The 72,089-nt window shown below is 37.5% G+C and overlaps 1 protein-coding gene across 3 annotated transcripts; it reads left to right on the top strand.

Moving 5' to 3' along the window:
- Positions 1-15,888: 15,888 nt before the first annotated feature.
- SLC27A6 (solute carrier family 27 member 6) lies at positions 15,889-57,286 on the top strand. 3 transcript variants are annotated; one of them, XM_080373153.1, is made up of 10 exons: positions 15,889-17,023; positions 25,454-25,660; positions 27,824-27,982; positions 29,010-29,134; positions 39,834-40,025; positions 48,043-48,133; positions 49,908-50,106; positions 50,636-50,733; positions 52,696-52,826; positions 54,855-57,286. In XM_080373153.1, exons 1-10 carry the CDS (start codon positions 16,510-16,512, stop codon positions 55,029-55,031), a joined length of 1,893 nt encoding a protein of 630 aa, XP_080229279.1. In that variant the 5' UTR covers positions 15,889-16,509; the 3' UTR covers positions 55,032-57,286. The 3 variants fall into 3 exon arrangements, with proteins under 3 accessions (XP_080229279.1, XP_080229278.1, XP_080229280.1); XM_080373152.1 differs by having other exon boundaries at positions 39,831-40,025; XM_080373154.1 differs by lacking the exon at positions 39,834-40,025.
- The last annotated feature ends 14,803 nt before the right edge of the window (positions 57,287-72,089 follow it).

The following is a 72,089-nucleotide window of genomic DNA, read 5'->3' as shown; positions in this document are numbered from 1 at the left end:
GCCCTAAAGTATAGACACTTTTTTATAAAATATATTTTTAATATATCTTCTCTAATGAAATAAAGAAATTATTTCCAGTAACTGAGAACAATAATGCAAACAGATAAAGGCATGATACCTGGTGCCAGGGGGAGTGATACTTAGGAAGGTTAGATGTCATATGATACCAAGGCATGCTAGTGGAAGTATAAAATCAATTGGGACAAAGTCTTTACCAAGCATTATAAAAGACATAAAGGTGCTATGAAGTCCCTACATTCATATTATTATAACCTTAAAAGGAGCACATCAATGGTAAGCTTTCCACAGCAAAGAATCTTTTTATTCTCCTTTGAGGGTCTTTCAGAGATTGTAAGCCCCTTCAAAACAGCCTTTTGTTTCATAAAAAAAGAAATTTACATGGCACTAAGCCATAGATCATCTATAATCTTTTATAATAATTTGTTGTAAATCATTAAAAGGTATTTCATTTCAAAACCAAGACAACCTAATTTACTGACAGAAATTACTACAATAGTACTAAGGAATCACAAACTAACTTGAAAGCTTATTTTAGGAAGCATATAGATACTATGTAATTACATACTACATGGGTGAAGAGCTGACTATGAGTGCTATCGGTACATTTGGTCATTTCAGGCCCCACAAGATGGTAGCATTTCTGAAGATTACTGGTATTTGCTTTCTTCTCTAGTGTTTCAATACACAGAGTTTTAAAAAAACAGCAGTAGTCAGAATTTTAGTCACAGAATGGTTTAGGTTGGGAGGGACCCGTGGATGTCTTCTGGTCCAACCCCTCTATTCCAGCAGAGACACCTAGAGCCAGCTGCCCAGATGGCTTTGGAGTATCCCCAAGGAGAGAAACTCCACACCTTTCTGGGCAACCTGAAACAGTGCTTGGTCATCCTCATACTAAAATTTTTCCTGAACCTCCTGATTTTCAGTTTGTGCCCCTTGCCTCTTGTCCTGTCACTGAGTACCACTGGAAATAGCCTGGCTCCAACCTTCTTTGCACCCTGACTTCAGCTACTTTGTACACAGTGATGAGATCCCTCTTGAGCCTTCTCCAGGCTGAACAGACCCAGCTCATTCAGCCTTTCCTCCTATGAGAGATGCTCCAGTCTCATAATGATCTTTGTGTTGCACTGAACTCTCTCCAGTATTTCCATGTCCTCTTGTACTGGAGAGCCCAGAACTGGACACAATACTGCAGGTGTGGCTTCATCAGCTCTGAGGAAAGGGGAAGGATCACCTCCCTTGACCTGCTAGCAACAGTCCTTCTAATGCAGCCGAGGACACTGATGATTTTAAAACCTGCTGTAACACTACTCTTTTGTAATAATAAGCATAATATTAGAGTCCCTAGAAGCTCAGAGAAAAGTCTGGTCACCTACCTGACATTATTCTTACTACAGACACATATTACAGAACACTATCTGTGTGTTACTTCCTCCTTCCTCACCCTTTTACTCTCTATATTCAACTACTTTCCAAGATTCATTCTTCAGAAAAAAGTTAAAATAATTACAAGCACAAGACAACAATTCCAACCCTGGCTGCACAATTAAAAGTCAGTAGCTTATTCACTTGCATGTATTTAAAGGCAGTAAATTATGTCCCACCTTACTCCATCAAAATGTCTATCCTAAATGCCCCAGAAAATAAATTATTTTTTTTTTATTTCCAGTTTTGTTCAAAATTGTTGTTTAATCTCTGGTTTAAGGAACAAAAGAAAAACTAATAAATACCTGTTCATCAACGGTGGAGCTACCAGTACTTTTCTAGCTACCAGTGCAAGTGGATTGCAAAATAATCTTGGTAAATAGGAAGAAATAAGATGGGAAAACATGCAAAGAACCAAATGCAGGAAGGAATGAATTGTACCTATACAAAAAGGAAAATAACTGATCGGCATTTTTTTGAAGAGGAGGGTTTATTGGTTAGAGTGATCAAATCAAAGGACATGTTTTCCAGAGTACGTACAAACAGATCTACTACTAGGTCATTCTCCAGCTAGCCATGTAAAGCAAGATCCAACCACAAAACCATTGAGGTTACTCCAATGACTAAGCATGGTGGCCAAGATAACTTGACAAACACAAGAGCTTGCTTTGTCTGCAAGGTTAACATGGTTACATTGCTTCCAGAACAGCTCAGACCACAGAGAGAGGAATTCATCTATGTTTGCATTCATCCATGAAGATAAAACTAAAAATGCTAAAAGGTAATTTTGATGACCATGTATCACCCATTCAGTTAAACATGTAAGCTGCTTCTGAAAGTGCCTACCTCTTCCTACTTATGATAAACCTTTCCAAACCTGGGTGCACCAAGTTGCACCTAGATTAAATGTCCACAGAACAGTGAAGATCTGCTTTAAAAGGACTTAATTTGCACATGGCTCTCCCTTCATTGTCCCCTGGCCCTGTGAAGCCAAAGTATGAGCACATACTTCCATAAGCAGCAGAGCAGCAGCAAGCATAGCAGGTATGTCTGGGTGAAGAGCTCTTAATGCCTGAATACTGAACCAAACACTACTTTAAAGGTGAGAGAAGAGAACAAAGCAGCTGCATTTTCACACACTAACAGAAACCAATACACTGCTGAGGAGGCTGTGAAATACATGTTGGAAGCTTTTTTAAAAAATGTAGCTCAGATGTGCCTTAAGCTTCTAGCCAGGGTATTTCCAATAGCTTGTTACAGACTTACTGGAGAACATCATACTGTGACTCAAAAAAGCATTCAGTCATGATGAGCATTCACGGGATTTCATATATCCTCATATGGGCACAAGGACTGGTCATGTACGTTGTTCTCATAAGCTGTTCTTGTTGGTGAGATAAATATCAGGAATACCTTATTTACAGTTGAATTTCTTTAAAAGTGATGATATATTAGATGACTTCTTGGGGCCCCTCCCCACCCTATGCTTTGTAATTTTTATTCAAAAACAGGAGGAGTTTTATCTCAGCACTAGAAGTAATGTGCTCTGTATGCATCAATAAGGTCTAGGTGACCTGCCAAAATTCAAGATCTGTAAGGTTATTGTAGTAAGAATAGAAACAGATGGCAGAGCCAGGTATTTTCCATACACTTTCATCTGCTTCACAGTTCAAAGCCTTTAGTCATCTTTCTTTCATGTTTTTTGTTTCTCCTTAGGTACTTTCCATGATCATATCAGACTTCAGTGTCTTGTCTGTTTTGTTGCATTATTTCTCATCATCAGCAAATATCAGCAAACAGTATCAGTAACATATCTTTATCTGTTATTTCAAATTTCTGCATGAGTGACTTTGGTTTTGTTTTGGAGGAAGACATGCATTCAGTTTTGAAAATCATATTACCTGAGAAAACTACTTCTAAAGAATTCCACTAGGGACCGTACAACATTAAACAAATGACAACAGCTGAAACTCAGTGTTTAAACCAGAATCAAACCACCATTACAAAAATTAATTTAAAATAATATAGTAATAATTGTGATTACAGAAAAGCTTTTAAATACATAATCTAGTAACCTATGTCACAACAGGTGTGAAACAACAGTAACCTATAAAATAAGACCCTTAAAGAAACTGAGAGACTGAATAATTCATACGCAGACCAAAATGTTTCTGGCAATAGGAAAAAAGTCTTACACAAGACAAAAAAAATCTCCTTAACACATCTACTATTTCAGCAATAAATACAGAGGGTACTAATTTCTTTATTCAATACTTGGAATACTTTTAGCTGCAAGGGTACCAGGACTTCTATTTGGTGATAATGCTGCCTTTTTTTAATATTTGAAGAAGTAGGTGATACTGCCATTTTTTTGCCATGCTAGAAGCAGAAAGAAATCACCTCTGGAAAGAAGTTCAGAAATAAATGTGTTTATATATGAATATATGTGCTACAGCTGTATCTACACAGAAGTGTACATACATACCACAAATTATTAAGTTTGCATAGGCTTGATGCTGCTTTATATTAAGCTTATGTATCAGTAAAAAGGACAGAAAGGGATATCTATGATTTGTATGTAAGAACACTATTTGGGAAATAATGCCTTTTGTTCATTTTTGTCAAGATATTTTGAGATTTAGAGCTTGTTATTGTCACTAATAATTTTTTCCAATGTAACACTTAAGGGCTAATCAGATTCTGCCACACAGCAGCTGAATACGTTTCCTATCGTCAAGGCTCCTGCCCATGTCAGAGTCATGCACCTAATAGTCCTGCAGCCTCCAGAGAACACTTCTATCTGGGCTGATGTGCAGCACCACACATTCATCATTCTACTGTTCCTGTACATAATTTTACTTGCATAAGAACCATCCCTACCTATGAATAAATCTGATATTTTGAGTTCAAAAGTAAGTTAAATAGTAAAATTGTTCCCTGTGAGACTTACTCAAGGACAGAATACACATGGGAGGTAAGGTATTAAAAAGAAAAAAAAACAAAAAACAAAAAACAAACAACCTTCCACTGCCACTTTTGGAAAAAAATAGAAGTTTATTAATATCCAGCCACAAATCTTTGAAGGCTTGACAGCTAAGAAGCCCAGGAACTGGAACACCCTTTATGTGCAGAAACCTGGGAAGTTTTTACTCTGTGCAGATATTAGGCAGTGCAGCGGCTCCAAGCCTCAGGCAGGCAGGTGAACAAACTGCCAGAAAGCAGGCTAACATTCATAAAAGTTCAGGGGCAACCGAAGTGTCCCATGGCATTCTAACTTACATTCTACATGCTGGTTTTAAAACATCACAATGGTTTTATGCTGTAGCGCTAATTTTATCCAGCATTGCTAGTGTTCTCTTAGGCTTAAAAGCACTTGTTTGTTTACTTTGATAGGACTAGATTCACTATAAAATTTTTTCATGTCAAACTTTGACATTTTCCAACATTTTCTACAAATAAGGATTTTAATTAAAAGTACACTTCCAGAAGTAAAATGAGAGAATTCTGTAACTATTGGCATATTAACATAAGGACATGGATCTGTTGGAGCAAGTCCAGAGGAGGGCCATGAAGATGATTGGAGGGATTGGAGCACCTCGCCTATGAAGACAAGCTGGGAGAGATGGGGTTCTTCAGCCTGGAGAAGAGAAGGCTCCCGGGAGACCTTATTGCAGCCTTCCACTACCTAAAGGGTGCTTACAAGAAAGCTGGAGAGGGACTTTTTACAAGGGTATGGAGTGATAGGACAAGGGGTCATGGCTTTAAACTGAAAGAGGGCAGATTTATATCAGATATTAGGAAGAAATTCTTCATTATGAGAGTAGTGAGACACCGGAACAGTTTTCCCAGAGAAGCTGTGGATGCCCCATCCCTGGAAGTGTTCCAGGCCAGGCTGAATGGGGCTTTGAGAAAACTGGTCTATGGAAGATGCTCCTACCCACAGCAAGGGGGTTTTAACTAAATGATCTTTAAGGACTCTTCCAACAAAAATCATTCTATGATTCTATGATTAACCAAAATACCATGCTTTAAGTCAAGAGCAACACCAATACAGTAGATTTTACAAGCTTAAAAGAAAACATAAATCTCATTAGCAGAAAAATGTATTTATATTGAGAAGAAAAACCTAAAAGGTTCCTTTGCATGTTGTTCAAAAAATTTGTAACTGCTGTTTTGAAACACACAAACAAGGCACATTTTACCATACGCATCATGATTAAACTTTGACAGTCAACACCAAAGGAAAGTCACAGCTGTTAAAAATATGCTAATATCCTTCACACACAGCAGAGGAATAAGAGTGAGCAAATTTCAGTCCAAGTATTCTGAGCTGTTGAGTCTTCATGCAATAAAGCAACATGAAGACCGGAGTTTGGTACCTAAACATGCTGAAATTGGACAAAAGAGAGAAATGACTGTTCTGAGATGATGGATTATCTTTATTTAACTGCAGGAAGGATAGCCTAATCCCACGAAGACTTAAAGAAAAATCTTTTGAAGTGTTTGATAGTGCTTTGTTTTACTATGACTTCTATTTAAGAACTGTATTAATACTGTCTTCAGAGGTCCTACAGATAAACCAAAATTCTAAGACACCTCAATTCAAGGAGAAGGGAAGGTGCTTACAAAAAAGACTAAGTGTGACTTTTAAGCTGTTTCATGTTTCTTGGGATCTGGACTTAAACAACGCATCTTTCATCCAGGTAGGAAATTTTCTACTTTGCTTATTCCACAAGCTAATCACGCAGAAACTCCTGCCTTGGCATTCTGTAGCAATTACAAAACCAACTCTTTAGCTGATTTCCCCAAGCTGTTATTTTTTAGCTATCACGGTTTACAGACAGATGGAAATGTCGGAAGATGGGCTAACCAAAAACTATCCAGTCAGACCATGCTGGCTGGTCCATCTTTGTACATCTTTGCATGGGGCCAGCTAGCATTCTGAAATCTTCCAGAATAGGTACCTCATCTTAAAGCAATTTTCAGTGCTGTTGACACAGAGGACCTGTGGACAGTGTGCTAGCCAAGAAAATACAAAATGGGATTACCTCAGCATGTATTAGTACTTCACTGACCACTCATGCTGTAAGGGGATTGATTGTTAATGCTGTTGAGACAGGACTATAAAGCTGCAATTGCAGCCAATAGGCCACTTATTAAACAGTCAATGGACTAGTGTAACAATACAGGTTACTAATGTTCATTACAGTAAGTCCCTACAAAAAGAAATTGGCCACTGCATAACCTTGAAAATTACTTTTTCAACACCCTGGCATGAAAGTTACATTTTGCAACAAGATCATTCGTATAGTTATTAACTTCATAAACTACATCCAGCTGAAGTTTTTGGCAAGAAAATCCCTTTCCGAAACAAAAGCAAAGTTATTTGCTCACATAATGATGATTTTTCATAAGTGTCTATACTTGCCTTATTGTTACCACTTTCTTTTTTCTTTTATTACCAGGCTAGCATTTGAAGATACCTACATATTTACATCCTCATTTTCAAGATAACTACTTAATAACAAAGGCACACCCCAGGCAGTTAGAAACTAAGAAAATGGCCAATTTGTCTGAAACGTTCATGGCTTACAGCTTAGAAACACCATAAAATGACACATACAAAAAATATTTTCTGTGCATGTAGTACTGCCTATATCAAATAAATGCATACTTAATTATATTAACTCTGACTGAGTCACCTTATTTGTTCCTCAATAACTTCATAAGGTTTATCAATCAAGGTTGTTGAATATGACAGATCTCATCTACATTTCACATGGCAAGTTACCTGAATAAACATAAATTATTATTTTTTTTCTTAGAAACACTTTTTAGAAAACTGATGAAGACATGAGGCTCCAACTGGAGTCAAAAGGCATTGCAGCTTCTTAGAACCTATGAAAATAAGTCCCAGGCCATGCCACAATAGGCAAGTGTCACTAGTTGGCCTTAATGGCCTTGACGAACAGTCACCTGGGATCTCTTCTCCACCCAAAAGCTGCAAGACCTCTATTTAAGCTCCAGCCTGGGCAGGCACTTCTACCTGAGCTATATTGTTCTGTCCTGTGGGTGGACTTTGTTGTATTCTTGTCTCTAGTCCTATCTCTGGTCTTATCTCCTGTCTGAACTCACTAGATGGACCCTGGATGGGATTCATCCCTGTGCCTTGTCTGGAATTGCTGACAGCCCTTATGTTGAAGTATCCCAGACCTTGGTGTGTTGAGGTGCAGCAGGACTGCCCTCTGGTCAGGGAGGGTACTACTGCCTGTGTTGACATCCTCAGCATCTCTTTTGTCCCCCAACTTGTTGAGTAGCCTTGGTGTTGCTGCTTGGTGACAGTAACTATGTGAAATGGAGCCACAGGAATATGAAGTGGGAGTTTTCAGTCATCTCTCAGAGTAAGATGCCGTGTGAAGGCAGAAAGGAGAATACCTGGAAAAAAGAGGAGCATGTAGAGCATGTCAGATATTGCTTCAAGCAAGCCTGAACTTCATGTATGCTAGAAACTGTTATTAGCTGTAAAAAAACACACCAACTCAACACAGGAGACTTAATACAAGAACAATTTGGTTTACAATCACATATACCAGGATCTAGGTAGAAGATGCTTGAGGAATGTGTCTCTTGCACCACAAAATGACTGTGGTTTCAGGATTCAGAAGAAATGGCCCAAACATGTGCAGAGAAGTAAAAGCACCTGTAATTCTTAAGCACGTAAAATTCTTTTCTCCCTTGCTCATTGTAAGTTGGTTCTTGGACTTGCAAGAGAGTTGTTTCCCCTCTGTTTTCTTAAAACAGAAAAGGAGTATGTGAGAAGGAAAATTAAGAAAATGAGCAAAAGTGTTTGCAACTGATTTTAAAGAAACCAGTATTTTAACATACAGCCAGTTATACCAGATGACAAAGTATTTCTGAAAGTGGTTTTTCATACAGAACATATAATTTTTTAGAACAGAAGGACCGATTCAGAAACGGGAGTACAAGTACAGGGAAGTACTGCTAGCAAGAAGAGGCCACAGTTACAAATCATTTTATTAGCTAACATTGGTAATACTATCTTCAGAGTCACAGGTAAAATTTCTAATGCAATTAAAGTACAAAATAATGAAAGCACAAATAAGGGACAAATGTTCCCTGGCATACTGTTTAACTCTGTGATGGAAACATGAAGGCTCAGAATACAAAGGCAAGTTGGAAAATATCTTAGGCATGCCTGAAGGCACAGACAGCAAACACCCTGTTCTAATCCTTTGAAGGATGATTCTGGCAGCTCTTTCACCTAGAAATTCAACAGGATAATAAAAAGACTGAATGCTTCCAACTGGTAGCTATTCAAAACACCCTGATTAGAAAGATGTTTTTGTGGGTGATTCTTATTTTATTTTAAACTAACTTTGGTTTCTCTAGCACATACCCACAAAGCAGAAGCAAACAGAATGGAAATACTTGGCATTTAGAGACAATTTCTTAGACATAGTTTGTTGTATTTACTCATTGTTGCAGTATTGCTCAAGACCTTCATGCCTCAGATGTACTCTGTGCTGTTTTGACAAGGCCAACATGCCAGAAAATTTCCCTGGTGATCACTGGAAGACTTTCTGCTAGACTCCTATGTTACCCTATTCCAAGCCAAGATAAGATTACACAGAGGTATGGTCTTATGATTTGACATCTTTTTAAAAAGTAACTGGGATACTGTGCTTTGCATTAGTAGTGTAGAACAACAATTATAAAAATAACCAAAAATTAAGGTGTGGGATACCTATATGTTAGGTACTCTCAAATCACCTATAACTCATGTAAAGTTAAACTAGTGGTCAATCAAATACCTATTGAAAGGATGTGAAAATAATGGCACTTCATACTAAGAAGTCTGTTTCCTTCTCCATTCAGTTCACATCCTGTCTGGGTTTTCCTCACGTTTTAAAGACTTAGTCATCTTGCATACCTTACACCTAAGACTGCACCAGAATATCCTTTCTAAAGGATTTATATTCAGATTCAAGTTTCATTTGCCTCTTATTTAAGAGGTGCTTTTGATCAGCCTCTACAACTGACTAACTATTCTCAAGGATCAGGTAACATAAATGTTGTTTTGACAGGTCAGTGCCATTTTCTATACCTGATTAGCAAGGAAGGAGCTGTGTAAGGAGTAAAATCCTTGGCTTGGGTCTATCAGAGTAAACTGTGAAACTCTGCCATACCATTATTATATTTAATTTCAAATGTATAAATTGGCAACTAAATAAATTTTAAAAAAAGTGGGGTTTATAATTGCAGATTGCTATCAGAATTCAGATCTGAATTCAGAAATTCAGATCACTTCTGGGTGACAGTGTGACTGAACCCCAATTCTGTCTTTGCAGGATCCAAAAAATTCACTGTTGTGAGCTTATTCCATCAGCAGTCAACAAAGTTGTTCAAGGAGTGAGAAAATCTGAATCTTTCAGTTTGTTTCTCTGGGAAGTTACAGCTAAATTTTCTGGAGTACTAATGCATTGGCATAACATACAGGCAAATGGCTCCTAGTATGAACACAGTTTCATGAACTCAGGCAAAAATACAGATTTACCCACAGACCTTACTCAAAGCAAATCATGGACAACAGTAAAGTGTTTTGGTTTTGGGGTTTTTTTGTTGTTGTTTTGTTGTTTTTTTTTTTAATGGTCTAATACACTAACAGTAAAGATTTCTATTAATAAGATTACATCTACTAGAAATGATACTTGTCTGCATCCTTGAAAAGCTGACACAAGTCCATAGCATTGACATGTTGCAATGAATGACTTGAGACCAGACATTTCATGTAATGTATTTAAAATTAATGTCCTCACAGAACTATAGAATAAAGAAGCATTCCAAAATATAAAAAAATATTTTTCATTTCCTATAACTTTAGTATGACTACAGCACTCATTCCCCAAATACTCATGTGACATTAACCCAGAGTTAGTTTTCTGTCACTGTTTCAGGGCTATAATTTGCTCACTGGCCACTCAGCCAGCCATTCCTGCTTTGCTTATTACTTGTCTATTTTTAGGTTTAAGATTTTAGACTTTGCTAGATGCAAGTTTCACAGATAAACTGTGGAAATTAACAGTTTAAATATAATTATTTTACTTTAATGGGGATGCAGTTCAATAGTGAGGTGTGAAGAGCTAGAATTGCATTTTCAGGTACATTTATTTTTATATAGATTTTCTAGATTATGTTTCCACTTCTTAGAATACAGAATAGGATTTAACAGATACTAAGGAAGAATTCAATAGTGGGGGACAATGTGCAAGATAATCTTCAGACTGTGAAGCTGTTTTCTTAATTTTCCATATTACAACATTATCTGACAATCTGAAAAGCTAGCGTGAAAAATAGTGTCTATTTTTAAGTCATAGACACTCTTTTCCTCTAGGAATTTCTATTTTGCTTTATTGTGTTGTAAAATTCAAAACTTCTATTCCAGAAGAAAAGTCACTAATTTACAATTACTTTAATAAAATCTGAATTAAATAGCTGACACTTCAAAATTTATGCTATTACCTTCCCTGGGGAAAAAAAAAAAAAAAACCAACATCATACCTATAAAATACCTTACTTAAAAGAACCTTTTTCCCCCACCCTCCCCAAATTGAAGTATTTCGCTTTGTTGATGTTTATGCTACTGAAATCGAACAAGCCAGTTCCCTTAGACATATTAGCGAGGTTCAGAGCTAATGCAAATATACATAGAGCACTACATTGTGTTATCTGGATACTAAAAGGCATAATGTATCAAAATGGTAATATCAAAACTACATTTTTTGCACTACAGAAGCATTTCAGTAATTTGTGTACATTTTCTTGCTACATTGAGATGTTACAGGAAAATATTTTTTCAAATTTTTCAAATTTGAAATTTTTCTTCAGAGTTCCACCAGAAGAAATCTAAACTCCTTTTTATTTCACTATTGGGTCATACCATACCCTTAGGCATCAAAATATTTTCTGTTGAAAGGAAATTGAGCAGAATAATTTCAGTGTACTAAATAATTCAGGGCTCAGTGGTTTGTCTGTGGTATGAGTTTGTGAGTTCTACATAATATCAACAGTAAAATAGATTACAGCTCGTGACATGTAGAAGCCAGTTAACAGGTAAATTTCTTGCTATACTTCTGAGGGTTTATCTACTTAAAAAGAAATATCACATTTAAAATCTAACAGTTTTTACAGGTTTTTTTAGAGTTAAACTTTGGAATAGCCTTAATTAAGTTTTCTTCACAATATGAATTTACCACTTGCAAGTATGTGTTATGTTAGTAATTTTAGTCTCATAACATCCAGCTTTTCCCAGACAACTATGGTTTTATTCAATGCACACAGAAGCTCTTCTTTACTTAACAATAGTTCAGCAGTTTGTTACACTCACTGACCAATGCATGCACAAAATTTTAGTCACGGCCAATATTAACTAGTTTATGTGAAATAAAATTATTAATTTCTTTGTAAGACTTTCAAATTCTGTACTATTTACTTTAAGAAGTATTAATAAGGGTGCATACATCTCCATTGGATAAACCCCCAAAACCATAGGGAGCAAAAATACTGAAGATTAATTTAGCTCTCCTCACTTTAGAAGCTAGACCGGCTACCTAAACTGAGGCATGTAAGTGCCGTTTGGGATGCATGAGACTGGCAGCTATGACTCAAAAGCTAAGCACCTTCTGCGTAAGCACCTAAAGGTCAGGCATTTATTGCCAAGGAATCCAGAATAGCACCAGATCCATAATGATGATCCTTAGCCAAGGGCAACAGGTTCAAGCCCAAGGTATAGGCAATACCTGCATATAAGCCACATTCTTACACTGCTGTTACAGTTAAGTTGAGACCTTGTACGGCAGTCAAGCAAGCAATTCAACTCATCCCAAATTAGACATCAGCATTTGGTCAGACGAGCGACTCTAATTTCCTTTAGTCATACTCAGCCTTCTTTGATGCAAGCTCTTGTAACCAATGCTCATAGACACTCATCTACCTCACAGATACCTAGGAGCTGAATCTGACTTCAAAAACCTAGTCAAATGTGTCTGGTAATTTCTAAGGTTTCCATTTTTCACTGTTCAACTTAGCACAGTGTACAAAGCATGGCTTCCCATGTCTTAATCTATTGTTGTTTAAGTAACCACCAAATCAAGAGTCTAAGCAGGTCTTAAAGTCTAAGGTTAGGCATATAGTTCCACTATTACCCAGTTTGGGGAGGGCATAAGTGACTTATCCAGCATCACACAGGAATTCTGGCACAGGCAGGAATCAAATACAGTTCCTGTATTGCTTCACCTGAATTCTGTGATTCTTTCATTGTCTACTGAAATTTCTTGCCTCAACTTATCCATTTTTGTAAGAAAGAAGAAAATTACTGAAGTACAATGCATACATTATAGAAATTGAAGTCTGAGAAATTTATGCCCTATCGTTTCTGTTCTTATCCTTCTGTATTAATTATTTCAAACACTGAGGATGGAGTGTGCACTTTGATTTAGAGTGACTTACAAGTTTTTGAGTTGTAGAACAGAAATCTATATCACATTTACCATGGAGAGAAAAGTCTTCTTGCTATAACATGATAATTTGAGGAATCTATTTGCAGCATTTTAATTACATCTCTTTTTCATTAGTTCCTTGTTTTCCTACAGCCTATTGGTTAACAGGAGAGCAATGGCACATGTGAAATGCTGCAACCTTGTTGTCATCCTCTGGTGACAGCTTTGTCCCTCAATGACTCATTTGCACTGTGGTTTAATCAAAGCCCAGGCCTCCTGGGCCTGCAGAAACAATACACTCCTCAACTTGACTGCCTGGAAGCTGCATTGTTCGTTATCAGTACGGATCATTCTTTCAGCTCTTTTGCAACTTCTTCAGCCATAGATATTTCCATTCACACTTCATTGATACCAGTTTTCTTGCTTTTGTCACAAGGGTATGAAAGAGGCTTGATCTGAAAGATCCTTAGACATAAGGAGGAAGACTTGGGCAGAAGAGGGGAAAAAGCTGACAGGAGTCTCTTGCTGAGGCTAGCTAAGAAACCCACCAAAGTTCGACAAAGCAAGCTTTGCAGGAAAAATGCTCTGGTTCAGTATAAGTTATAACCTTTTTAAGGACAAATTTAGGTCATTTGCTTAATGTATGAAATGCTTAAACTATAACTGTTACATTATTTCCAATATTCAAGCATTTAAAATTGCCACATGCAAACTGCCTCTGCCCTAGAAAGAAGAGCTGTATAGTATAGGATGGTTTACAGGCTGAAAGAGTGACTGATATTCAGGGCAGGAAAGAAAGGAAAAAGGACAGGGGGCAGAGCTCTAAAATGGTAGCAAAGGAGAATGGCTGGGGGTTTAGCAGAACAAGAGGCAGGGCCAATGGGCTAGGTGCAGTCTGGTTGAATACACTTACCAGAGAAGTGTTTTAAAGAGAAGCAAAAGTCTTTCAGGGCTTTTGAGCTCTGAGCACCGAAGCACAGGTAGTGCCTGGAAGACCTGCAGAGCAGAAATTGTGAGCTGTTGTCTAGATGTAGTGACGTGCGGAATTAGACTCTATAACTCGAAAGTTATAAAGTAGGTATGTTTATTGCGCGCAGATGCACGGGGGATCGCTCCTCCACAAGCGTGCATGCCCGAAGTGACGAACCATCCCACATTTATACAATGAAACAAATGAATATTCAATTAGCGCCTATACATATTCGTTACCTAAACTCCGCTTCGTATGTTAATTAGCTTATCAGTCCGTTTCCTGGAATGTGGTGGTCTTGCAGGTTTGTAGGTGATTCATGTTCTTGTGACCATCCGATCTTCTTCAGCAAGGAAACTTAGCACTCCCTCCCTCTAGATAGCATTGGAATATCTCTCATCCTTTTCTCATTTTTTTAAATAGCCCCTTTGTTAGAGAAAGAAGGGCAGGCGTCTCCCCGTCTCCCCTTTGTTAGAGGAAGAAGGGCAGGCGTCTCCTCAAAACTGTAGTTGTCTCCTCAAAGCTGTGTGCCTATGTGACCAGACACCGCACCCATGACCAGTCACCATACCCACATTCCTTGAGCAGACATATACAATCACAATCGATGTCCATTGTCCCCATTTCACACTATTTCTCCATATCAGTAGCAAGGGAAGATTCTAGAAAGAAGTGAATGATGAGCTGCTTTTACTGTTCTGGCTTCACTACTCTGTTCAGGGTTTCTACTTAGACTTGTGCTAGACAATTTCAAGGTGGTAGCTAACATATCCTTTCAAATATGGGATTTCCTCTATGCTATTAATAAAATTCAAGATGACCCCAGAAGAAGTATGCTCTGATAAATAAATTTCTTCTTTGTCCAGAGAAGGAAGACATCTCTTACTGACTCCAACTTGCACAAGTGACACAGCAAGCTGGCCTGGTATCTGAAGGAGACAATGGAAGCCAGGACTACACTGTTAGCACTTGGATCTCATGATTAAGATGTACCATTCTGGGGAGGAAAAAGATTTTAGTATCAAGTGCCAATTGGGTGGATAATAAGTATATTCCTGTGGATACTGCAGTAACACCCTGGAGCACTAGTCAACACTCTGGACCACTCGGCCAGTACATGAGGTAAACAATAGGATGGGGTGTGGAACATGACAAAGGGCTAGGTTATTCTGATGTGATATTGGCAACAGGCAGATAGAGGAGTTTGTACTGTAAACTACCCGTACTCAGTCTTATGACTTTGGAAAATTCACAATTATTCAAAAGCATACTCATACCCTGTAAAAAAATGCATTTAGTGTAAGCTCCAGTTTTAAAATAATTAAGTACCTGCTGAGTTTTTGTCACGATACACACTACAGTCATTAATTCAAACTGTTTGTAGCCAACACAACAGAAAATGTGTCACTCATAGAATGACCTCAGCTTCTCGGGGCCCGTGTAACTCCGGACTGCACTGCACTGGAAACACATGAACACCACATTACATGTCTCACCAAGGGCAACAGCTGTGGATGACTTTGGATAGCAGGGAGCCATCAGTGTGTCGAAGTGCTTGGGGTGACAGACCTCAGCAGCTGCAGGGCCAGCACCGTGCCCAGGTGTGACTGCTTCTTACCAGTGGCACCTCTCCTGCGTGAAGGAGACATTCCGCGGTGCACTGACCCACAGCCTTGGCGCAGCCCCGTTTCCTGGCAGACCGAACCAGGCCCGAAGGCGCTTCCGCCCCGGGCTAGCTGCGCCGCCGGTCGCCTTGGTCTAAAACCGCTCCCAAGGCCGCAGTGGTGTGTGAGGGCGGGCAACAGGCAGCCCTGCGCCCCTGGGGTGACGCTGCCCAGATGCCTCGGCGCAGAGCCAAGCCCCCGGGACCAGCGGCGGTAACTGCCTTCCCGGGGCCGCACCGAGAGAAGCGCCCGGCGGGGAGCACCTGCCGCACCGTCAGCCCCACCGCCTGCCCAGCGCCCCGGCCCTCGCTCCACCGCCGCCCGCCGCAGCGAGGACCATCCCGGGGCGAGGCTCCCAGCCTTCGGCCGCGGCCTCACCCCGGGACCCAGCCTCCCGGGCTCTCGCCGCCGGGGGTGGAGTAAGGCTGATCGCGCCTTATGCAACCGGCTCAGGGAGCAGCCGCCGCCCCGCCAGCAGCTCGGTGGTGTCCGTGAGTCCCGGGGCCGCGGGGAGGGGAGGCGGACGCACTGTGGTCTCAGCCGTGCGTGGTGAGGGCGGGAGCGCTAGCCCTGCCTGCCCGGGCCTGCCCCGCCGGGGCGTGCCGTCACGCAGGTGCGGGGTCCGCCGCGCCGTGGGAGGCTGAGGCGGGCGGGCGGCTCGGGGCGGTGGCTGTGCGGGGGCGGCGGGGCCGAGGTGTGCAGCCGGCGTTCGCGCTTGGCTGCTGGGTTTCCCCTGTCCTGCCGTTGCCTGACCGGCCGGGAGTCGCCGGCAGCTTCCCGGGGCGGCGGCGCACCTCCGCAGGGGGGGAGGGCGGGAAAAGCCTCAGCCCCTGCCGGCTGTCTCCTCAGAGCCCGCAGCCTGCCTGGACGCTCCTCGCGTCCAGCTCCGTGTGTCAAGCCGCCTGGCCGCGGGGAAATGAGTGGCTGGGACGACCTTTATCCACTCCCAATGCTGCCCTCCTGGGTACCGGGCGCTGCCGCTGGGATCATCTCCTTGCACCTTATGCAGAAACTCCTCTTCCCCTACTTCTGGGCTGACCTGAGATACCTGATGAAAGTCTTGATGTGTGGGCTGAGACTGGAGATGTACCGGCTGCAAGGAAAGATCGTCACAGTTCTGGACAAGTTTGTGAAGCTGGCTGAGAAGCAGCCCCACAAGCCATTCCTCATTTACGAAGGGAAGGTGCACACCTACCGGGATGTGGACAGGAGGAGTAACAGGGTAGCACAGGTCTTCCTACACCACGGGGCTCTGAAGAAGGGCGACACGGTGGCCCTGCTGATGGGCAACGAGCCAGATTTCATCCACGTGTGGTTTGGGCTGGCCAAGCTGGGCTGTGTGGTGGCTTTTCTCAACTTCAACGTCCGCTCCAGATCCCTCCTGCACTGTGTCATGAGCTGTGAGCCCAAGATACTGGTTGTGGGAGCAGGTAGAGTATACACACCTGATTTGTAGATCCAGAGCTTTTAATGTGACATCTCCCCTGTGTGTGTCTCTCCAGCTCCTTTACTGAAAACCTGGTTTTCATATGTTTATAGAATGAAACAAACCTAGAGCTAGAACAGGCTTCAAGAGATCATAAAGCTTAAGCCTCTCAGGCAGAACCAAGTATATCCATGTTTTGGGGACATCCATTTAACCTTTTGGTAAAAAATGTGCATTGCAGAAACGTTTGCAACGTCTAAGTACAGCCTGTTCCAAGCATTTAATCACTTCAGTAGTTGCTTAATGTCTCAGGAAAGATAAAAATGATATACTAAGAATAATTTCCAATTCCTTTTTAAATAGTCAGTTTTAATCTTATTTAAGTCATGTACTTTATTCTCCTGTACTATCTTCCCATCTTCGTAGGGATCAAAAGCACTTTAAGCTGGAAAGTCTTAAGCTCATAATGCACAACCTCTGTTGTACAACTGTTCACACAGGTACGATAGTCCTCCAGGGACTAAAATTGAGAAGTTGGGGTTCTTTTACAGGAGTGGCACATAGGAGGTTGCTTTGTAGTCAATTTACTATTGGTGTTGGATCATAGAAGAAATTGATGTGTTTGAATAGGAGATAATAGTGTGTGTTGTGTTAAGTTTCCAAAGTATTACATTTTTATTATGTGCTTCAAAAGAATGTAAAATCTTGATGTAGGCATACTGTGTATTTTATATTCAAATTGGGCTTCAGCGATGAAGTTGTATAAACTGAAGACAGATCCAAAGCCTAAACTTGCCTCAGGATTTATGATCAAGTGCAAGAGAATCTGCAATGCTAAAAGATCACACAGAACCTTGACATTTGGTTGGAGGAGATTTCAAAATGTTAATGTTTTCCTACCTATCTAAAATTATTATTTCAAGTCTACTCTTCCTTATTTCTATTTCACAACTTCTCGCCTTATTCCTATTACACAGGCTGGGGGTGTGTGTGCATCCATGACACCTGAATGGTGGAATTTCCTTCCATCTGTTCTCTGCTGCTGCAAATTTGTGCTTTCAAAGATGTATTAAATATTGTCCCTTGCGTATTTTTTAGTTAGAACAAGCTAGTGAAAGAAAGCCCAAAACACATGATCACAGTGCTTCTGAACTGACAGTTTTTAAATTTGCCTTCTTACTTAATAAGAAAAAAAGTTCTCATTTAACACCCTTTCATGAATATGTGCTTTTGAGTGCATGGATTGAGGAATGGATTTAATGTTCAGAAAATTCGTGCTCATTGACTGCAGTGAAGGAGAACTTTGAATCAAAACTTCTAAGAGTAGTCTTTATTAAATGAGAGGTTAACTAATGAATGAAAAAAGCATTTGCAAAGGAGGAACAGAGTCCCTGTTTCTCCGCTCCTAATCTGTTACTAAGAGTGACTGTGTTGCACTAGCTTGTTCTAGGAGTCTGCCTCTGCTCACAAAAGAGCTATGTGCAGGCAGATAATACAACACAGATACCAATCAATTAGTCTCTAAGCTGATCTTCTATATGTTGGTCTTACTTTATTCATGGGTTTTAGTCTCTGCATTAAATTTGTTAATCTATTGAGCCTGCAAGGCTTCATAGTATTCTTCTTTGGGACTTAGAGGCTCTCTTCTACCTGTATCTGTGAAAGAAGCTGGTTGTGTACTTGTTTATTGGCCACGTCATGTGGAAGAGGAACCTCTTGAAACGAGTCCAGGTTTCGCAGCTAAAAGTTCACATATCCTCCAGTGACTGTAAGGACTAACTCCTACTACTCTTGAAACAAAAATGTAGTGTACATATTGTAAATAATAATTTCTACCTAATGTTTATAAAAATTGCAGGGCACTATTTAATACCGAGGTTATAGTTAGATAATTCTCAGAAGTCTGTTGAACTTCTCTTTGTCCTGTGTTAGTAGGTGTTTTAAGGGATTCTTCTTTATCAGTAGGCATGACTTGAACTTTCTTGTGTGTTTGCTCTTACGGCACAGTTTTCTGCAGGATTGTGCACAGCTTAAACGTATGTTTTCTTTCAAACTATTTACACTAAAAAAAAAATCAACCTGTGGTCCAATACCTATCATTTTCATAGTCTGGCATCATGTTTCGCAACATAAGATTTTTTTTTAATCAGATTAGTATGTAACGGTATTATTTCTGGATAGTGACAATTCTGGTTTTCAAAAACATGTAGGCTTTTCACTCTCCACAAACAAAGGTAGGTTTCACTTAGAAATTCCTTGTAACAGTTACAAAACTATCTTTTCAATATTTTGGATGATCTTTGGTCTTTTTCATAAACTGCAGCACAGCAGAAGTCACCCCCTTAACAATTTGACCATCAAACTGTTATCTTAGCAAGACCAGATCTGTTATTGAAATTCTGCTCTTGTCAAATCTACTTAATATTAAAGTTTCAGTTGTGCTGAAGGGAACCTTCTACCTTCTGCTGCTACCTGCAACAGTTCCCACAGATAATTGTGTACTGCTGAATCTTTCCCGCTCAGAATGGTGGTGTAGCCTTCCTCTGTATGAGATGATTGCACCTTGCAGCTTCTTTTGGTGCATCTTGTCATTTTTCCAGAATGCTTTTATTTTTTACAAATGTGATACCTCTATCCAAGTAGGCTGGGCACTCTTTGTGGTTGTGTTTTCTTACACGTCTTGTTTGGTCTTTCATGCTGCCTATTGCAAGATCACTTCTATTTGTGGAATTTGTACTTTTCAATTTTGTTTTGTGCCTGCATGTTTTTCAGAAATTGTGATTTGGTAACCCAGACCAATTAGTATCATTTTGTCTTTCTTTCAGCACTTGCAGTCAGACACTTCCAATAGTACTTATGTTTTGGAGGTTTGGTTTTGACTTGTGTGTTCTATTAATTTCTCTCTATTATATTCTCTCTGCAATTGAATATTTTATTCTTTAGCCTCAGATAAGTTAAACATTTCTCATTATTGTTGTTTTCTTATATGATTTCATATAAATCTCTAAAAGGTTGAATTTTTTCTATGACAGCGATGTTCTTATTCATTTAGCACAATATAGTAACTTTTTTTTCCCTTCCCATCCAAGTGCAGACTTTAAGGCAAGTATAGATTCTCTGATTTGCCAAAATTTAGACTTTGTGTTCCTTTCCAGTTTTTCCACTTGCCTTTGTGTTTTTGCTTTAGCAACTTTCATCTGTTGTGTTCCAGAGCATTTAGCTCTTGCTTTAATTTGTTATGTGATGTTCTCACACTTCCATTCCAGAAACACAGTCTACCACCACTCCCATTCTGGGGAATGTTTTTTGAAAGAGATTCAAAAGTTGGAGTTTAAAACAGCATTTTTAATAAAACAGCAGTTAACTAACATGTAGGTAAACAAGGAACTTGTAAAGGAGAAAAAAAGAAGCTGTATGCCCTTCTCTCTGTCACAATGCCAGCATTAGCTTACTTCAACAACAGTAAGATCTGTTTAAAAGGTATTCATCCGTACTACAGTTGTTACCAGATTATGCCACCCGTACTCATTTATAAGCTACTGGTTAAACCAGGGAGTAAGGTGCTGCTTAAAATGAAGGCACCTTTTAAGGCAGGGGTCCTCAGACTACGGCCACGGGCTGGATACAGCCCCCCCAGGGTCCTCAATACGGCCCCCGGTATTTACAGACCCCCCCGCCGGGGTTGGGGGGGAACCAAGCAGCCGCAGATGGCTGCCTGCCACTGCATCCCCGCCGGCCCCCTGGTTAAAAAGTTTGAGGACCCCTGTTTTAAGGCACTTTGTCCTTGCTGGGCATATTTCTATTCATTGGAGTCTTGCTTGAACAAGGGATTACATGTCATGTTTTGGACAGTGCTTTTGTAACAGCAATACTGTTAAACAACTCTTACAATCTAGTGACCCACCAGAAAGGTACAAATGGAATTTGCCAGTGTATTATAGCGTATTGCTACTTGGAAGTGTTCAGGTTGTAGAAGGACATCCCAGATTGCCATCATGACCACTGATAACAAGGATTCCAACTGTAAAAGGATTGCATTACTAAACACCATGAGATTGGTTTACATCAGTCCTGATAGGAAAGGCTATTTAGGGAGTGTATATGTCATATGGACATGTATGGGCAGCCAGCTCATTGTGGACCTGGTTGAACAGGTATTTTCGAACAAGATGACCTCCAGACATCCCTTCCAACCACAGCCATTGTGTGATTCTGCAATTCTGTACAGATTTACATCTCTTAGCTGTGCACGTATAGCATTTTCCTGGCCAGGGTTCTTTGCTCTTGAGGCACCGGCAGTGCTTTCTGGTGCTGCTCCGTGTTTTCTACACTTCTCATTATTTGAGCTCAGAACCAGGGTTTATGCTGGCAGGAGTAAAGTTCAGACAGAAGTGTGTCTACATCCTGGAGTAAACAAAGTTTTTTGGTATTTGTGAATTAAGGTCATATGGTATTATATACAAGTAGCAGTATCGTCCTTCAGATGTTAGTCACCGAGTAAAAAAAAAAAAAAAAGGATTTTATTACAATGCTCTTTTTTAACTGTTTGGAATGAAAAGCTATTTAAGCATAAACAATTAGGACAAGGAAACCACAGAAGGCCCACAGAAGACACTCTTACCTGCTGTTAGACACCGTATCTCTTTGATCAGTTGCTTTTACTTGATCTGAAGTATCTCGTGTCCCAGATGGCCTTTGAGTGGAAAACAGTGCCAGCTGTAAATCCTCAAGCTGGCTTCTGTTTTACTACCTTTACTGCCTTCAGTAGTGTTACAAGATACCAACACTGAACCTGAGCCACATCTGACTTGTAATTTCTGTTATTATTACTTAGTGAGAATGAATGTTGAGTCTAAGGAGTCACGTGGGGAATCAAGTACAAGTAACAATTATTTTCTGAGGCTAGACCATGTGGGGAGGAGTTTGGACTTGCCATAGCTTGCTAAGCATATCAGCCAGGGTACACATCAAAGTTACATAAGAACCATTTTATACAGTTTTCCTTCTGAGTAACTTTCTGTTCAGTACAAGTTGATCTCGTAATCTGACGTATTCCTTTCATCTCTGTAGGACTGTGTACTTGCAAAAGGCTGCATTGTTTCTTTGCTAGAAAATAACATAACCCCCCTTTTGTACAGCTTGAAACCTAGGACAGTAGTTCAAAATCAAAACATATTTTCCTCGCTTTCTCAAAAAATGTAACTGAGTTATGTATTAATGTGAATTTAATATAACAGCTTCACAAACTTTTTGTTGAATAATGAAATGCTTTAAAAGTAAGGCGGGGGGGAAGGGGGGGAGGCAAAAAAGTGGAGAAGCATATTCATCTGGACTGATTACAGTGGGGTTTTTTTTCCCAGTAGAAGCCAAACTGTTAGCGCATGTTGTGTATTCATATAGAAACTATGTAAACCATGCACACAGAATGGCTGACTGCTTTGCTAAACTTCAGATAAACATTCATGTCTTCCAAAACAAATACACCAAAACCTGAATATACTTTTATAGTGTAAAAAGCAAACAAGTACTTCAGAGAAACCACAAGCTTAAACAGCTAAATTGCTTTACTGTTAATTACTTTCCTGTATGGTAAAGTACACATATCAGGTACCTCTAGAAATAATCAAACTATGGTTCCTCCAAGAGGGCTGTCTTTACCTGACATATGGACAAGATGATTATATAAAGTCCAATAAGCCCTACACAATGTTTGGCACAGAAATTCTTTGTTCAGAGGACAAAACATATAGTTGACTATCACCAGAATAATTATTTGGAAATAGGTTAGTACAACTGAGAGTAATCTTCAGACATCCCATGCTCCTGTGTGTTCCAGAAGTAATTTTCAGTTTCTGGCACTTTGAATACAGCTGTTTTAAATTACCCTTCCTTATTCATTCAATCACTTCATTGTTTCTGCTGTTCTCTGTCTAACTAGACTTTTGTTTCAAGATAACATATAAGTACAAGCTCTTCACATATTGTTCCAAGTACTAGATTCCTGAGCACAGAAGAAAAATTCTATTGTATAATTGATTCATAGTTCAATAGCAGTTAAAAAAACAAGCAAGCCTCTGTGCAACAACAAAAAAGTAGGTCTTATGAGTGTTTAGAGAAACAATAAACAGTGTGTGTTTATTTTGAAGACTGATCTTAGAGTAAATATGTTTCAATCTACTAAAAGGGAGCTCTGCCCTCCTGTCATTCTTGAATCTTTAATGATTGTGTCTGTAGAGTTTGTATTAATAGTTGCCATTTTTCTTCCTTTGAAGTTAGGAAAGAAAAGGGGGGGGGGGGGGGGAGTAAGAGGCAAGTCCTTTTCTTTTTGACAGATTTGCAGTTCATGTTAATCAAATACACAAAGAACTTGATGCACATCTTATCTAGAACTTTGGAATACTAAAAAATTTGAAATATTTGTGAATTGTGTGCAGTCCTAAACAAAAGAGGATGGACAGCTGAGTCTGGTTCAAATGATTACTGGAAGCTGGAGAGTGAACAGATTCTTAACAATCTTTAAGAGTCCTTAAAATCTTTGCTGGCTCTGTAGTTAGAGCTAGTGCACCAATAAAGAATGACAGAGGGTGCTACATTCTTTCACTATTTTGAGAAAGGAAATGGAGCTGCAGCCACTTCTAACACCAGTGTTTCTATTGCTAGGTTCTCAGCCTAACTTCTACCTGCACAAACTATAATTAGTATATTTAGGAGACGTATGTGTATATATGGAATAATAGGAAGACAAAAATCAGTATTAGAAGGTAATAAGTATATAGTTCCTCTGTCACACTTGGTTTATTAATAGCTGTTTTTCATTATCCTGCAGTTAACACTGTTGTCCTTAATATGATTTTTTATTCACTTTTTTCATTCTATTGCTATGTATAGTGGAAGGGAACTGTACTCCAGTGATTCAAACAGGAGGCTATCTGTCTTTTAAATTTTCATAATTATTTGGGTGATTCTTCCTGAACTCAGTTCTGCATTGGGTTACTTACTCTAGGTTTGTAAGTCATATGTTTAGCTGGTGACAGGAGGCTGTATCTCTGTTACAGAGATTAGTATGTCATTCATTAAAATACAGCACTGTAGCACTGTCATTAGGAAAGTAATTTTCTGAAAGATTAAAAATCTTCAGTTATTTTGGTGTAAAATTTATGCAAGGAGGTTCTATTAAGGGTATCCATATTTAGTATTTGTGAAATGAGCTTGGAGTTGTCCCTAGGATTTCAAATGCTGGGTCTGGCAATGCTTCATTATGAGGTTCTGGGTGAGTCATGTCAACTTTGTTTATTCATTTACAAAAACTGAGATAATTACATAAATTTATGCCCACAGGGATATTTGCAAGATTAATTACACAGCTGGAGATTTAGCAAAACACTTAAGTGTAAACGTGTCTTTAAGTATATGAATAGCTCTATTAAAAGCAGTATTATTCCTATTCTTGAGAATTTTCTTGGGTTAGTACTTAAATGCCTGTGCAGTGTTCTGAGCAAGTGACAGATTGCAAAAATGTGTAGAAATACAAACATAAATACCAAATATATTACTTAAGGATTGGCCTCTATTTAGACTTTTTTCTTTTTGTTTAATCTGGGATTCTCTTATGGTTTCTTTCCTGATACGCCAACAAAATAGATCTTAGTTATGCTGCTGTTTTTATTTTTTAGAAGTGAGTTTGTATTTATATTCAGGTAAAAGCCAATAGAAGGAATGGCTTTCAGTGTATGAACATGTGATTATAAGAAAATAAATTTGTCTGATGTACCTAAAATCAGAATCATTAAGGTATCTGAAACACTCAAAGCATTACATAAATAGGCACATGGCTCTTCGGCAGTCTCTGAATAAGCCACAGGCCTGTATCATATTTCTATTCTGTAAAAGTTAGGTACCTACATATGTGTTACAGTTTTGTATTTGTTTTGAAATTAGTCACTTCTGTGCTTCTGAAAAAAATAGTGCTTGATGAGAGATTGCTGTTGAAGGCATCCAGGAAAACCTGCATTGTAATTACCAGCCACATCTATGCTTGCCTTGCATCTTCAACAGATTACTTCATGATTTGTTGAATTTGTTGAAGATGAAGCTTAACTACACTTCTGGCCTTAGTAATGACCAAGGGTTATCCAAAATGATGTGGGAAGAAGGAGCTACTAATGAAGGCTCACTACGTAGCCTTGAGGGCTAGCTGACAAACCTTGTGGGGTCAGCAGTGTTTTTACCACATTATATCCTGTTTTCAGTGAATTTTCATTCTACTTCATCATTATTTTATTGAATTTATTGATGTCATTTTTGTCATATTTATGTCGTGTTACTTTCATTCCTCTTTCTGTTACAAAGAGTAAAATTTAAAAGGAAAAATGCTTTATTTGCTAGTTTTGTGAAGAGATAATGTAAGTAATATTGTTTTGTGTTAATTTTTAAGATTTGCTTGGGACGCTGGAAGAAATTCTTCCTAACCTCCAAAAAGACATTAGTGTTTGGATAATGACCAAAGACTCTGCTTTTCCAAGTGTGCATACCCTTTTAGATAAAATAGAGGCAGCATCTGAAGACCCTGTTCCAGTTAATCAACGTTCTGCCGACAACCTCAAGTCATCTGCTTTGTATATATTTACTTCAGGAACAACAGGTACTGTTCTACTAAAGAGTCTATATTTTCCTTCAGCTTTCATCTAGAAACTTGATTTTCCAAATCTCGAATCTTTTTGTTCATCTTTTTATAGTAGAATATCATATTTTTTATCTGGAAATATTATGGTAGAAAATAAGCATGTTTCTTGGCAGTGACTGTTTACATTCAGTGGTTTATGGGCTTCTCTTCTTTTTTTTTCTTGCTACATTCTGCAAACACTATGAGAAGCTTTACCTGTTACATCACAGCTAAGGTGTTTGTTTATAAAACGTTTTACTTTTTCAGTGGGTTTACAATGATGATACTATTGTGGGATCACATGCCACTGCCTAGCTAATATACCTAACTGTATCTAGAAATTTAAAAAACAAATCATAAAACAAGCATGTAAACATTCATTTTTTCTTCATTAGGTCTTGTTCTATGCAGGTCACTGTAGAGACAGAAAATAGGATTAAGTTACTAGCCTTTTAGTTTAGAAACAGATGGCTGAATTTATTACCAGTGCTCCACCAGCTAAGAAGCTAAGACTTTAAAAAAACTGGACACTGACATGAAAAGCAGCATGATGTTGTTAAGATAAGCAGATTGGCATTCTCATTCAGCTGAAAAGCTTTAGTCACAAGAAGATTTAAAATTAAGATGTGTTTCGTGGCTTTTTTCACTCATACAAGTAATTTGTTTGCTTCTGGTTCTGGGGAAAAATTATGAAATAAAACTGTCAGTCTAAAATAAAAAATTAGGAATGTATCAATATTTTTAAGAGGTCAGGTATGTTTATAATACCACTAATGTACAGGCGGTTGACCTTGCTCATTAAATGTAAGGAGTTTTAGCTAAAAATATTACAGAGTTCTCCAGGTAGGAGGATTTTTTTCTTATAACTGCATTCAAAATACCTGTGTGAAGTCTCAAATTTTAATTATGTAGAATTTAAAATATTTTAGAGGCCTTGTTTGTATTACATTTATTTATACTGGATTTCTTCTATGTACCATGTAACTAAAAGAATAAGGTTTGTTTAGTGTCAAGAGTGTGGAATAATTAATACTGATCTAAAGTAACTGAGCATTTTTCATGGTTTTTGGTAAAGCAAGAGCATAGTGTTGCTCCTAAAATCAATGACTGGTAAAATTAGTTAAAAGAAAGAAGTATCTTGCGTAGCAGCTTATGTAAAGACAGAAGGAAAAAACTTGAAACTGTAGAGCACTTCTTGCGATAAGTGATTCATTGGCAACATAGGCTTATTGCCTTTTCTCTTTAGTATGATGGGTTTTGGAATAGCTTTGAATTGTAGCTAGAATCTCCATGGATTAGACTTCCAGTTAACAGCTGTAGTTGAGTCTTCGAATTTTCTAGCTTTTCTAGAATAGGTAAGAAAACTTTCTGAACTATTAAATTTTTTGACGCTGCTCATCATCAGGACTCAGCCTGAAATTTTTGTGTGTATGTGAGAATATGTATGAAGCAAGAACACGTGGCCTACTCAAAATAATGGGTACCAGAGTAATAGCCTAGGAAGCCCTTGCATGTGAGTCTGTATTGCTAAACAGAAATTGTGTGCTGAACCTGAAGAAACTCGTTAAGAACCTAACTGGAGTGGATTTTTGGTGGATTTTTTATTTTTTTTTTTTAATTCTACATAGCCTTCATAGTGTCCTAAAATAAACGGGTAGGCAGATACACTCATCTTGGATACACCCACTGCATGATTTACTTTGTGTAGATCCCATACCTTTCTTAATTATGTTACAGTCACTATGACTCTTGCCTGAAAGAGATCTAGTGTGATGCCTCTTTATGTTAAAGGAAGTCCATATGTATGGTAAATGCTTTTGGCCCTTTGTTGGCTTTATATAGTTTGATAGCATGCTAGCCATGGAGTTTCTTCATGTTTCCACCTATTTGAATCAACTTAACATCAGATTCAATAACTAACAGACGAGATTACAAACTGGTTTATGTTTCTATGTGTACAGAGCAAATGTGCAATATTGTATTAATAAGCAACTCACTGTCTATTAACAGTCATCTAAACAGATGGCTGAAAATATGGTTAGAGAAGAAAGAATTGATTCTTTTATGATTTTAGAGACCTTAACAGGAAAAAATAGTTATCTTAAGAGATGCTTCATGCATGGTTTTGGATTTTCATTACAGGTCTCCCAAAGGCTGCAGTTATCAGTCACATGCAGGTTCTTAAAGGAGCTGCTGGACTGTGGGCTTTTGGTGCTGCTGCAGAAGACATCATTTATGTTACTCTGCCTCTTTATCATAGTGCAGCATCTCTTCTTGGCATTGGTGGATGCATTGAATTAGGTAGGGATTGTTTCCCTTAATTATGTTGTTCATAGAAAATTAATTAACATAAAAATGTATAAAACACACTCAGGTTCACTGCCATTAGGAAAACTAATGCTTTTGATGAAATCTAATGGAACAGTCTTTTTGGAATAGCTTTATATTTCTGTATTTTGGAGTCAGGGGCTGTTGTATTAGCAAAGGATCTCTTACAAGCTGTCTTTGTGGTACTGGGGAAGAATTAGTTATAGGCATTTGTGCACAATTGTTTTTACTTTTATATTTAGGTAAAAAGGGATTTAAAGACATGTAATATTTTGGCAATGTTAAAATGCATTAGTATTATGTACAGACTAAGTGTTGTACTGTGAGATAGAACAAAAATGCATTTTGGTGAATTTAAGACTGACAGACATTTATAGTAACCATTCATCTCTGTCATATATCATTAGATGATATATAACTTTTTTCCATTTAATTTGTGTAGTTCTGGCATGGACAATAAAATCTATACTTTACAGAAACAATGTAGGTGTCCTCAGTGACTTTCTTATGAAATATTTATTTGGAACTTGATGGCAAATACTTCTTTTGCCTGAAGCATCAAGAAGTCAGGGCAAGGGAAAGATTAATGGATTATGGATTAATTGATTGAATCTGCATCAATGAATACTATTTTTGTTGAAAAACAAAATTTCAGTGATATGCAAATGATTTGCTAATTCAGGCTGACTTTTCTAGATATTTTCAGTTACACTCTTTTGAATAATATTGCAACACCAACAAAGAGAAGCTGGCTTCTTGCTTATAACCTCTTACCTATCGGTTTAGTCTCACTAAGGAGGAGATTGAGTTAATGTCCCTTTTTTGTCTACCAGATTTGAACACACATCTTCTAATAAAACAGCTTGAACACTATGTAATTCTCTGAACAAGGCTGCTTTTAGTTCCTCTTATGTTCTATTTTGTAGAAATAGTGAACATAGCTAGGTAAGCTGCCATATAAAGAAAATGCTTCATTTCCTTTTCTACTGTTTCCATAAAGGTGCAACCTGTGTGTTAAAAAAGAAGTTCTCAGCTAGTCAGTTTTGGAGTGACTGCAAAAAGTACAACGTGACTGTCATCCAATACATTGGAGAACTTTGCCGTTACCTTTGCAGCCAGCCAGTGGTAAGTGGAATCAAAATGATGGCTATTCATCTGTAAGTAAGTGAAATGTACAGTTACTGTTCTTAAATGCAGTTATGTTAAGGGGAAATAAAACTGCATTGAACCTGTCCCTCTGTTCTTTCTATGTGAGGTTCTTCAAATATTTGGTTATCTATGGACTGTAAAAAATGTTATGGCTTGAATCAGGAAGATGTTAAAAGTATTAAAAGATTTTAAGACTAAAAACTGAATCAGTTTTGGTGAAAAAGTATTATTTCACAGAGTTTCACAATGTAAGTTTGGAAAACCAGGATTAATATTCATTGTCTTTTCAGAATTTTTGAAACTTTGTTTCTGGGCACATAAAAATATGGGAGGTCTCAAGTTTTGTAGGTTGTGTTTCAGCACTGTTTTGGCTTGTGGAATGTGCTTGTTTTGAGACCATCTAAACTGTATTTTTAAATTTGGAAGGGGTTTGGTGTGAGCAGCTCAAAGGAAGAATGCCTTTTGTTCCAGTTAGAAAGCTATTCCAGACAACAAACCTGTTTTTGTTAAAGTGACATTCCTCTCTGAAACTGTTAGACCTAACCTGAAAATATTTCTTTTCCTTTGGCTGTCAGTGGTGGTATGGTCTGCCTACAAGGTATCAAGTACAAAGTATGCTGAACCTGTTGTAATTACCAAGTATAGTTGACTCAGGTTAACTGAATTAACTCGTGATCTGGGTATTCTCTGATAGGTTTCTGTACTTATCCATTGATGACAGAGAGAGCCCAAGATGTTTAGGGTAAGGTAAATGCCTATAATTCATTGGAATTAATTCAAGATGTATAGAATTGTATAGATGGAATGGATATAACCTGTGGCAAACCCAACTGACTTTCTGTCCTCAAATGCTTGTGCTACATGTGTGAAAATGAATATGAAGCAAACATTCATAGTCTGGTATAAACTAAAATCAATCTTACTAATGCTGGCAATTTCCATCCATTTATGAGCTGCAGATTGTCATATTTTGTTTCAGTAAGAAGTCCTAAATGTTACATCATACATTATCTTACCTGGTTAAGCATTTTAATCATAGAATCATTTAGGTTGGAAAAGACCTTTTAAGATCATCAAGCCCAGCCATTAACCTAACACTGTCAAATCTACTACTAAACCATGTCCTCAAGTGCCACATCCTTAGATACCTCCTCCAGGGATGGTGACTTAACCACTTCCCTGGGCAGCCAGCTCCAAGACTTGACAACCTGTTCAGTGAAGAATTTTTTCTTACTATCCAATCTAAACCTCCCCTGGTGCAACTTGAGGCAGTTCCCTATCATCTTATCACTTGTTACTTGGGATGAGAGACTGACACCCACCTCGCTACAACCTCCTTTCAGGTACTTGTAGAGACCGGTAAGGTCTCTCCTCTTCTCCAGGCAGAACAACCCCAGGTCTCTCAGCAGCCTCTTGTAAGACAGATTCTTAAGACCTGTCACCAGCTTCATTGCTCTTCTTTGGACATGCTCCAGTATGTCAATGTCTTTCTTGTAGTGAGGGGTGGACCCAAAGCTGAACACAGTATTCAAGCTGTGGCTCCACCAGTATGGAGTACAGACTTTACACAATTACTTATAATCATAAACAGCTTTTATTTTGAATACTAAATAAAAATAAATAACAGCTTCCAAGTACCTGTATAACATTAAGCAGAAAGAACTGTATTCTCTTTTAATTTAACAAAATGTTTAGAATACAAAGAGATTTGGGAAAATGTACAGAAGTTGGATGCAATACAGTTGTTATCTCTTTGGAGGTTCTCTGTTTGCCTCTATCGTAATACAATTTCATGATTTAAAAAAAAATAATCAATGGTTTATTTCCCTTTCAGTGGATTTTATTGAAATGACTCATCTCTTAGGAAATGGGGCCAATAATTCAAATTAATTCATCTGAAAACTCTTTTCTAATCCAAGTCCTCATTTTATGGTTTTCCAGAACAAGCTTTTCCTTAAGCAATGTTCGAATAATTCAAAAAGAATGCAAATCAGTGTTGTTTCTAGCAAAATAAAAATCTGCATTAGTATCTCAAATTGAATTTTTTTTCCTCTATGAAAATTTTCAGAAGTGTTTAACTAATGTAGTGGTGGGTCATAGATCCTCCAGCACTATCCCTGCATGCCTTAGCAAAGAGGAAGTTACTGAATTAAAAAGGGCATAGACTGATGTCCCATTGACGACCACTGTCTGTGACATAAAACTACAATAGTGATGCCTTTCTTCCTCTGTTTCTTTTTTTTTCAGTTTTGTTGGGGTTTTTAATTATTCTTTTTATTTGTTTAGTTTTTAACTTTATAATAAAGCAAATAAAAAAAGCACAGAATAATGAAAAATCAAGTTAAAGACCATAAGGAAAATCAAAACTTATGAAAGACTGAGCTTTGAGAAATTGTGATTTTTCTTCATTGTAGGCTAACATGATTTCCTCAAAGTCATCTCCCTTTCTCTAGCACTTCCCAAATATTGATTGTTCCCCTTTTCTGTCCTTTAACTATACAGTTAGAGCATGGCATTTTATTTTACCCATTTTACCCTGTTGAGTATCTTAAAGCAAGAATGATAGATTAATATACTTCATTTTCTAAAACAAACCATTTTATTTTAAAATCCTTACAAGCCATTGTAAAATTTTAAATTTTGCAACTAAAGTTATTTATACTATCATTAACTATTCATTAACTATGTAACTATTCTATTTATTAATTTACATGCATACTTCCTAGGAGCTGGTATGTCTAAACTCTTTGCTGTGTGAGGCTATGAGGTTATTTTTGTTTTGGGGTTTTCTTTTCTAGCTGGCTAAACAGAAACCTAATATACCTTATCAAGAAAAATTAAAATTATGAAATTAATCAGTTTGACAGCTAGGTACTTGAAGAAAAATAGTATTTGTCATGTTAAGACTGGAAGAGAAACATGTTTGCACAAAGAAGTGGAAGGAGTTTAAATAAGTTTTGGAATCCATTACTATTTTTCAAGTAGGTGAAATAATTGCCAAGTTATCTCTTTTTAAATGTCATTAACTTAGACGTACTATTTATACTGGCAGCATGAGAAGGATATGGCTAATACAAGTTTAAAGCTCTGTGAAGATACTATGTGGGCAGTGTTCTCAATGTTGGAGTACTATAAAGCCCATCTAATGAATGTAGATTAAACCCATAGCAATTATCTTAAGTGCTTCATTTGTTTCTTTAATGCTAAACTTGAAATAAATGGTGTATTTCTAATAGTTGGAGGCCACAGCATGACCTCTTATTTCATAGATTTTGAACAGAACTTTTGGCAGGTCTCTATGGTAGCATATAGACTCTTGGATTAGCTTTCCTTATTATTTTGTGTTTGATCTTTCTGCATCCCATTCACATGTGCAACAGTTCTTGAAGACTTTTGCAATGGAATTTTTCTGAAACTTGGTCTGCAGTCCAGTTTGGTTTAGTAATTGTCTGTAAAGAACATTTGTTAGAAAGGGAAGTTGTCTTTTTTCCTTAAGTAGAAAGACCTTGCATTATATGATGTTCATAGATTTTGCAGGGCACCTAAATAAGTGAGTAGTCCTCCTCCCTGCCCTCTTCCAAGCTCTTTTTTCTACAGTCTTTTCATGATAGTGAAAGTAGAAGAGCCAGCATTGATGGCTAGTAGCTATCAGTAGCTACAAAATGGATCCTGCTCTAAGATATTAGCATGACTACACCAGTGAAAGAGAACATTCAGCAGATTAGTAACTTGGTCTTTCTGGCTGACATTGCTCAAAAATGTCTATTAACGGTGTTCTATGAAATTTCAGAAGTGTGGCATAGCAGAGCTCCCTATATTGCCTCTAAACAGAGGCACTGGAAGTACTCTACTTATCTGTGGATATATTTTCCTTAGAGGGTTGCATCTAGCATTTAAAGTGTATACAAAATCTTCCTAAAGCACTTACAGATTTATTTCAAATTTGAAGTAATGAGCTATTTAAATAATACATTGCATCCTGAAGCTTTTGGACAGGTATTAATGGTAATGCAGCATCTCTTTCCTGCTTTTCTGTAAAGGAGACCTGAATCCTGAAGTGGTTTACAGGCAGAGGCTAGAAATCAGTTTTATTGTTCATCAGGTCCTGTGTTCTACTCTTAGAAGCTGCCATACGTTATGACATTAACTGTATGATTTATGATACTTTTCATGAACTTGGTAAGCTCTCTATTAAAACCAGAGTTCACTTCTACTTGTATTCAAACTGTATTTCTCAACTAATTATATCATTGCTTAGAAATACTCTTTCAATTAGTATCCAGCCAATGTTACCCTTTGGCATCAGTAACATTTCCTATTTCATTAGGGTTACCTCAAGTGTGTAAGACCATGTATATCAGCATATTTTTTTTTCCGTAAAGCTGAAGAAAGCCAATCTCTACTACATGCAGTTTGGCCAAGTTTTCTTTGGGTGGGATTAAGCTCTCTGAAGTGACTTTAGAAAAGATGCTTAAGGATTTATTTTATTAAAACTTTTCCTTGTCAGAACAGTAGTAATGGGGACAAGGAAGTCAGTGCTGCTGGGATAAGCTAACAGAATGAACACTTATTTCCCAGCTGTTTCCTCAAGGTCTGTGGGAAGGGGTGTAAAAATGGGGTCTGTGTATGTTGGATAGTCTCCTGCCTAGAAACAGTTTCTTTGAGGGAAGGGAATTTGATAGGAAGGTAAGGAAAGAAAATGAGTAATCAGGCACTTCTCTACAATGCAGGTTTTACTTGACATCACATTTTATTCCCTGTTAAAGTTTAGCTCAATTTATGTTCAGTTTCTTTCTCTTCATCATTAAAATGCAGAGTGGAAATTTATCAAGCCCCTTGCAGGTTTTCAACATAAACATTTTATTAAGTACTCCAAACGAGTAATGTGTCGCAGACAACCACATCTGCACCTCCCATTTGAAGTCTCTGAATAATCTCTACATGTCATTACAATTTCATTGGGAGGGTGGGGGGTGGGATTTTGCAATTTATTTATTCTTCCAGTAGCCTGTTTTTTTTAAAAAAAAATATGTGCAAGCACTTGTGTATGTTGTAAGCGGACATCATTCTTAATCCAAATTGTTACTGATTTACTACAGTATTAACAGTACCTAAAAGGAGAATTGAACACTGTTTGTACGTGCAGTTAGAGAAGATAGAAATTTTAGGCTAAGAACATAGTCAGCACCTCTGAAATGAAGCTTAGAAATGGACCTGGGATTTGGAAGCTTGTATTTTTTCCCCTCCAGACTGTATCAATTGATCTAATAAAAAATGTACAATGTATTACAACAGCTTAGTGCTTTAAAGTGCCATGACTACAACATCAGTATTATTTTTCAAAAGTGAACTTAAAAGCAGATTGTAATCCCATCCATTTTGATTACTGCCTTGTGATACTTACTACTGGCATACCTATCTTGGATTCCATCCACACAATGAATCTGTGTCTGTTTTCTCATTCTTCCCCCTAATAATGGAAATTTTTTTCAGATTTTCTTCCTGAAAACGTCTTCCATAATGTTTGTAGAGTTCCTTTGGCCTCTAGGAAGCAGTGGTTTTCCATATCCAAAACAGAACTGAAAGCCAGTTGCAAGATCTGCCACTGGTTCAAACATGGAGGCTTAAGACTGTTCTGAGCCTTTAAGAGGTCATTGAACTTGACCAGTTTCCTTCTTACCAGCTTCTCTTCCTAGGTACTAATCTTTTGAATTAAGCTAGTAGAGACATGCAGAAAATATCCTGATAGTGAAGCCCAGAAATCACAATCATACTTTTACAAAGGAAAGCTTTGTACAAAGCACAAGAAATAATCTGTGTGTGCTTTAATTCTCTGAATTGACCTTTAGAAAGTTTTGTGTAATATGTTTTGGCTTGGGGGCTCCTGGGGCAATCGCCAAAAATATAACAATCTACGTTGTATTACTTGATGGAACAGAGACAAAAGTGACTTTTTTTCTTGGTAGATATTTTCTGAGGAAATAGAAGTACAGATAAAAGAAAACATTTCTTATTAGAAGAGCTAACAGAAGAAAATTCCTGTTAGAATCTAATCCTGTTGGATTATCAGGAGATTGATGAATGAAAGTGTGGTGAGATTGAGCTATACTAAATAGCAAACAACCAGTTCCTGAACTGGAAAGATGTGCCCTTTTTCTAGAATTCTTGTTCCTTTCTTACAGTGCATCTCTTCAGTACACTTCCTGTTTTCTTTTACTTGTTTTAAATTTGTATGTATTTCACTCAAAAAATCTAGTTGCAACTTGTAATTAAGAGTTACTGAAAAGTGAATATAAGCATGCATCTTGAGGAATTTATTACATCTGTCATTGTAATGGTGTGGGGTTTCTCTCATAGTCTCTTTACTAACTACTGATGCCCCTTTTTTCAGGGCTAATAATAGAGGCTGGTGAATGTGGTGTTACATGCATGCCTTGTAAATAGATGAATGTAAACCCTGTCCATCATATTTTATATTTAAGAGATGTTTGCGTTTTTCTGTTCCTGAAATTGCTTTAAGTTTCATCAAGGCTATAATACAGGAGACATTTCATGCCTCCTTTGCTTTAAGTTGCCTTTGCTTCTTTCCATTTGGCTTTTCCTGCTGCAGAAACAGTAAAAGTAGGACAATGAACCTGTTTTCTCATATTCTTTTCACGCAACTGCTAAGTACGTTTTTAGATAGCTGCAGTCATGCATCCTTCCCACACCAATTAATGTACTGTTGATAGCACTTTAAAAGGCATATCTTTTATCAACAACTTAATCACGTAGATATTCCACATAGTTTACAAAGAACACTTAAGGCAGAAGGGCTGGGAGAGTAAAAATCCCAGGTATGTGGTGTTCAGTGTAATAAGGCAGATCCTGACTTGTAAATTAATTACTATACAAATGACACAAGCACTCAAAATGGAAAAGTAGTGTGTCAGAAATTGGTTCATGGTGTATGCAGGTATTTGGTTGTCGTGGTTTATCCCCAGCCAGCAACCAAGCCCCACACAGCCACTTGCTCACTCTCCCCCACCCAGAAGGATGGGGAGGAGGATCGGAAAGGAATGTAAAACTCCAGGGTTGAGATAAGAACAATTTAATAGGTAAAGCAAAAGCCACACACGCAAGCAAGGCAAAGCAAGGAATTCATTCACCACTTCCCATGGGCGGGCAGGTGCTCAGCCATCCCCAGGAGAGCCGGGCTCCATCACACTTAACGGTTACTTGAGAGGACAAACGCCATAATGCCAAATGTCCCCACCTTCCTTCTTCTTCCCCCAGTTTATACACTCAGCATGGCGTCATATGGTATGGGATACCTCTTTGGCTAGTTTGGGTTACCTATCCTGGATGTCCTCCCTCCCAATGTCCCACGCCCCTCCAGCCCTCTGGCTGGCAGGGCCCAAGGAACTGAAAAGTCTTTGATTTAGTATAAACATCACCCAGCAACAACTGAAAACATCAGCGTCCTATCAACATTGTTCTCACATCATAGCCAAAACACAGCACTGTACTAACTACTAAGAAGAAAATTATCACAGCTGAAATGTTGATATACGCATAGTTCAAAGATCTTAGCAGAATGAAGAAACATCCAAGTGTAAGGTGAGAACAGTTCTTGCTTATTAATGCTCCAAAATGGCATTGAAAAAAATGTTTCACCTTTACTGTTAGAAATAAGTGGATATAGACTGAATCCTCATTTTATTTCTGAATCACTCTGTAAGAAAAGAAAATCACAATGCAGGAAAATAAATGGATAGACATTTTTAAAAGCCTTGGAGAGATGTTCTAACATTCTGTTATTCTAAAATCTGTCTTCCTAATTATCTGTAGAGAACTATTAATCACATTCAGAAACACAAGTCATGAGCACATTATCACATTATTTGAACTTATTTGTGGTAGTTGACCAGGGCAATGCATTGAGTCCTTCATAAATGCGGTATTGTGAGTAAATACAGCTTTTAGTGAAGGAAGCGTTAACTAGGTACTGTGCTGTTGCAGCAGGCTAATAGGCATGCAGACAGTTGCTGAACACCAAGTGTTGCAGGGTAACTGGCTGACATGCCACAGCTAGTTCAGGTGTCAAGAATGGCACAGGGACAGCAGAGCTTATGTCCCAGAAGAGATGTATACTAGGTGGCTCTTTGGAATTCCTCCTACTTCTGTAATTCTGTCTACTGAAAGGAAGCTAGTTGATGAAATGCCATCTGAATATGGCAGAAATTCAAAGCATGACTGTTTGATGCTGTAGTCTGTTTAAAGCATAAGTTCCTGTGTATTTTAATTTATTTTAATTTTCATACATTAGGACACTCTAAACTGTGCACCACTCAACCATGTTTCTAGAATTTGTTGGAATTATCATCCCTTTTACTTCCCTTCTCTTATTTATTGCATAAGTTTTTTGGCCACAGTGCCCATGGATACCAACATGCCTGCCCTAGAGTTGTACTCTACATATAATGAATATATAGACAGAGTCATGAAAAAGATGTTAAAATGATTAACTCAGTTTTATTTACTGTGATTCAGTTTCCATTGAACGTTAGCTACACAAAAAGCTAGCGTGAATTAATGTATATTAATTATATAAAAGTTTAGGTAAAAAATAGCTATATGAATTTACTCACATGTAAAACTAATGTGAATTATCACTGTTTAAAGTTTCCCTGATTGTAATAATTTTCTTCATACTTACTAAAATTGCTGGGAGATTAATAATTTCCATTCTTACCGTTGAAAGATTGCTAAATGCCTTACAGGTTTTATGCCTTTTTTTTGCAGAAAGCCCTGCAGTACTCTTTTAGGAGTCTTGTATCAATAGATGGGTTCAGCTGTGGTGAATCCGACTAAATCACAAATATGGCAACTGCAGCAATGCAGCCTAGCAGAAAATTTACGTTGGTTGTGAAGAAGTGAATTGCTGCCTTCTCTTTTAAGAAAATTTGCTTTCTCTGATCAGTTCTTGATGACATCATACATCTTGGTATTTTTGAAAAAGGGCTGAATGCCTTTAGAGAATACTTCCTAAAGTGAAATAGTCATACATTTGGAATTGTTGATAGTCATACATTGTGGTGTTGATAGGTGTTAACACTGAGGACAGTAGAATGCTGACCTGTCAGGTTTACTCTGCATCCTTTCCACTGGAGAAACAACTTTGTGCTGCAGTAATATAAGCCATCCAAAATAACATGAGGAATTGAAGGTAACTGCACTGACTCATGATGCTTTATTTCTCCTTTTGGAAATAACGTGAGGAATTGAAGGTAACTGCACTTATAAATGATGCTTTATTTGTCCTTTTGGAAAAAAAACCCCATATAATCCACGTAGGTCACTGTTTCCTAGTTCATCCTAGTTTGTGTGTTTTCAGCAAGCAGATATCAATGCTTTCTTTTTTCCTTTAAGTATAAACAACAGAAGTAAACTCACCTGCTTATTAACTTGGTCTCAAGAGATTTTGACTGTTCCTAGTCTGATGAAAGACCTGCTTAATTCATGTGTACATACACACTTATTTGTCTCTTCTGTTCATTGTGGAACGAAGGATTTCTATGAAAGAATTTCTTGTGCTATTTTATGTATCTTAGCAGAGGCAACACATTTGAATAGCTCAGTGGCATCAGCAAGGGGAAACTAGAAGAGAAGAACACAAAATAAGGACAATCTTTTTTCTATAGCATATGTATGTAGATGTGTATATATACATACATACATATATAAGGAATTATGTATCTAGAAAGGTGTTTGTATACATATGTACATATGTAGAAGTATAAACAGACAGCATTAGAGTGCCAGAGTGCTGTGTGGTTCTAAAGGTATATGGTAAGAAAACGTACCTGTATTTCTGCTGTCTCACTTCTAGGGCATTCAGTATTGCCACTTGCAATGATTAAAAAGGGAGTCTTATTTTAAAACAGGTGAAATTAAAAACAACAATGAACCAATAGTTCAGATCTTTTGCCTTCTGATACTTCAACTTAAATCTGATTGTATTTTAAAGGTGCTCCATGCAATCACAAGGTTTAGGTACGTATTCATAAAATTAATGTCTCACTGAACTGGATGAATACATAAGTGTTGTGCTTCTTGTAATAAAACATGGGTGTTGACAACAGCAAAGACCCAAGGTCACAAAGATATTATGTACTCCCAGTAACATTGAACAAAACTTCACAAGTCTTAATAGTGGAAGAAAGGCAGACGATTACTCATGTGCAGTGTGTGGGAAGGAACAGATAGTACAATTTTGTGAAATTTGATTGTTTCTTGTAGTAATTCTGAAGACGCAAAGAAGTAGCTATTAATCTCTGCTGACTTTAATCCCTTGACAGAAGTAATTCCTGCCTTTCTCTGTTCTTCCCAGTTTTCTGATTCTTCTGAGTGGAAACAGACTGAGATGATACAACTTTTAAAATATGGAAGCATTTATGTAAATTAATGTAGCCATTATTCAGGAAATAGTTTGCTTGTTCAACAAGGTAAAAGGTTTTTGACTGCAGTTTGCTACATTGTAGCTGTAGGCAAGCTAGGCCAGCTTTCTTTAACTTAATTGTTATTTTTCTTTTTGTTGTTGTTTGTACTTAACGTATTTAAAGAAAGTACATTTTCCCCACCATCTGTGAAACAATCAAATACAATTATATTTTTTTTTTTTTTTTAACAGAAGGAAGGAGAAAAAAATCACAAAGTGCGACTAGCAGTTGGAAATGGAGTGAGAAATGATGTATGGAGGGAATTTTTAGACAGATTTGGTACTGTTAAGATCTGTGAGTTTTATGGTGCTACTGAAGGAAACATTTGTTTCATGAACCACACAGGAAAAATTGGATCTGTTGGACGCACCAGTTTCTTTTATAAGGTGACTATTTAAATTGTAATTTATAAAAGGGAGTGCTGAAGGTAAATGTGTTTCTTAGTTTGACTACAGGACATGGGTCTTCAGTCTGAAGTCCAAGGTAAATTTTCTAACTTATTTATTGCCTTTGCAAAATCTTCATTGCCAGAATATTGCAGATAGTGCTTAACATGCAAGCCAGTTATAATTTCAGCAGTAACACTTAGATTTTTCTTAAAGTTCACAAGAGTCAAAAAGGCTTTCCTCTTCTGACAGTTTTTAGTAGGTTCTGAGTATCATTTCAAATCTCTACTATATTAAAGAACAAAAGAGAAAGTTGGATTTAATACCTAAAAACTCATCATCTGTGAAATAAACATAAAAGTGTTCTGATCTGACTTGGTGTTCTACAGAGCAGAGCTGTTTTCAAAGAGTATATTTATATTGCATATTACTATGTAAATATTTGGCATAAATGGGAATTAATAGTAATTGTAATAAAGTAACATGTAGGCAGATATACCTTTAAGAGTTATTTTATACTTAGGTGCAAGTAAACATACATGACTCTAACTACATCTAGTCTTTATCATTATTCAGAAATTTCAAAGAGAATGCAATACAAATATAACCACTGTTGAGTAATTGGGATAGACAATAATTGCCAAGAGTATTAATTTAAAAATTATATGCCCCTTTATCTACCAAGTCTGCTGTATTTATTTGATTTGTTCTAGGTTACCAAAGCTAGGGATAACATACCATTTTTTCACTGCTTATTCAAGAATCTGGTTTTTGTATTTCATCAGCTTTGACAATGGAAGTTACATGTCTCAGGGAAGAGGAGTACATATTATTTATACCACACAGGGTGGCTTTTCCTTCATCCTTTCTTTCAGCTTGAAATTCACAGATAGATTTTTCCCTTTGTGTCTTAGGAATAACATCTCTTAGATGTTTTAAGAAGGCAGTAAGTAACATGTACCAGGCTTTAGGTAATAGTATGAAAGATTATTTAGCAAGGCGTTCTAGCAAGGAGACTAGATATTTAACATTATGTTGTTATTTATTCCATTTACTCTTCTTGTAATAAATAGGACTACACACATTGCCTAAAATTTGCAAATTAACTGAGACACCTACCTATACTGAGATACCTATTTAAATATACAAATCCTGCTGACTTACATGGCATTTGTGCTTGTGAGGAGAACTGATACTAAAATGTCCTGACAAAACTTTTTTTTCAGAGAATGATGTAAAAATATTGTTTGGAAATACATGGGAGGTATCTTCCGATGAGGTTGAAACAGGTTTCTAGGCAGCATACATTCCACAGTCCACAACTTCAATACAGCATCAGCACATTACACTCACTGCAGACTACAGCTCAGGGCCAGAGGAATTCTTCACTTCTGGGATAGGAACCCAAACTGTAGGGAGGAACCTGGAAACACTTAGAAAAACACCGCAAGAGCTACTGTGTTTTGCAGTAACTGTTGAGAGCTCAGGAATTTAAGCAGACTGACTCTGCTCATTCTCTCTTCTACATGACTGATGCTCTGTCATATGCACGGTGGACATCTGATGCTAGTGTGTGTCTCTGGAAGGGTACAGTTCCACTACAGGAAACCAGGTATCTGGAATTTAGGGAGTTGTGGGTCAACCAGGAACCTCAGAGCTGATGTTAATTTTGATGTTAATTGTTTCAGACTTTTCTAAGCCACATCCTTTAATTATTTTAAAACTTTTTTCTAATCATATGAAATTGTGAATTTCTACATTTTTTCCAAACCTGAATAAACTTGTTTTCAGTATTTTAGAACTTTTGACAGAGTTTTGTCACAAGTCATTAACCTCTTGGAAATACCATGTAGAGGTTACAGCAGATAAAGGATTAGACTTGAAATTGCATATTTATTGATTTAATTACCTGTATTATTAATCCAGTATTACGGGGGTTTTGCTTGTATTAATGGTGGCACTTTGTAAGTCAATTACTTAAGCTGTTTGTGTTTACAAAAGGAAGATTAGTATTTTGGGTTTTTCTGCAGAAGAAACATGCTACTTTTTCCTCTTTAACGATTGGGCTTGTGATTTGAGTTAGTCACTGCAGAAAATAGCTCATGTAAACCACAGTTAAGAAACAAATGCAGTTGTAACTGAGTATTTGATCTCACTAGACACCTCTTCTGTAATGTATATACGATTCCAAGCTGAAACTGTTACAGTCTATGGAAATATCAGTATAGTGAGCTAAGATAATTATGGGTTGTCCCTTTGCTTACTGAGTATGGTTATGGAAAGACCCTAAGATACTTTATGAACCAGAAATCAATTTTGTTCTTTTTCAATACTCTCTTTTCCCTAGAGATAAATCTACAGTAAGTGTTCAGTTATTTCTGTCGTTTCTGTGATAAGGAAAGTAGCTAAAGCACATTATATGTGATCAGGCTCAATATTTAGCTGCTACTGTTCCCCAGGGGCCCTTAGATGTGTTGGCTCTCAACCGTTCTGCCAACATATATACAATTGGCATTGTGTGGCAGTGGAGTTTGAAGGAAGAATGGAGGTTGTCACTGAAAACCAGATTCAGTGCAAACTACTTTGCCTTGATTACATGGGCATGCTACGTCTAGCCAGGTCAGTGAGTAGATTGTATGAGCCATTTTATGGGGAGATAGAACTGCTCCAAATCTCTTCCAAATCAAGGAGGTTTCAGAGATTACTCCAAAGCTCCATCGGGAGCTTTTTCATAAAGTTTTGATTCAGAGCCTTTATAGTTTAGTGCCATACATAGTCTCTCTGAAAGAATTTGTGTCAGAGGAACAATATGGCATATTAATAATACTGCAATAGTTAAACGTCTCAAATTAACAGTTCTGCAATCTGTTAACTATGGGGTTCTGCTTCTGTCACCAGTGCAGTTCCTCTGGATGGCAGTTCCTTCAGTCTGCTTCATGACACTTGTTTGCAGGAGCAGCTAGCTCCCTCGTATGCTGAAACATAGTGTTGACATGAACAAGGGCTTAGATATAGTGGATTTTCAGAAAAGTCTAGATGAGGTTAAGAGAGAGGAGGAGTATTGAAAATATCATGAGACATATGTTTTAGTGGTTTTCCATTTTTAAAAAAAGAATATATTTAACCAAATACATAATTTTGGGGACCTTTATATGTGTTTTTGATTACTCTGCAATCTATGAGTATTGTGACACAAATGATGTATTTTAATGGCATAGGTAAGTTCATTTGAACTTATTTCAGGCATTTTTTGTGTTTCTTTTTAAAAAATACATTATATAGGTTACATATTATTAAACATCGCATTCTGAGTACAGGTGTGTTTGTTTTATTTCTGTCTGAATAACATCCGTTGAACATCTAGCAAGATGTAAAGGAGAGCAGCTTTAATTCCAATTTGATGAACCATTAATGATCTGAAGTTGGAAAGGGAAAGTATCTCTTGCTGGAAAGCAGGGAATGGCACAGACAAGGACCAGTCATCCAGTTCCTAGTTTCATTTCTTCAAAGAAGTGCTACAACAATTTTTGAAACATCATTCTTCTGACACATGGGGTGATATGATGAGATAGACATACTTGCTAGAGATTTCCTGAACACCTATGTCTTAAACTGTGAATAGAAAGAGAACTGAGAAAGAGGAAAAGAATCTTGTATTTTTATATATGTGAAACAATAAAGGAAAAGGAAGAAACTCACATTCTTTCTACTGGCATAATTGCAGTCAAAATTAAGTAAACGCTGTATAAAACCCCTTGCATACAGATATTGAGAGTATAGTGGGAATAATAGCAAGTAGGTTCAATGGGTAATATTTTTAGCAGGGAAAAAGTAAAAGAAATAGGAAGGCATTTCTGTTGCAGGTAATGGTAATGGCACAGTTTCTAAAGATAAAATGCAGACAAGAGCTAGAGCTGTAAAAGAGAAATTGAGCTCTCAGATTGTACAGAGTAACTTCTATCAGCAGCTGGCAAGGGTTGGGGAAAAACATTTGTGATAAATATTAAAATTCAACATAACATATTCATTTTCATAAATAATTTGGAAGACACAAGTTAATGGGAAGAAATAGATGAATATTACAGCAGTTACCAGACATCCAAGAAGCCACTGTGTGTGAGATGGTAACTCGAAGCAGTTCTCTTGTTTGCACTTATTTTCGTCCTGTACTCTTTATATAAGAAGGATCAGTTCACATGCTTGAAAGCATTACTGGTATACAAATAAATCCTTCAATAAAGATGTTCATATACAGTCAATGAACAGAAAAGCAGAAGCCTTTTAGTTGGTAAAACTTAAAATGTTTCACAAAGAAGATAGTATACAAATCAATGTATTAATATAATAAATTACTGTTTAATATTACATCTGGAATACCTATGTATGTAGTTAATGATGAATTTTATTATATATGGCATACATTATGTGTGTATATAAATTTAAGACTCTTAGTCATTCTATCAAATAAATATATATCAAAATATCTTTCTTACACAGGAATAAATTCTGAGTAGTGGCAGAGAACATGCAATAGGAGAATGGGACTAATGAGACCCAAGGGAGCTTGTAAGATGGACTAAAAATAGTCCGTGGCAAATACACCTGAAAAAACAGTATGTAAAAGAAATACGCAAACTTTATTTACAAATGTATTTTTTTCATTATTTTAAGACACCTTATTACAGAAATGTAAAGATCTCTTACTCAGAACTGTATGAGTCAGAATGAGCTTTGAGCTTAGAAACATTTAAACCTTAAATCATAAATAATTTCAACACATAAAATACTTTTTCTTTCACACAGCAACACAATTAGTAATACACATTTTTGTCATACAGTCATAGAACTTAAGTGGTAGAAGAGGTACTTTTTGAGTTTAAAAGTAAATGAAGTTAGGTTTAAGCAGATCTTTAAAGCCTGGAAAACTAGATTCACAGGAAGATCATTGGCATGCGTTAATCCAAGCAGTGGAAACTCAGGTTCATTGGGCAGTTAAAATTTGTGTTGTTTCTGCTCTTTTGTCTTGTTTTGAGCTAGAATAATCTAAGCTACTTCAAGTGTATTCCAAGGTATTTTATTGTAATATGTGGTAATTCAGTTATTAACAAGCATAGCTTTAAAAGTTTTTTTTTCTTGTTTGTGTTTTTTTTTTTAATTTGGCTAACAAAACTATGCAAAGGACCTATACATATACTCTTTAGAGTATAAATAAGGCATTACTAGTGTATTTTAGCAACCTTTATAAGACATGGTGATACTATGCTCCAGAGTTTTTTTCTTGCATTTCACTTTTTTAAGATGATTGGAACTAAATCTCATAAATGTAATGCTTTGTTTTATAAACACATATTCTCCTAGAGAATTCAGCAGTATCTAATCTCTAAAACAAATTAAATAAGAAGCAATAGCTTGTGATCTTTGTTCTCTACTGAAGGTTCTGTGAGCATTCACTGTAAGTTGAAACTTCAGGAATTTCAAAACTATTTTCAAAACAATATTTAAACTCATATGTTTACGGTCAATTAAAAAAAGGGGGGAGGGATGCTACTCTTAGATAACATGCAGGCAGCACAGTAACAGACAGTAATGTTGCCATTTAACTCATTTTAAGTTTCAGCTAGCTAAATGATGATTGCTGTTTGGTACATTTAGGTAATGCTTTAGGGAGTAAAATGTAGATTAAAATTACGAATGCTGCATGAAGTACTCTGTGAAAATAATACGGTAATGCTTGAACAGCTCAGGTACGCTTTTCTAATAAACGTTAAATAATGAGATAAAACAAATATCGAGCTGTACCCAGACTAAATGTTTTGCTCTGGAGCTTTCATTTTCTAGTATTTACTAGGAAAAGAAAACTGCACAGAGACAGCTGTTTACACAGAATGTACACTGGCATAGTATCATTATGCAGGTCTAATGCAATATGTGGTGGTTTCTCTTTTCAATTATGTATTTACTTAACTGTTATTTCAAAAAACTAACTGGAATAGGCATAGTTAGTACTCTAAAGTTGCAGGCACAAAAAGATGTATGCAGCAACTTAAATAGTAAAAGTCTCAGCAGTTTTTAAAAGTTCTCAGATATTAAGTTTCTAAGTATTTATAACAACTTAATGCATCAGACAGACTAATATGTTGACAAGTTACAGCTATTGAGCTCAGAAGGAATGAACAGATAAAAATGGAACAGGGCACACTGCTGTTCTAATTAAACACAGAAATGTCAGAATAATGTTCCATTTTATACCATTTCATTCTTATTATTTATATTTTTCATTGCATTTGGTCTGTCACATGAAACCTATTAAAGTAAGTAAATACCAATGTAAAAAAAGAAAGTGAAAATTAAATGTAGACACCCAAAGAAAATACTCTTAAAAAATTACTTCTGTTTATTATAAACACCTCTCATTCTGTTCATCAAGAATAATACGATTATTTTCTAATTAAGGTGAACTTTTTGGCTCTCAAATTCTTGACTTTGGTAAATAGATCTGTAAGTATTAAAAAACCCCCACAACCCTTCCATTTATTCAAAAAGTGTTCGATTCTTGGATCATGGCTTGATTTTGCACTCTTAACCTTGTTCCTCCGATCAACTGTTAAAAATACCTTTTTGTTTCAGACCTAGGGTAGAAGGAATACACAGTGATGAACATTGAAAAGACTCAGTTAAATAAGTTTGTCCAAATGAGGCTGAAATTGTGTGCTTCATGTTTGATTCAAGTTGCTATTTATTCAGACTTCCTTGAAAAGAAAATGATGTGATACAGCTGCAGCGACATTTCAAATCAGGATAAAAAAGTTATGCAACCCTTCACACAAATTAGCTGCTGAAAAGCAAATAGGTGCATGTTTCAACATCCTGCCCTTCAATCACTTTCATAACACCATCCTTAAATTATATTGCATTTCTTTGTTGTGAGGAGTGCAGTTGTAGATTTGTATGTTTTTAACAATGTTTTCTCTGATTGCTAAGATTTCTCCAGGAGAAGATGGTTGTATATTTTGGTTTGACTAGTTGTTAAATAGATTGCTAATGTACTATATGAAAAGGGAAATCAGAATCCCAAGCTGGGCAGACTGAAGCCTTAGGATAATAACTGCAAACACAGTGATCTGTATAGTATCAGGCATATAATTATCTTTCAGTGTCTCTCAAAGTTCTTATTTGGATTTATATCACAGTAGAAAAATGAGGTGAAATAAAAGTCAGACCATATATATTGGAGAGTAAAAGTATTGCAATTTCTAGTGTTGATAAGAGTGTCTTGCCTTCTCCTTCGTCTCACTCAGAGCCACATTCTCTGTGATCTTTATACAAGAGGAAGTCAAGTTGTGAAACATAACCAGGAGGTCAGTTAGGTCAGCAGTGTCAGGACTCAAGGTTCACAGTACTTCAGAAGAATGCAGAACTGACACTCCAATAACTGTGGATGCACAGCTACATAACTATGTCAAATGACATGGGAGTACATATCCTGCTGGTGGTGCTCCTGGTAAGACCATATGCCAGAGTGAGAAAGCCTGAAGGGAAAAACAGAGGCTAGTTAGGCAAGAGTATAGGCCAATGGGAAGTAGGTTTCCCTTTGTAAGGAGATTTAGGCCTTTGCTCTGCCACTTGTTTTAGGTGCTAGAAGACCCCAAGAACACTTTTTTGTATGAGCCACCGCCATTAAATGTCAGCGGAATTCCAGGTACGCTTCTGTTACCCTGACTCATGTAGGCTCATCCACTGATACATGGATCCCATAACTTGTGAGAAAATTAACAAAATTATGGTTCTATGTCTTCACCAAGTAGTTTTGAAAGTTACAAGATATAAAAATGTTTTGATGTTGCTTACCTCCAGGAAAATGGTCTAAGTTTACATACAGAGTATTTTTAGTGTTAAATGAAACTATGTTCTACTTTTAGATGAGCAAGACTGGAGTAAAGATTTCTTTGCTTTTATTTGCTGCCACCAGGTGTCACTGTGTAGACAAATAACTGATGACCCTTTTTCCCTTTTTTAGCTTTTTTTCCCGTTTGATTTAATCAAGTATGATTTCCAAAAAGATGAACCAATTAGAAATAAGCATGGTTGGTGTGAAAAAGTTAAGAAAGGTAAGTATGTATTTTAATAGGATATAACGACCTTTTTTTTGTAATACAAATACTCCAGGGAATTTTTTTGAGGAGCCTTACTGTTGTGTTACTGTACTATGCCAACATCAACTATTATTCTTTGCTCTGACAGAAGCAATATGATCTGTGATCTAAGGCATAACATTAAACATACCAGTTCTGAACTTAGGAGATCCGTGGATATATTCACAGAAGAGCAATGTTCAAAAGTGATGATGTGATACTATCTCTGAATATGTAGATAATTAAATCTGTTTTTTTAAAAGGAGGTTAACACAGTGAAATAGCTGCCTAAAGAAAGACTGGTGGATTAGAGCAAATGCTTTTTGGTGTGAGAGTAAGTGTTCCTCACTAAGTGACTTAAGCTTACCAATTTTTGTATATATATATTTTTTTTTTTGTAAGAGGTTGCTTGATTATAGCCGTCTTCAAAATACTTATCTGGTATTTGTTTTCAAACTGTTCATCAGATACTGAAGCATCTCTGTTGTGCTGTAGGAAGGTAACAGCTGTAGTTAACGCCTGGAAGCTGAAGCGAGAAAAACTCATAAAAGATCAGAAAAGCAGACAGCTTTAACAGGGAGCTGAATCAGATTTTTTAGTGGAGTTAAGAGATGCTGTAACAGGTCTTAATCAAAGATGGGCACTTTCAGGAAAATACAGTCCTCAAAATGTGACATTGTATAGGAAATTAACTGTAGCGATGTCAGATGGACCTGTAAAGGGAACACAAGCTCTAATTAGACACCTGGTCTAATTTTTTCCAATTATACCAATCAGTCTAATAAAAAGTATTATCTGTATCTGTAGACTTTGTCTTACCCATGAACTGTATCTTCAGAGCATCACGGCTGCAATGACAGTCAGTGAAATAAATGCTTTCACCTTAAACACTACCATCTGATGGAGAACAGACACAGCCTTTTTATGAGGAGGCAGACTTAAATTACAAATTGTGTATACCTTTGGACATGTTTTTATGTATTTTCATACTTATAATTCTTGTCTCTGGTATAAAGTAATGTAACCTTATGCTTTACTGTTCAGAATGTGCTTCCGGAAAGGCTAGGTGTTTATACAAGTATTCTGCTTTAAGCAAACTAAACCCCTGATACTCTGCATGCATAACCAGTTAAGCCTATCCCCATCTTGCTCTATTTTATGAGGAAAAAAATATTTAAACTTTTATATTCTAATCCAAAAAGAAAGCAATAATGCCATATCACATTAATGAAAATTCTTAAGAAGTGTTCTCAAAAATTCTGAAATCAGGCTAAATAGGGATTTAATGCCTAGGTTGAACACCTGCTTTTTATTGACACTAGTTTTTCAGTAGGAAGCTGATGAAGTTGAGACATGACTGGAAATTTAGTCAGGTATGGGGAGTGGAACATAGTATTCATTTGAAGTGTGCAATTTGATAGGGTAGTAAACCTACTAGTGAACTCACAATTGATCGATGACAGTCCTGGGAGAAAACTGATGAGTCATTAGCAAGAAATACAAAAGACTGGGAATGTGAGTGGACAATATTGTGGTGTGTCTTTATGGTCACTTTGCATGTAGAGGTGACCACAGGAATTGTAAAGCAGTAGAAACAGGTAAGTTTTTGTTATTGGGTCTTACGTACTGAACCCTGCCAAACTTGGTTCTTGGTCTTGTAAAATCATATGTACCAAATTATTATTAATGTAAAGTACATGAAGAGTACAGTGATACCTTAGGTTTACATTCTTTCAACTTCTCTATATAGGTGAGGCTGGTCTTCTCATTTCCAAGGTCAATGCGAAGAACCCCTTCTTTGGTTATGCTGGCAATAAGAAACACACAGAAAAGAAATTACTCAGCGGGGTATTTAAGAAGGGAGATCTTTATTTTAATACTGGAGATCTAATGGTTCAAGATCATGAGAATTTTCTTTATTTTTGGGACAGGATTGGAGATACCTTCAGGTATAATCATTGTTGCTTTTCACATTTCTTCATTAAAGACATGGACATGCAATATAGAATAATATTGTTCTATTCGTTTTCAACCAGAAGTGTTCCGTTTATTACTATTGCAATAATGTTTGTAATGAACTTGAAGTGAATTATAGGGGCTTAATTTTTTAAAATGTGTTGCTGTAGAGCTGGATAGCTCATTTCCAGAATGTTTTGTAGGAATTACAGCTCTTTGAACCGTTCTTCCAATAAACATACTAACTAGTGGTGGTTTTGCTGCAAGCAAGTTGAATACTGAAGTGGAGAAAACTGTATCAAATAGTAGACTGGTCACATTTGATAAGTTTCGATACATGTCAAAATTTTGAAAACCATTACAGCAGATGTTGATAAGCTTTCATTGTAGGTACCAAAACGATAAGTGGGAATAAATTTGGGGTGATAGTCTGAAATGGAGTTCTTACTAAAGTTAATGTTTTTTACAGATGACATGTCCACATGCTTTCATGGGATTAAATTATTTTTTCACATGTTTTAGATGGAAAGGGGAGAATGTTGCAACAACAGAAGTTTCTGATGTCATTGTAATGTTGGACTTTATACAAGAAGCAAATGTGTATGGTGTGTCTGTGCCAGGTAAAAGCTTTAGCTGTGTATCTTTCTTCCCCTAGGTTAGTTAACACTCATAACTTTTATTTAATGTTTTAAACATAGGAATCACTTCTGATTGAGTCATCTGTTTAATACCTAGCTAAAGTGTAGATGTAGATAATGAAAATACCACCAGATTGTGAATGAGCCAGTGAATCATGCATTATGTGTACAGTGATATGTATTTTTGAAGTTATCTTTCATGAATTTTTGATAGCTCCATAATCTAGATTAAAGATTTATTAAATTTGCATCCATTGAAAATCCATACATCCATGTGTTAAAATAAAATGTTGCCTTGGTAAGAATTAAAGTAAAACTAAATGAAAGTGTATGAAGACATTCTTCTGTCTTACTTCACTTAACCTCATAAACCATCTGCATATTACAAAAATAAGGACAAAGTGAAAAACAAAGAGAAAAAATATTATGAAAGAATATGCATTAATTCCTTGTTAATGGTTTGTGGGGTTTTGTTTTGTTTTTTTTAAATTAATTTTCATGAGATCATCTGGGCTTGATTTCCATTCATGCTAGATCTTTTTTCAAAATGTGTACTAGGTCTGACTGGGATAGAGATAAGTTTCTTTATGGGAGTCTGTATGGTGCTGTGCTTTGCATTGGTGGCTAAACCAGCGTTGGTAACTTACCAACACTTGGCTGTTACTGAACAAAGCTTGCACAGTGTCAAGACTCTTTCCCTGCAGCAGATATGCTGAGGCGGGCAATGAGCTGGGAGCAGACATAGATGGGACAGTGGGCCCAAACTGATCAAAGTGATGTTCCATGTCATATGATGACAGACTCAGTAATAAAAGCTTGGGGAAAGGAAGAGAATGAGATGTTTGAGGTTATGGTGTTTGTCTTACCAAGCAACCACGGCATGTGCTGAGTGAGGCCCTGCCCTGTAGGAAGTAGCTGGGCATCTGCCTCATGATGGGAAATAATGAAAGAAGTCCTGGTTTTGCTTTGGCTTTCCCTATTAAACTGACACTATCTTGATCCATGACATGAGTCTTCTTGCTTCTCTTCTGTTCCCTTCCGTCCCATGGGAGAAGGGAGTTGAGTGGGAAGCTGGCTGGATGTTTGGTTGTTGGCCAGGGTAAACCTACCACAAAATGACAGAGGAGTTTAAAATGTGAAAAAGGTGTCATTTACCTCTACTTTGAAGCCACACAACAAAAAAGATCATAATAAAGAAGACTGACCGAAAATCAGACTCCAAAATATGAGAGCTTTTTATTTCCTATAGATTTACCTGCAGATTTATGCAACTGTCTGGATAATTGCTCTTAAACATACACAAATTAAGTTCCCTGCAGATTTTGTAGCATTAGCAAAAAAAAAAAAAAAAAAAAAGAAAGGAGACAAAATAAAAGGTTGGCAGAATGTCTCTGTTGGTATTACTAGCTGATGGTTAAAGTGTGCAGTTATTTTTGATTGCTTTTGCATTTTATTCATTTTGATCTTTCCCGTAGGCCCACAGTGGTGTCTCTTTCCAGACAAACCAGTAAGAACTTAATCTCTCTGTCTGTTAACAACATTCAGATCCACAGTTTTGAGAGAAGGTACTGGCAAAAGAGAAAGCCTAAAACTGAAGAGAAGACATAATTGGTGAATCCAGGAAGGAGGATCAGCACTCTAGGTTTTGAGAGAGGAATGGTGTTAATATTTGTCCACATATATTAATACTGATCATGGGAGTCCATTTACTCTTACCTGGCAAACTAATTTACAGCATTATTGCTTAATATCACTTGAGTGATCTTGAAATATATGTAATACCATATGAAGTATGAATGTAATCTTCCAGCATTGCTGAAAATCAAAAGATGGTATATGACTTTCAGTTTATTAATGCACTACAGCTCTTTTTTGCAAGGTTCATCACTAAAATGTCAACTTTATTCATGTTTCAAAATTCTCATCTCACTTGCTTTCCCCCAGATCATGAAGGAAAAGCAGGAATGGCCTCTCTTATTTTAAAGCAGAATACATCATTAGACTTGGAGCAAATGTATAAGCAAGTGGTGACCTATCTACCAAGTTATGCTTGTCCTCTTTTTTTAAGAGTCCAGGTAAGCTGCATTATTGCACAGCGCATAATAGCATTTACAGAATTTGAACACAGAGATTGCTATATGAATAACAGAAAATGCTGTTCGTATATAACTTGATTAGTTTTAGAACTGGTCCTATTTGCTGTCTTCATTGAGTCCTGGGAAAGGAATTACAAAAAAAGTCAATAAAATTTGCAGATTATGTTAAAATGGGAGGAATTGTACAAATAAGTAAGGATAGAGATCATACAAAAGGATTTAGGGAGATTAGAAGCATGAACATGGAAAACAAAAAGATTTAGATTAGTAAAATGTGAACAATTCTATCTGGAGAAAATAATTTAAAATCCATTTTATTCAGTGGAAAGGAGAGAAGAGAGATGTAGAGCTAGAGCAGGAGACACTGCACAATAGAAGAAATGTTATTTGCTGTGTAATATAATGACAAGTTTAAAGCATTTGAAAAGGTGAATTAAAAATGTACATTATTATTGTCACCACCATAATCATCAAAGTGATCCATGTTGTATACTAGTACTTGGCTGTAGTGACTGTCCAATTTGGAAAAAAATACAAACTCTCTCCCAAAGAGTTAAAAATGTAAATGTAATAAAATGGACTACAGATGGCTAGGAAAAAAAGAGAACATATAGAAAACATGCAATTTTGATCATCAGAATACATGAAGTCTGATGAGCATTCATTTCTGGTAAGTGTTTTGAAAACATCATGACAAAGGCAACCAGAAAAATGTTTTTGAAGACGCTTATGAAAGAAGACTCCTAAGTCTCAGGAGATATAAAAAATAATCAGTTTGAAAAGGTAAGTTGGTTCCCTCGGCCATTCAGTGATTGAATGGAGATTCAGGATAAAGGGGGAAAAAGGAAAGCTTTTTTCCTGTGAAGGACCTTGAAATTGAAATATATGTATATGTGTATATATATGTCTGTATCTCATAAATCCAGGAAGATGCCTTTTGTAGCAGCATTCTGATCTGAGCATGCAAGATTACACTTGAGAATGTTGCCGTAGTCAGTTTATGAAATGATGAGAACCTAGTCTAGATTTGTTGCTATACAGATGTACAGAAAAAACTTTGTGCTGAGCAGAAGGAATCTGAACCCTTGATATAGCCTCGATATCAAGTATCTGGAACTTCCGTTAGAACTTAAATGCCTATATTACAGATGAGTTGCTGTTAGTACTGCTGTCATTAACCAAGAAAGAAGGTAGTGGGTAGAAATTAAAGGGAAAAAATTAAAAACCTATTGAGCTTGATCTGACACATAATCATACTTTAGAAGATGTCAGAACTTCTCTTAGACCAACCAAAGCAGGTAGATACAAATGAAAGGTAGATCTGGAGTAGATACAGTAGCTCTCCGAGTTGTTTGGGATAACAATTCTTCATTTTTGGTGATTGCATATATGTAAAAATGTAAATGCGTAGGAGAACACAGTGGAGAGAGGTCATAATATGGATCTCAGAAGAGGCAGGGAGGACAGAGAAAAGTCTCACTAGAGATGCCTCCCACTACTTTTTCCAAGGGACACAGTGAAACTGAAGAGGACCTTGAAAACATTGTAAAATATATGTTAAATATCTGCCTTTATTTGGACCTGGGTGAGTATGAGTATGGTTGATTTAGTATGTGATTCTTTCAACCCTTTATTTCAGGTGGCAATAACCATAGATATAGAGAATTTCCTGAGCTTTATCAGTAGGAAGTTCTTGATAATGACAGTTTTTACTCTCAGATTCTTTACGATGTGTAGTTCTGTAATGTACCCAAATGAAGAAGCTAGGTCAGGCAGGGGCTACACCAAATGAGGCTATGATAAGTGATGCAGAAAGCAGTGGGCTGTAATTTTTCTCCACTGTGTCTCCAGGTGGTGGTCCACAAGCACAAAAGTTCTAGTTTTCCAGCATAATGAGAATAAACAGTATTAACCTTATATCAAGTAAGATCGTAAAAAATGAACGTCAATGTAAGCAAAATAAAAGAAACTCTTCTACTGAATAATAAATCTCTCTCTCTTCTATAGGAAAAAATGGAAAGCACTGGCACATTCAAACAACAAAAATTTCAACTGGTGGATGAAGGTTTTAATCCATCTACAATTACCGATCCTCTTTATTTTTTAGATAAGTCTAAGAAAGCATATGTCTTGTTAACCAAAGAAGTATATGAGAAGATCTTATCTGGGAAAATGAAACTGTAATTAACCTAATAATAGCTATGAAGGGACAATCTGTACAAGCTACTGTGTGAGAAAACAGTAGCATTACCAGTATTTGTACATAGTTATCCAGAATCATACTGGTTTTATTATTAATACTTGATATTTACGTTCATATATATAATGTGTCTTTCCTCACTTGATCATTATTGTTCCTAATCATTTTTACCTGTTCAGACCAATTTCTAAGTAAATTACCCATAAAACATGACTGAAATCTATTTTATCTTAAATTTGGAATATAAATGCTGAGTCTGGTAGTTTTTCTTAATACTAAATAAACATGAATGTTACATGGTATGAAACAGTAAAAAAAAGTTCCTACGTATAAAGATATCATGACACAAGTTGTGGTTTCTAGAGAGAGAAAATAGTCACTAACATCTTTTCTTTTTAAAGATAGTTTCTATTTTATATATACTTCTGAATATATATATTAAGAAATAAAGACTTTACCGTGAATGCAAGAAAAAAAACCTCTTCTGCAGAGGACTTCTGATGGAACATAAGATTAAAGAGAGTGAACCAGAAGAAAGCCCTCCAAACAAACCCAGGACAAAGAGGTTTATACTAGTATCACTGCTGAGATTTTTTGTCGTAATCGATGCTCTTCCATTTGTTGAACTGGCTGTTTGGAGTGTCAGATTCTGAAGACAGCAAACCTCTCTGAAAACATTAGCAGCAGATCATCAATAGGCAGAGAAAAAGCGCACACTTAATGATGAAAATTGCTTATGTAGCATAAAAAGAATTATTACAGCACTTTATGTCATGCATATTGACTAACAGATAGCTTCCTTACACTTATTAATGATTGCTAGAGATTGTTATTTTACAAGTATAAAATACAGCAGAAATTTTTAAATTCTAAATCATACGTTCTAATGCATTGCTTTTTAAAAGGTTTAAAATAAAGCACAAAATTATTTAAACTAAATTCCATACCGTCTCAGTTTTATTTAAGTCTGGCTGCATAAAGTCTGTTTTGTAGCCTGTTTTGATACACTTCTTGCACAGTGTCCTTCTCTAATGGATCTTGATGTCAGCTTTGATCAGCCAGAAGCAGTATTGTAGAATACTGAAAGGGTGACTTTCTTCAACACTGGGCATCATAAGTTTCTCCTCTGTCATAACTGTGTTATGAAACCAGGCTGTCATAACAAGAGTAAGATGTAAAATAATTTTTTAAATTAGCTATCTTTTCGTGTTTCTCTCTACTTTGTTCATTTAACTGGACATTAGAACTTTTATCAACTTCTGGATCTCTGATTATCAATTAAAATGATTTTCTTTAAAAACCCAAACCAAGGATGTAGTAAAAATATACAAAGATCCATAGCTTCCTTGTATTTCTGAATGCCATATTCTTTATGAGACTGCCAGTATAAGTAGGCAAGTTTGCAATTTTGAAATTTAAAAAGCAGCAAGACCAAACAGTGCTTAGACCAACATCATGCTTTCTTGTAAATGTTCATGTAATTGTTAAGTACGTAATGGAGAAAGGAGAGGACTGCTGGGTAAGGATGGAAGGGGTCACTGTGGCAACCCACTTCCTGAGCAGTCCCAGTTTTTATATCTCTTTCTTTATGTAGTTCCCCAAATGGCTGTCTATGACAGAAATCTGGGGTGGGGGAGTGTGGGGTGGTCCTTACTCAGAGAGATGGAAGTACCACTGCTGTGTTCTGCAGACAGTTGCACTTTCCTGTCAAGAACTGCAAATTTAAAAAGCAAATATTTATCATAAAGTTAACACCCAGTTTTTCAAGTTAGAGTGTAATTTTGAGCAAAGGATTGGTTGTTCAAATCAAAACTATTTTCTCTCTTACACCCATTTCATTCTGTGTGCTGAATATACTTCAGGATCCATTTTCTTTTATTACAAAAGTAAAAATTATGCAGTTCCTATAGCAAATAATATATTTTTAATAATTTTCAAAAAAATGGTACCCTGCGATCCACAGTGGCATGTTTTAATCTTTTAACAATATAAATTAATGTAATGAAATCAAATGCTCAGGTTTGGTATCAGTCACCACTTTTTTGATTTATTCTGCTTTACAATATCTGACAGTACTGTGAGTGAAAAGTGAAAAGGTTCTACCAATTAGATGCAACAGAAATGGGGGGGGAAACATTAAAAAAAAAAAAAAAAAAGATAAGAAAACAAGTAAATACCTTTTCATAAAAAACAAACAAAACCAAAAAAACCCCACCCAACAACAAAAACCCCACATACCTGTTTGTGAGTGTCATCATTCAGTGGTTTATTTTGTAAATTATCTAAGATGAGGAAGATTGCTTCTGTGTGGAGTGGTTAGGACGGAGAGAGCATTAGAGGAAGAAAGACACATGTATGTGAACTTTCAGGCTCTGTCCACTGCGGTGGCAGCCAGTTGGTGTTTCTGAGCTCTGTGGTATATTCCAGTAGCAGTAGCAGCAGGTCTCTTCCTAACTTGGCTGGCGTGAGCAGCCTGCAGGGGGTTACTTCCCAGCTGTGACCACAAGAGAAATATCAGCTACTCCCCTGTAACGCGTTATTGTAACCAAGACAGCTTGGGCAATCTGCCCTTTTCAAAGGCTAATAGAAGAGTCCTGTCCCATCCACTGTCTCAACAGATAGGATGCTTATGACATCAAGAAAATAATAAAGGGGAAAATCTACAGAACCACAGGCTCTGAATTTCTAAGTGTACTATTTTCAATCCAGCAGTTTTCTTTTAGCCGCTAGGTTAGGTGCAGGCAGATGCACTGAACCATGTTAGAGCAAAATGTTACATTTCCTGTGGATATGTGAATTGTGTAACTGGCACTGAGGTTAGACTGAATAATAATAATGTTCATGTCAAACACCAGGACAGGCTTTCCTTTAAGAATGAGAAAATAGGACCAACCCGTTTTTTTCTACCCTTATACCTGGACCAACATGTGGAATGGCTGAGGGCTTGAGTGTCCCTGCAAAATTATGCCCCAGTAATTGCCTGGGAAGTTTAATGTGTGGTAGGGCTAAAGAGGCAGCTGAGGGGGGCTGGGCTGTAGATGCAGAGCTGCACTGCTAACCTCATGTATTAGAAAAAGCAGAGAGATATTAAAATAATTATTTTTTAGATTTAGCGTATATATGTTGAAGTTTTCCTCTGCAACTGAGGATGGTCAATGATGAAATAAATATTTATTTTTAAAAAATGAGATTGGATTTTAAGGAAGGTAAAATTCTGCAAGAGTTTATCTGGTACAGTGAAACTGGTACAGTTAATACAGTTATAGTCTGGATTAGTTTTCATAAATCTTTCTCAGGATCTCCAGGAAATGATAAAAAATGACAAAGTTCTTAAGTAGATCATGGCATGAATTTTATCGCCCTCACCCAAGTCAGGCAGGTAAGCTTTTCAACAGATGAAGCACCTCAGCTGTCCCTCACACTCCCACCAGCATTCCCATACCTGCAACAGCCGTTGTGAAGAGTGTATTTTGATTGACCTACAAATTCCTTGCAGGTGACATAAAGAAAATGTCTTCTGCAGTTCGTTTTGCTGTGTGTGGGTGCGTGGGTTGGTGTGGGGGTGTGGGGTTGTGTGTGTGAAAAAAAGAGGTAAAGGGAGGAGCAGTCTTGCTGGCGCTTTGAAAATTAAAAATACTGAATGGCTATGGGAAGATAGACAAATAGACCCCCTACTTCAAAATAAAAAGTGGTGATTCATTTTCTTTAGCCTGTCCACAGCTAATAATGCAACTAGTAATCTGATGTGCATTCTCACACACAGCAAAATTATAAGACACATACCAGTATTTATGAAACTTATTAAGTCAAAACTAATTTCAAGCAAATAATGTCCTTCTGTTTAAAATTTGCTATCTCAAAAAATGCTATTTACAGTAAAATTAGAGGCAAAGATTCAGTAGACAGCCAAAGAAAGTAAAGAAAGTTGCACATGACTAGCAGTAATTTTAGGAATAATTTTAGTGTGATGTATATTGTCAGCAGTACCATCATTAACTGACAGCGTATCTCATAACTAATTTTGTCATAAGGGTAAATCAGAAGACTATCAGATTGTGTCCTGGTATTCAGGCTATGATACCTTACACGTTACATCCTTAATTAACAGATTAGATGTAGATGGCAATGCTAGTTTTAAATAAACTGTCATTATCAGAGTGAAATGAAATTCCTGTATCCCTAATAAATCCACAAGTTCTCCACAGTTTGAGAGTCTTTTACCAAAATAGTCGTCATTCTCTTTCTCCAAAGACTGTATCAGACACGGGTCAAATCAAATGATCAGGGATTACTTTTGCAATGTAACAAAGCAGTCTGCATTGCTGCCTTGCAGCAGAAGATAGCTGTGAAGGACGTTATTAGAACTGTTCTATCTGTCTCAACATTGCTGGCTGACCGCAAACGGACACAGAGGCCCTGTAGAGAACTTGTCTATATCTGGCTTTGGCGGACCACGGACACTTACCCAAACACCACTGCATCTGCTTGACCATGAAAACCACACATCTCCTGTTTTGTACCCTCACCCCAGCAAGTACGCCCAGACCCCAGAGGATGAAAAATTCTCTGAAAAGATGGTATGGGTGCTTGCACCACCGCCGAGTGGGGGTAAGGCTATGCAAAACAGCGCTTGGAAGGAGCAGAGACTTTTGGGTGAACAACTCTCGAACATCTATAAAAGAACTGTGACAACCAGCATCGAGTGGAATTCCCCACCTGACGTGAAGTCAATCTGAGCTGATGGGACCCCCAGCTCTGTGCAGTGGTAGCTATTGCACCTTTCTTTACTTTATTTTTCCTCTCTCTCCATTTTCTGCCTCTATGCGAGTACCATTAAACTTCTTTCCTTTATGGCATTTGACCTCGTTTGTGTCTTAATCTCACTCTGGGAATCACAAAGAATCTCCCCAGACCCGACCATTCTGGGCCCGGACAATAACACTGACCTATTTCCATCTGGAGCTGCTCCTGGCACCATGAGGTTTGCATAGTTCCCGTTATTACATAGGCATCATGCATTAGAAGTGTGGGGCGTTGCATTATGTCAGGTGGACCATATACAGGAATAGTTCTGACTTGTAAAAAGGGCACTTAGACCGGACAAAAAACCAATTATTGTCTCATTTTCTTCAAGCAACTGGTACGGCTATGCTGACAAAACTAGTAGTTCTTGCAAGTATGTAGGGACAGAGCTACTGGTATAGGACCAGTATAGCAAGTAAGTTGCTCTTTGTGGTGGTTCTGGGTTTAGAACTCAATGAAATAACCCAATTCACTTGAAAACAAAAGAACGTTATAGCAAATTGAGTACTGAGTACTCAATTATTTGAAGCATATTTGGCAAGAAAGGAGTAAATGTCTTGATGAGAATTCTAATATGAAGAGTCCTGCTCATTCAGTCAGCCTGTGGAGTACAGATAAGCAGAGAGTTTCCAGTCTTTTAACATATTTTTGGTTTTAAAATACTGTCTAAAAAAGCAGATTTGATCCAAAACCAGACAACTTATGTTGGTATACAGTTATTTGTCTGGTAAAATTCATAACTCATCTGTCTTTGCTAAGTCTTTGTGCATCTTTGTTAACTATACATGGCCAAAATATACTCACTGGTTTTCTGATCGGACAAGCTCATCTAATCTAGTTTACATCGAAGGTATCTGTAATTGGTGAACTCTGACACGGACACTATTGATGTTAACAATAACTTATTGGATGGTTATATACAGGTGCAGATCTTTATAGTTTTAAAAACTAAAGTGTTCATGGGCATTAAGATAATATTTTCTGATTAAAGTTACTCAACCTAAACAAATACAAATGTAAAGAGCAGAAGGTGCCTGTATGGGGTGATGGATGGCAAAGAAACTGACTGATGACTGTGAGTAATGCCAACTAGAGCAGTACTTGTGATTCAAGAAAAACATGTTGTAGTGATTAGCACAATTCCATGCAATTTCCCTTTTATTCTTCCTTTCTCATTGATTCTTTTCTGCTTCCTAATAATAAAGTATACTTGCATTTTTTATTTTGTTTTAAATTGGTAATAGTAAGTTAGGAATAAAACATACTAATGCTCAAACTAGTCATATTACATGGAATTATGTTGGACCCAATAATGAGTGCTGACTTTTGTAATCTGGAAACATTTTTGTACTAGATATATGAAAAAGTACTCAGAGTTTTTAAAGAATTCAGACTAGTTAGGTTCATGTCCTCACTGAAAGTACAAAAATTAAACATGTAGACTTTGCCAGATAGCTGCCTTTGAAAACCTGGTGAATTACTTAACTTTTTCTCTAAACACAGAACATAACCACACCAATTTTAATAAATGGTATTGAATGCCAACAAAATCAATTAAAACATAGATAGCCATGAGTTCATTAAACCTTTGCCTAAATACCCAGGTATTTCCAAAATATTTTCTTGGAAGTCATTGCTACTAAGCGCCTTGCAGTACTTTTCTAACAATGTATTAACACACCTGTCTTGTCTTATAAAGTAACAGTTTCCTCCACTGAGTGGACTACATTTTAGTAGTAAAAGACTTGATCTATACCATTATATTGCCTTTTTTTTGCCTTTCCCCCCGCCCCCCACCGGACATGCTTTTCTACACAGCCTTTCCCGCTCAGGCAGAAACACCTGTGCCACACCAGTCCTAGCTCATGAGCAAACTGTGAAGAGGGATTAATTTGTGCCACACTGTACTCTGTGTGTGAGAATTGATTCTTACTGGTATTGTAAAAGCATGAATCTGAACACAGATATCTGGAGAGGAATGCCTGAATGTCAGCTCATTCTACCAGCTTCCTGTCCGAAAGGTGTGTAGGAACAGGATGCTACACAGACACATCTGCATTAGTAAATAAGAGCCCTCTCAGATCTATACTTCAGTTACATTTCGATGATGGCTTCTCAGTAATTTAAGAATATTCATGGACAGCAAAGCTGACATGAACATCAAAATTGTCTTCTGACATTTAACTTTTTGTCAAGGTGAACTACTATCTATCATCTTTAGTGGATGCATATAAAGCTAATGATGTCATTCATTCAAATGTCAAAGTAAAGCCTTACAATTAAAAGGTATTTATGCCTGTCAGATTCTAAAAAACAGCATACAGGAGCTTTAGATTTTGTTGCAGTTCACTAACATTACAATGAAATTCAACACTTGCAGAGTATAATTCTATTGTGGTTCTAATGAAATGAACATTATGTATGTAGCCGAAGAAAGACACCTTTTAAATATCTCCATTAGCTGCCTTTAATGGTGCAAACTTTTGATTCCTTTACTACATTCTTTAAAATAAAGTGGTTAAAGAAATTGCAAATTAGTAGTAAACACAGCATCCCAGATTAGCCGCTGCGATTTAGAGAAACTGAGGTGTTTAAGCCAATCAGATAGAATGAGGTACAGTGACGAAGGAGAAAATTTCAACCCCCTTGCCATTTTCTGGTATAGACTAGCATTTACTCCTGCCAGTGTAAGGTTTCATTAGAAAGTGGGATGAAATCCTCAGCTTGTGAAAATTCTCTAGAAGAACAAGAATCAAAACATTAGCTATGAAAATTTGGACTGTATTCCAGATTATAAGTGGATCCATATTTATGTAATAATACAAATCAAATTCTGGGATACAAAGAGACTAAGAGACTAGCATTTTGGAAAGGTCTAGATTAAATCCAAGGGTGTGGCACATTTTGAACTCCTACTACTTGGAGCCCTTCCACTTAAAAAATTCTACCTTTACCATCTTTTTTTATTGTTTTAAGCATGTCTGTATCTTTACACACACACACACACACATATATATATATACATCAAGATATATCTAAGTTTCTGCTTCGTTTCAACCCATCAGGCTTAGGAGCAAATGTTGCTCATCTTTGAAGCTGAATAGCTGGAGGAAATGGAGTTGCTACAGGCATTGTTTCAGTGCCCAGCTCAAGAGCTCAAATGCTTAGTGACATTCAGAGACACCACGTTGGATGACAGCACCTTAAAAAATGTAAGGGGAGAGTTACATGTCTGAGAATTGGATCCACAAAAGTCAGCTCAAAGACAAGAGCTGCCTAAATGGACTCATGGGAAAGAGTGAGAAGAGGATTATGCCTTAAATCTGTCTCCTGCCAGCATGTAGGAATCTAATTCTTATTTGACTGGGAGCACAAATATATTTGAGCTCTCTCCTGGAATTACACAAACCCAAATTTTTTGCAAATGCTTGTAATGCTACAGATTGTCAGCAAAAAGATAGTCATATACATTTAGCTCAGTTTCTATCCAAGTATTTCATTAGAATTATAAAATAAAGATAGGAGAGGAAATTACTTATTTACATCATGTGAAAGCACTGTAATCAGTCATATATCACTACAGCAACAAAGCTGTATTTCTGTTGTAAAATGATGAAAACACCTTTTGGAGTCTAAGCAATATGACTCCATTTCCATTTTGCTGGACACAAAAATCCAATTTTTGTGAAGAGAAGCTTACGTCTACCCAAATACCTCTAATCTTCCATTAAAAAACTGGTTTTGTTGGAAATTCATATATCAAAACAACATTTAATATGACCCACCCCCACCATTGTTTTATTCCATTTTTATACTGTATATCTCTGCTACAGTGAGGAATCCCTATGCCATTTGTCAGGTATATTCTAAACTAGCTTCAGGTAGTGAATTTTCAGCAGATGTACAGATTATTTTTAAAGACCTTTTGGCTTCCTCTTGTGCTATAGTAAAACTAAATTTCTTGAGAGAAATGTGGCATACAAGGAAGGAGAATATCAAATATTTTTGAGATCACTCATTCTGTTCAGCTAGCTCATAACACTAAATGAAAAGCCCTCCTTAACTAGAATGTTGATCCTATAATCTGTATTTTTCTTGAACTGCTTCATATAATGTTCGGTACAAGTACTGTTGTTTTTAGACAATATGTGACCTAGTTAAAGTAATCACTGCCTTGCTTTGGTAGGCAAAGACCAGTGTTGTAAAAGGACATAAAAGTTTCTAAAAACATTTTCTAGAGAAAACCATTTCAATGATAACTGTCAGTGAATTACCAGTAGCTTTTTTGGATGAGTTCTTATTTACACAGCCAGGCAGTGGATGACAATTAACCTTGTGTTAGCTGCACTATACATGTCCTTTTGACAATTCCCATAATTAAACCCAGAACCTCTATGTTCAGGGGTCTGCAGAATTTAAAGAGAAATCATAGAATCATTTAGGCTGGAAAAGACCTATGAGATCATCAAGTTCAACTGTTCACCCAGAACTGCCAAATCCATCACTAAACCATGTCCCCTAGCACTGCACCTATGCATTTTTTAAACACCTCCAGCAATAGTGATTCCACTACCTCCCGGGGCAGCCTGTTCCAATGCTTGATAACCTTTCAGGGATGACGTTTTTCCTATTATCCAATCTAAACCTCCCCTGGTGTAACTTGAGACCATTTCCTTTTGTCCTGTCACTTGTTATCTGGGAGAAGAGACCGACCCCCACCTGCCCACAGCCTCCTGTCAGGGAGCTGTAGAGAGCAGTAAGGTCCCCCCTGATCTGTCTCCTCTCCAGACTGAACAACCCCAGTTCCCACAGTCACTTCTCAGAAGACTTGTTCTCTAGACCCTTCACCAGCTCCGTTGCCCTTCTCTGGACACGCTCCAGCACCTCAGTGTCTTTCTTGCAGTGAGGGGCCCAAACTGAACACAGGATTTGAGGTGCAGCCTCACCAGTGCAAGCACAGGGGGACCATCACTTCATTAATCCTGCTGGCCACACTGTTTCTGGTACAAGCCAGGATGCTGTTGGGCTTCTTGGCCACCTGGGCACACTGCTGGCTCATGTTCAGCTGGGTGTTGACCAGCACCCCCAGGTCTTTCCCACCAGGCACTTTCCAGCCACTCTGCCCCAGCCTGTAGCGCTGCGTGGGGCTGGTGTGACCCAAGGGCAGGACCCAGCACTAAGCCTTGTTGAACCTCATACTGTTGGCCTTGGCCCATTGGTTCAGCCTGTCCAGATCCCTCTGCAGAGCCTCCTGACCTCAAGCAGATCAACACTCCCACCCAGCTTGGAGTCATCTATAAACTTACTGATGGTACACTTGATCCTCTTGTCCATATCATTGATAAAGATGTTAAACAGGACTGGCCCCAGTACTGAGCCCTGGGGAACACCACTTGTGACCAGCTGCCAGCTGGACATAACTCCATTTACTACCACCCTTTGGACTCAGCCGTCCAGCCAGCTTTTAACCCAGCACAGAGTACACCCCTCCAAGCCATGAGCAGCCAGTTTCTCCAGGAGGATTCTGTGGGAGACCGTGTCAAAGGCTTTACTAATGTCCAGGTAGACAACATCCACAGCCTTTCCCTCATCCACTAAGTGGGTCACATCGTCATGGAAAGAGATCAGGTTAGTCAAGCAGGACCTGCCTTTCATAAACCCATGCTGGCTGGGCCTGATCCCCCAGCTGTTCTGCATGTGCTGCATGATTGTGCTCAGGATGATCTGCTCCACAACCTACCCTGGCACTGGGGTCAGACTGACAGGCCTCTAGTTCACCAGATCCTCCTTCCTGCCCTTCTTGTAGATGGCAACACGCTGGCTGACCTCCAGTCTTCTGGGACCTCTCCAGCTAGCCAGGACTGTGGATAAATGATGGAGAGTGGCTTGGCCAGCTCCTCTGCCAGCACCCTCAGTACCCTCAGGAGGATCCCATCCAGCCCCATAGACTTGTGCATGTCTAAGTGGAGCAGCAGGCCGCTAACTGTTTCTTCCTGGACTGTGGGGACTTCACTCTGCTCCTTCTTGTTCCTGCCTTCCAGCTCAGGGGCTGAGTACCCAGAGGGCAACTGGTCTCACTACTGAAGACTAAGGCAAAAAAAGAATGTTTTCTGCATCCCATAAATCACAGTACACCTTGTGTCACTGCCATCCTGTCTCAGTTTAATAAATAAAGCTGTTACATGTTCTCAGTACAGGATCTGGCAGGACCTTGAAACTCCTCAGTGAGATCAACTGAAGCAACACATGAGACAGCAGAGAGCCTGCTGCATTTAATGAAATATTAAAACACAAATGTATTACTCATTTTGATGTCATACAGTTGAAAAAATAGGTCTACATAGATGTTTCTTGAGCTTAAGAGAATTATATATTTGCTGTAACATTGAGACTGTAGTCACCCAGAAGCAGCTATTTGAAAAATTTGTGTCCAGTTTCCAAAACTGCAGGTTTTATTAATACTACTACAAGTTTTTCTGAACAATTAGGATTCGTATTACAACTGCTAATTCACACATCTGGCAGCTGCTGGTCACCACAGAGCTTCTGCCACTGCAGACCCTTACAGAGGATGGGGCATTGTGCCTAGAAACATGGATGGCTCAAAGCCATAATCCTGCAGTCAGCACTGGAGTTCTACTTTCCCTTTCCTTTTCTAAATCCCAAATAATACACATGGTCATTGCATTTGAGGTAAACACCAAGGGAAAAGGGAAAGGATTTTGGCTATTTGAAACTCTCAGTAACATTGCCAGTGCCATTCAGCCAAACCAACTGAAAACACACAGGGAATTATTTTTGCCCTTAATATTCCATTGCATCATTCTATATTAATAAAATCCTGTTCAAATTACTGATTTTTTAGCCCTAGCTTTCAACAACTGTTCATTTTACAGCCCATCATTGAACAAATAGTCTCAGAAACCCTACCTCTTGTAGCAGAAATCCCTGAAAAGACAAAAAGTATTTTTTATTTTTTTTTTTTTTTACTTCAGCCTTTTATCAACTTGTGCTTTTCTTGGGCATTAAAGCCCAAGTCAAGAAACACTGTTATATCTACTAAATGTCTCAGACATTTATGTATTTGTTTGCAAAATGGGTCAATTGCCACTCAGCTTTGCTGTTATGAATATAAAAAACTGTGTAGATGTCGCCAGACCTGGAGTGATAATAAGGCTATTCATTGTGGTGTCTCAAAGATACTGACCACAGATTCTAGATAAAAATATCTGTGCTCTGGACCTCTTCTTTCTCCTATGTTCTATTTTCTAACAAAATTTTCTCCTATGTTCTAAATTCTAACAAAATAAAAACAAACAAAAAAGAGAAAGTTCATTTTAAGGAAACAGGAAGCAAAGGATAATTCTTTAGTTAATACAAAATCACTCATGGATTAAGGATTCCTGGAATTAAACTACAAACCTCCTGAGGAAAGAAAACCACATTTGATTCAGTAACTGCTAATGCAGAAGTTTGTCAGGCAGATGTTCCAGATGACGGTAATGAAGTCAGAAAGCTTTTGAAAGAGCTCTTGAGTTAGCAAATTACATTGTCAAAATAAAATATTTAGAACTGGGAAGCTGAGGACTGGGCTGATTGATGTAAAAATAGATACAATGGAAGTGAATACTGACAGTGGAAGAGCCGACAGAAGATGCTTCTTTTCTCCTTAAAAATGTTTCCTCTGTTTAACAGTTTGCTGATACACCTCCTAAGAGTGGAGCTACACTTTCCAATGTAGGTCAGAAAGCATGCCAAAAAGGAAACCCTGTCAAAAGAAAATGCAAAGGCAAAATGTGATAGAAGCATGTTGTTGATTTGGGTAGCCGTTCACACAGAGGAAGAAGCAGAGAGGGCAAGAATTCAGTTGTACCTAAATTAATACTACAGAGTTTAGCCCTAAATATTCCAGTCTTATTTTTAAAGGTCAAAGGCTAACTTGTTCACATGATGATGTACCTGCCGAAGGTAGGCTTTGTACTTAGTGCTACACAACCACAGACCTCATGTCAAAACGCTGTGTGCACCAATGCACTCTGCAAGCCGCTCACTGAGGGCTGTAGCAGCCTGTGCTGGCAGCCGGCCCCACTACACGACGCGAGGGCTTGCACCATCCTGCGGGGGAGAGCTGTCAGGAGCCTCGCAGGGCCCGGGCAGCTTCTAGTGTGAAGCCTTTGAGCCACATTATGGGTATCACACAGAGCCCAGACAGGTACCCTGCTGATGCTAACCCTGACCTGCTGTCCCAGCTTTCCTGGCTTGACCTTGGATCCGCCTCATCACCGGAGGCTTGGCTGTTCCTGGAATGCTCTGCTCTTCTGGTCTGATTGCTGCAGGACCATGTCTTTGATGGTGAAAGCACAGCCTCTGGGCTGGCTTGCTGCCATCACCAGCTCCTGAGCAGTATTTCCTTGGTGGAACAGCCCACCCATACAAAGCAAACGCTTCACATGCACTCAGTTATTTCTAGGATCCTGAAACAGACAGCTCAGAGGGTTTTACAGTCCATAAAGACACATAAATGTACATAAGGGTACATTAAGAAAAATAATGTTAGTTGCTATTCCTTGAGGCTTCTTTTAATTTAAATACTGCCATTGGCTTAATTTAATGTCTTCGAGGAGCTGACTAAGAACTATGTAAAACTAGGGAGGAAAAAGAAACTTACTGCAAACACAGGATGATTTCAACTTATCTTTGATAGCTAAAGAAGTGTTTCATTGTCCTGACTATCAAAATGCATCAAAGGCTTTCCTTTTTTTTTCAGTAAATGTAAAATACTGCCTTAGTTATTACAAAAAGGTCATATAGTTTACAATTAGAAGCAAAGCAGGTCTTAACATAATGAAATAGTTCTTGTCTGAGAAAATAAATAGCATTTGTGATTCCATGCACATCACTTACAAAGGACAAACTAGACAGCACAGTTCAAAAAGTGAACTACTCCCATTTGTGGAAGAAGTGTCACACCCTACCAAAAAGTCCTCGAGCACAATGTACATCTTCCAGTGTGGGAAAGGCTACCACAGTGTACTGATGGGAGAGGCCAGTCCTTCTGGCAGCAACCGTAACTCTTCTCCTTCACCTCTAAATGTGACCTGCTCTTTCTGCAATCCATCCTCCTGCTGGGGGAAGCCCTTCTTCCAGGGTAATGCTTTAGTGTCCCTGAGAGTCATGAATGAACTTCCGTACATTTATGGCTCACACACCCCACACAAATGACTGCTCAGGAAATCGTACCTATCCTACCACAGCTACAATCAGCAGCTATATGTATTATTACATCAAGTATGTCCTATTAGATATTAGCAATATCAACATACATGTATACATTTATTACATATACTGTGCAAAAAAGCAAAAGTCATGACAGCTAGGGACAGAGACAGGATGCCAAAGCATGAATTCAACAAAGCAGAGTGTAACGGCAGAGATGACAGCAAAACTGGGAAGCAAGCTGAACTGGTAACTGCTCATTCATGAATAAACAGTTCATTTGAAGGACAAAAAATGGTCAGACCTTGAAAAAAACTGGTTACTTGGGGAACATAGACTTCTCTGATAGCTCCCTAGATCTTTGTCCGGTCAATTAGACAAACTAGAAAAGTCCATAACTGCTAACATCATTAATGAAGAGAAAAAATGTGCCACTTCAGACATGTGACTACATGAAAACATATTGCCTGCTGGGTAGTGTACAAACTCTTCCAAGTATGAACGCAGAAGGGTTTCTGACATTGTGGAAACTTCACAGATCCCCCAAATGCAACTGTTTATAAAATGTTTCTGCCTTATAAACATAACAAAACAAAAATAATAAAAAAATAAAAAGAAGTAAAAGACGTCACTTCTGAATATACAACAGGATTACAGGAACTAGAAGAGTTCTGCTGAACTGGAGACAAACTACACAACCTGAAGATGACTTGCACAGATAATTCTTTCAAGAGTAGCTTGTGACTAATGCCTATTTGACCCAAAAATATGCAAATCATGAAAGATAAAATTAAATAGTCGGTCAAGCAAAAGGCACAGTACAGACAACACCCAAAACTACCTTCACTATGGCAGCTGGTGCCCCGTGTGACCAAACATTATTGATTCAAAGTAAAAATTAAACAGAAAATTTAAATAACCCACAAAAGTAGATCAATTATATCATAAAGGAAATGCTACAAGCTTTCAGGTTCATCAACCTTCAGTCAACCAAATGGATTCTACCAGGTATGACTGGTCATCTCTATCACTGTCATTAGCCAGCTTGAAGTCAGAGGATGAAAAAAGCCCTCTCTTATTTGGTGACATTCCGTTTGACTGGCAAAGCATATGTTTGTACATTTGCATTAGCATTTTTAAAAAATGTTTGGTAATAAACCTGTCTTAAGAAGGAAACAACCAAATTTTTGGACCAACTGAAATTGTGGTGTAATTCCAAGTAATTTTGTGCCTTGAAAAGATACGGTAGAAATACCTGATCTTGAAGAAATAATTGTTTAATATTAAGAACTGTGTCTGTTGAACTTTGTGATTCAGGCTAAAGTAAAAGATAACCAGATCATTAAGAACATTCTTTAGCAGAAGTATTATACTGCATTTATTGCCAGCAATGAAGAATTATTCTAATGAATTAATCATATTGGTAGAAATGTGAGGGCTACCATATCTGAAAAAAAGATCTAAGACATTTCATTTTTACATATCACAGTGAAAACAATCATACAGTTATTCAGTGAGTAAGCTCTTCTTTTTTTTCACATTTTATCTTTTATATTTATACATTTTATCTATATGGTTATTATTGTCACATTTTACTATGCTGTTCCAAATGCTGTTATACATGAAAGGAACTTAGGATATCAAAATACAGCGTAAACGACATGGTATTGAATTGATTATTAACAGTGGAGCTTTAAAACACCTATAAAGCTGCAAAATCAGATGGTGGACAGAGATTTGTCCCAGTAATGCACTTTCTACTTTGAGGTATCATTATGCAGTGGGAAATCTTAAAAATAAAGAAATAAAGTAGTCTGATAATTCTTGAGAAAGGGAGGACAGGGATAGATGACATTAAAAGTAAAGCTAAAAATATTGTTAGTGTTAATCCATATCCAAACCTTGCAAGGAAGCAAAACTGGCCAGGTAAAGAGTGCTTTATTCTTCCAGAAAATTCCAGGAGCTCTTTGCCAGTCACGCCTATATCCACCCATACTTCTGCAAAAACCTGTTTGTCATTCAAACATACAGCATCAGCACAGTTGTAAGCTAATTAGCTCACACATGGGCAATGCTTGAGTTGTCTGATCTCAGGGGCAGTTTGACATCCAGAATGCCTGAAGGCTCCACTCCTCCATACACAGATTACTATTATAGGCAACTGCAGCAAAAATACAGAAGTTAATGAAATGTTACTGCAGATGAGATAAATGGAAGTGGCTGTGCCAAATACGGGGTGCTGAGGCAAGTCCACATGGCAGTTGGCATGACTCTGAAGTGCAAAGCACACACCTGCAAATTCCTACCCCCAGCAGTATCAGCAGAATTACTACAGAGCCAGCACAAGGGACACTATTTCAGGTATGTAGCATAGATAGCAAGTAAATCTGGCTGTAAGACCAGTGTCAAGGGTAGTTTTAAAATACAATGCCGATCTAACCAGATATATTAAACTCAACAGAGAGTTCAGCTGGGACTGCAAAGCCAAGACTGCAAAACTAGGCAATCTGTGCTGAGCTGCATGATAATGTGGTTACATCGCTACTAAGTAGTGTAATACAGGTTTGCAGGACAAGTTGTGAGATCTAACAAAGGCTTTTGTGGCAACGCCATTATTTTAACAATGTAATCTGTGACATGCCCTCAGAAGGGAATAAAAGCAATAATTTGGACATGAGATGAAAATAATTCTGAAATATGCCAGGGAAACTGAGTACCACTGATATAATAGAAAATCAATGAAACTGCAGAACGGCAGTGCATTTACGTATGCCAATTTATGAAATATAGTAGTATGACTGTTCCCTTTTCCTTGACTTCCTTCCCATTGCAGATGTTGTGTAAATTTCAGGCAGTTGCTATGCCAAAGAGGATTTTGAACTATAAGAAATCTGTCAGTTCTCTCTGATTTTAAAGCTACCAGCTCACTTCGGACTTTCAAAGCACAAAACTGTTAACTGTAGGACATGGCTCACCATTCACATATTTCTCACTGATAGAGAGGCTATCACCAGAGCAGTAAA

The sequence above is a fragment of the Falco punctatus genome, assembly GCF_963210335.1.
Source record: "Falco punctatus genome assembly, chromosome: Z".
NCBI lineage: Eukaryota > Metazoa > Chordata > Aves > Falconiformes > Falconidae > Falco > Falco punctatus.
The sequence above is the reverse complement of the archived record's forward strand: the minus strand, read 5'-3'. Positions and strand labels throughout refer to the sequence as shown.

Coding starts and splice junctions, on each gene's coding strand:
- SLC27A6 (XM_080373152.1), top strand. CDS start 16,510: ATGAGTGGCTGGGACGACCTTTATCCACTCCCAATGCTGCCCTCCTGG. Junction 17,024..25,453: donor GATACTGGTTGTGGGAGCAG/GTAGAGTATACA, acceptor TTAATTTTTAAG/ATTTGCTTGGGACGCTGGAA. Junction 50,107..50,635: donor AGGATTGGAGATACCTTCAG/GTATAATCATTG, acceptor CACATGTTTTAG/ATGGAAAGGGGAGAATGTTG.